Raw genomic sequence first — 72,089 nt, forward strand, 5'->3', positions numbered from 1 at the left:
GGAAAGTTTATGTTGCCTCTTCATCTTGATTTTGATCCCGATTGTGCCCCTATGGGGCGCGACCACCACCCCCACCCCTACGACAATGAATTTGTTATTGTTACATGGTGTCTTGCTAGCCACTTCGAGTTTGTATATCCCCCAAATACAACCAACATATGCTTATGCGATGACTCTCAAGATGCCCACATTATGAAAGTATCACCCATCCACTAATTCAAACACGTCTTGGACACAGGGGGCTTGTTGTTGAAACACTGGGTTCTGTGAGCGAAGAGGTGTCAGTAAAAAATGCCACAAGCTTTTGCAAATAATTGATGTCTCTCCCACTCGAGGGGTTCAGAGACTCATAAACCACTATTGGGTAACCAACACTACGATATATTGTCAATGACTCCCTTTACTGTAGTCATAGGATATAATTAAGTTAAAGTATTCATTCACACAACTCAATGCTTCATGAAGATTCATAGTCACACCCACGGATGAGACCAAGAAATTGTAAACATAGACGAGCCACATAGCAATTCAGTCCAGAGGGCTAATAAACCCACAAATCCAAAGAATTTTTCACAGTTGAGAACTTATGGGTCAAAAAAGGAGGGAAAGAACACGTCAGAGACCCTCAGGGTGTTGGCCCCAACATTATAACAATGAGAAAAAAACCACAAATAGATTGCCCCTTTCTTTAATAGGTAGAACCTTCTCCGAACAACCACAAATAGATTGTCCCTTTCGTTAATTGGTAGAACCTTCTCCCTATTGTAACTTAGATAAGGCTCGAGGTAGGCTACCCATACATTTTTCAAGCAAGTATAAAACCAAGCAATTAACTAGAAGAAACTATCAACAATAAAGAAAAATGACTATATGAGATCCCAAACATGAGAATTCCATACAAAGAAAAAGAAAATCCAACATGGTGAATACATTAAGAACTCAATGAAAAATACCCATGAGGTTTCATGCAAAAATGGTGAGTTCTTCCCTTGGGCATCAATGCAAGTGGTTGGTTCAAAGCCTAGACTCCATTACTGGGTCATAACTTACCCAAATAACAAAAAATCCAATGCATAAAAACTATCCTCGCAACCCTAATTACTAAGCTAAGCAGGTGTAAACCACAAAACTCAGAAATGTGAGAGAAAAATAGGGTCCTCAGCCGAAAACAACTCAAGTAGCTCATACCAACTAGCTCAAAAAAATCCCTCATTCCAAGAATTCTATAAATTACCTCACATGCAACGTGTATGCTTGGATGACCATGTTGCCTGTAGAATTAATGTCTAGCATTCTCAAACTGATTAGGGGGCATGAATCTCCACGAGTCTCATCCTTCTTGTGCTAAGAGGCGCATTCTACAGCCTAATAAGACCCGATGTATAAGTATGTCATATCCTCAAAAAATGATAAATTTAATTTTTGGCTAATGTTACCCAAAACATTAGCTTGAACCTTGAACTATATATAACTTGAATATTCAGATTATATTTAAACTTCTTACAAATATTAATTATCAAAATATAACTATGTATTATTATAAACAATTTTAATGGATAATAAATTATCTCATGCTTTTTATATACCTGAATTTGAATGGATCATAAATTTACCTTTAACAAAAAAATTTACTACAATAAAATTCCAAATTAGATAAATTTTTGAACATTTTTACTCTTTATTAAAGCGAGTACCATTTCTTAAATCAAAAGAAAAAGGTTAATTCAACACAATGAATAAAAAATCTTGGTCCAAAATCTTTAAATATATATATTTTTAACTAATTATTTGTAAAATGAATCTTTAAAAGGAAAAACCATATCCTATGAATATATTAAAATCTTTAAAGACATAAATATTTTCACAACAAAGTTGTAATATTTGGAAATATTAATTTGATGTAGGTTTATTATAAATTTTGTTACCATTCCATGTAAAAAAACCATTAAATCTAATATTAATATTAAAAAAATAATATTAATATTAATATTAAATAAAATATTAATATTATAATATTATAATATTATTAAATTTAATAACCTTGGATTAATAGAATTTTAAATTTAATATAATATCCCATTTGTCATATTATAATATCTATTAATATATCATGATATATATTAACTTTAGAATCTAGATATATATGAAGGGAATAACAAAAACATAGAGTGATACAGGTGGAGAGATAGAGGGAGTGAAAAGGGAGAGATGGAGATAAAAGGAAGGAGAAGGGGGACAAGGAGTGAAGAGAGAGAGAAAGAGAGTAGTGAGAGATGGAGAGACTTGGGTGTGAGAGAGAGAGAGAGAGGGAGACACAAAGATGGAGGGGGGGAGAGGGGGGAAGAGAGAAGGAGAGAGGGAGGGAGATAGGGAAAAGGTTGGAGGGCGGAGAGAGAGAGTTATAGATGGGGGGGGAGGGGGGGGAGGTAGAAGAGAAAGGGAGATAGGGGAAGGACTAGAGAGAGGAGGAGAGAGGGAGGGACAAAGATATGGAGTTGGAGGTGGAGAGAGATAGAGAAGAAGAAAGCCATAGAGAGAAAAGTGGAGAGAGAGAAAGGGAGTGATAAAGGAGAGATGGAGAGAGAGTGCATAAGTTTTGAGATGATATAGAGAGACAAAGAAAGAAAAATGGAAGGAATGGGGGAGAGAAGGAGAGAGAAGGAGAGAGGGAGGGAGATAGTGACAGAGTTGCAAGGTGAAGAGAGAGAGAGAGGGGTGGGGGAGACAGATCAAGGTGGGAGAGAAAGGGAGATCGAAGGAAGAGGGAGAGGATGCGAAAGATAGAAGAAGAGATGGAGGGAGAGAAGGATGGAGGTTGGGGGGGAGAGAGGGAGGTAAAATGAAAGACATAGAGAGAGAAAAGTGGAGAGAGAGAGGGAAAGAGGATAGTAGGAGGGAAGAGAGATAGAAGGGGGAGAGAGGGAGGGAAGAGGAGGAGAGAGGGAGAGGGGGAGGAAGAGGGAGGGAGAGATAGGTAGATATAGAGAAAGAGTGTGTATGTTTTGGGGGCGATATAGAGAGACAAAGAAGAGGTGGAAGGGAATAAAGATATAGATGCTAGAGAAAGAGAGAGCATGTGTGTTTGGGGGTGAGATAGAGAGACAAAGAGGAGGGAGATAAAGATATAGATGGAGGGGGGAGAGAGGGAATAAGAGTTGTTGCACTAGATGCATTTTTTTCTCCAAAAGAAAAAATCATAATTTTATTAATTAAACAAAATTACATGTTGCAGATGCTGTGGCACATTCCGTCAGCAGTTGTTGACTACTGATCAAAGTTCATGAAAAAACAAGAAAATAATGTACAAGTGGGGAAAAGTCATGCTTTTCACCGTTTTTTCTTCTGAACCTTTCGCCACTCCCCTTGAGTCGGTAATGTAGATACAAGTGCTAGTGAAGTGTCAGGCATAGGTTGGGAGTTGTCTTTATCAGAATCTGAAGTGTCTAATATGTGATGTCTTTTGGTTCCGCTGGTATCCATTGTTTCTGGTATCTTTACGAGCTGTGAGTCCATCAAATCTTGTGGATTTAAGTCCTCTACTTCTGGTTCTTTATTCATCTGATTGTTCTCGTTGGGTGTGACATGTTCGACATCCTCTTCCTCCTCATCATCGGAGAGTGGTGGAGGGAATTTCCATCCCTTGGCTTGTTTCCCTGATTTCTTCTTCCTACGAATGTCTTTTTTGGCTTCTGTACACGTGTTTGGTATATAACCTATTTGTTGGTAAGTTTTGCATCTGAATGTTGTATTTTCATAATCTAAGACATGTGTCCAGCACCTCTGTTTATGCTTCAGATGAATTCGATCTGGCAAACCTCTGTTGAGATCTACTTCCACACAAATTTGTGCGAATGTGTAGATTCTTTCCTCTAGTCTTTGGGTGTCCATTTTGATATAATGCCCGATGGTATTACCAATTCCTGCAAGGACTTGTTGATTCCAAATATGTATTGAGGGGTTGTGCAGGCGAACCCAAACTGACATCCTTGAAACAACCATTGTGTTTACATCAAATTCTGGAAACCATGGTGTGATGAAGAGACCCATGGACCCCCAGAACCAAGGTCCTTCCTGAATTATAATATCTCTAGCCTCTACTGAAGGGAAGTTCACTATGAAGAACCCCTTGGAACATAGATGTATTTCACATTGTGTAGTCTAGATTGTGAAGACCCAATGGAATAGCTCAACAAGCTTGGGCCAAAAACAGTTGAATCTGCAAATTATAGCTTATGTAGATTTACTTCCGGATCTATCGCATTCAAATTATTTTTTTGATCGACGTTTCGAACCAGCAATAGTGGTTCATCTTCGGGACGTGAAAAAATTGTTGAAAGACTAGTCTTATTTCTCAAATATATAGAGATGTGTGAGATGCTTAGCAAACAGATTATTTTTTTTAATTGTCTAATTTAAATATATTTGTATTAATTCATGTTTTAATTTTATTTATTTTAATCATATTTAATTTAATTTAATTATATTCATTTTTTAATTAATTAATTATTTTAAATATTTTAATTTTAATTAATTTATAAATTAAAATTAAAATACATACCCATCTTTATTTATTAATTAAAATTAAATATGTATGTATACATATTAATTTTAAAATCAACTATGTATTTAAATTTATTTATTAATTAGAATTAAAATACATCTATGTTAGTTATACTTCTATTTATTTCAATTATTTTATTATGTTAATTAATTATTAATTTTAATTGTTATAATTTTATTTGTTTATGTTTTAATTTTTAATTTGTTTTTAGGAAGTGTTGCCCTATTTTTAATTGTGTTAAATAATCCTTAAGTTATTTTTGTTTGATAAATAATTCTTTTAATTATTTTAATTTTAGTTAGTTTATTCATTAAAATTAAAATACATATCTATTTTTATTTATTAATTAACTCTTTAGTTATTGGATTATTATTTTAATTATTTCAATTTTAATTAATCTTTAAAATTAAAATACATGTCTATGTTTATTTATTTAGGTATATGTATTTCTAATTAATTTATTAATTGAAATTTAACAAATATATAAATGAGTTATACTTATCTTTATTTTATTATATTCATTTATTTTATTATTATAATTAATTACTAATTCTAATTGTTATATTTCTATTTGTTTTTGTTTTAACTTTAATTTGTTTTAGGATGCTTCCGTGTTTTAATTGTGTTACTTATCTTAATTTTATTAATTTTAATTATATGTTTTGATTATTTATTAAAGCTTCCTATATATAGTTCTAGGTTGTGAAGTTCCTATGGTTAAGAAATTTTCAATTAATGTTAAATTATATATAATTATGGTCATAGTGTGTTAATTTAGTTAGACTGGATTTATTTATTTATTATTATTATTATTATTATTTTTAGGTCAATTAGAGGAGGATTCTAGTTGGGTAGGGGTAGATTTGGATGATAGGATAGGAATCCAGTTTTCGCTTATGGTCCATCCATCGTCTCTATTGAGGTTATTAGGGTGTTTGCTAATTTCTATGGCTTCTCTGAATTTCCTTATGAAGTAGTGATCACTTCTAGCTAGGATGCGAGTATCCTCTATAGGATGCAAGTATCCTCTAGAGGATACTCGCATCGTAGCTAGAAGTGATCACTACTTCATAAGGAAATTCAGAGAAGCCATAGAAATTAGCAAACACCCTAATAACCTCAATAGAGACATGGATGGACCATAAGCGAAAACTGGATTCCTATCCTATCATCCAAATCTACCCCTACCCAACTAGAATCGTCCTCTAATTGACCTAAATAATAATAATAAAATAAATCCAGTCTAACTAAATTAACACACTACGACCATAATTATATATAATTTAACATTAATTAAAAATTTCTTAACCATAAGAACTTCACAACCTAGAACTCTATATAAGAAGCTTTAATAAATAATCAAAACATATAATTAAAATTAATAAAATTAAGATAAGTAACACAATTAAAAGAGGGCAGCATCCTAAAACAAATTAAAATTAAAACAAAAACAAATAGAAATATAACAATTAGAATTAATAATTAATTATAATAATAAAATAAATGAATATAATAAAATAAAGATAAGTATAACCTATTTATATATTTGTTAAATTTTAATTAATAAATTAATTAGAAATACATATACCTAAATAAATAAACATAGACATGTATTTTAATTTTATAGATGAATTAAAATTGAAATAATTAAAATAATAATCCAATAACTAAAGGGTTAATTAATAAATAAAAATAGATATGTATTTTAATTTTAATGAATAAATTAATTAAAATTAAAATAATTATTTATCAAACAAGAATAACTTAAGGATTATTTAACAAAATTAAAAATAGGGCAACGCTTCCTAAAAAGAAGTTAAAAATTAAAACATAAACAAATAGAATTATAACCATTAAAATTAATAAACAATTAAATTAATAATTAATTGAAATAATAAAATAATTGAAATAAATAGAAGTATAACTAACATAGATGCATTTTAATTCTAATTAATAAATTAATTAAAGATTTTAAAATTAATATGTATACATACATATTTAATTTTAACTAATAAGTAAACATGGGTATGTATTTAATTTTAATTTATAAATTAATTAAAATTAAAATATTTAAAATAAATAAATAATTAAAAATAAATATAATTAAATTAAATATAATTAAAATAAATAAAATTGAAACATGAATTAATACAAATATATTTAAATTAGACAATTAAAAAAATAATCTAAAGAATTTGTCGGCTAAGCATCTCACACATCTCTATATATTTGAGAAATAAGACTAGTCTTTCAACAATTCTTTCACATCCTGAAGATCAACCACTATTATTATTATTATTATTATTTATTTATTTATTTGTTTTTCTATATATATTTTTATTCTGTTTCCAGGATTTTATTATATTTATTTGTTTATTTTTATTTATTTTATTTTATTTATTTATTTTATTATTATTATTATTATTATTATAATTATTATATATCTATATATATATTTTTAATTAATTAATTAATTTATTTTTATTTTTATTTTTATTTTTATTTTTATTTTTATTTTATTTTATATATATATATATTTTTTTTTTTTTTTATGTATTTATTTAATTGTTAACCCCCTTTCAACAACCAATTAAATTAAATTATATTATTTATTTATTTGGTCCCATATTTCAACTAACTTCATATTAAATTATTTTATTTATTCATCCTTTTTCAAGGTTAGGACCCTATTCCTTTATAGTCGTTGGCCTAGCTAGCCGTTGGAGACTCTGCTCATGCTATTTAACATGCAAAGCTAGATCTGGTTCTTCAACTTGTCCTGACGATGAACCACATTGGCTGATTCAAAACGCGTCGACAAATGATAGATCTTGTGATTTATGCCGAAAAATCTCTCATAAACCAAAAAAAGAATTTGAATGCAATGGATCCGAAAGTAAATCTACATAAACATGAGACTCACAGAAACCTCAAAGACAAAATTATAGCTTGATTTTCAAATATAGTACAGTGCTCATTTGTTTCTTGTATATCTATGTTTAATTCTGGGGTATGATTCAACTGCTCCAGAATATATGGCCTTAGTTCCATTCCTGCTTGTTTCGGTGGTGCTGCGGATATATTTTTCTTTTGGAGAATGTTTTTGAGAGATAGTCCTCCATTTTTTTCCCCTAATGTTTTTCTACATTTTTTGCTGAGCAACTCCCAATTCCTTTTCCCCTATAAGGATTTTTACTATTATCTGCCAAGCCACCTCTTAGTCTTAGATTAAGAATTATGGTTGACACAGGTGTGATTTTGTAGTCCATAAGATGCTTGGAGTCCTGGAGTGCTGTGCCCCCATGTATCCGATTTTGTAGACTAGTTGGATATCCCACTTGTTGGGAGATAAGGTTCTTCAAATGCTTCACATAGTCACTTCCATGTACCCAAATCAAATGTGTTTTTCCGACAGGGGTTTTGACAAAAACTTGGAAATGGAGGGTACTTACCAGAGCTCCGGGTTTTGTTGCCATCTTGGGGTTGATTTTCTGAGAAGCAATAATTGTGCTTCACAGTGATGTGGGCTCTGCGTTCCCTAACAGGGTTCTGGTGCCCTGTTCCTATTGATCATTTATCTGCAATAGCTCTGCTTTAAGCTGTTCCATATTCAACCCCATGGACCTCTGTACATCCCCTCTTTCAGCATTGGGTGATTTAGCTGGAAGGGCATTGAACATTTCCAAGGTTTGTTTCACAGCATCTCTATCGATTTCAGCTATTTCCGCGTCCCAAGTTCATATCCATCCTCTATATCTGGGGGTTCCATTGAAGAGACATATTTTGGATCCCTTTATAGTAAGGGATTCTTGCTGTTCATTCTAGGGAGCCTTTATATCGGCCCGGATAGATCCTTTCTTGTCGCTTAGATCAGGTTCATTCCAAGCCCTGACTGTTACGAAATTATATATTACGGAGCAATGGAACACATAAAATATTGCAGAAATATAAACACAGAAAACGCACAAAACAAGAGAGACACAGATATACGTGGTTCACCTAGTTTGGGCTACGTCCACCCTGAACAGCCAGTCCTTCCTTTCTATTATCCAGCAAAATGAAGAGACACAACCTACAGCAAATGCGCTGCAATATCCTCTATTTTCTCTCACATTCTCACCACTCCGTTTCTTGCTCACAGAATACACATCTATCACACAGCCTCAAATACAATGCCCTCATACAAAGAGAGGGGTTGCCTTCTAGGGCAAAAAAAAAAAAACCCTAAACTAAACATAAGTTCTACCGTCAGATCATCCACCTAATGAACGGCCCAGATTGATTAGAAATTACTATACTTTTACAAGGCAATTTTACATTTATTTTTGGCTTCGGGGGCACTGCCCCCAAGCCCCTGTCGGGGGACCGCTGGCCCCCAGACCCCCCAGCCGGGAGGGATGCGCCCCCCCGGACCCCCGCGGGGGGGACAAGTCCCCCCTGCACCCCCCCGCATGGAGGGGTGTACAAAACTTCCTGGGGTATACATCCGGCTGAAACAAAGACCTCTGAACAATCATGCTCCACACACAACAATCTCCCACTTGGAGAATGATTGTAGCAACTCCACCACTGCTTCATTTGCTGGACAATGGCTCCTCTTTGGACCTGGTTGTTTATCATCTTCATCGTCATCCTTGAAGACCAATTGAAACTGAGCATGTTCTCAATTTCTCCGTGGTTACAACTTTTGTTAGCATATCTGCAGGATTCTGGCTAGTGTGTATCTTTTCCAGCTTCAACTCTTCATCTTCCAACACTGATCGTATGAAATGATACTTGAGCTGTATGTGTTTAGTCCTGGAATGAAATGCTGAGTTCTTTGCAAGATGAATGGCACTTTGGCTATCACTGTATAACGTGCCCATATAATGCTTCTTACCCAACTCACCCATAAACCTTTGTAACCAAATCATTTCTTTACTAGCCTCTGTAGCAGCAACATACTCTGCTTTTGTTGTTAAAAGTGCAACAACACTTTGGATTTTTGAAACCCAACTGACAACTGTTCCTCCAACAGTAAATACATATCCTGTAGTGCTCCTCCTGTCACCTGCCATATCTACATCAACATATCCTTGTAGGGAGATGTTTGAACCACCAAAGCATAATGCTTGATTTGTGGTACCTTTCAAATATCTGAGAATCCATTTCACTGCCATCCAATGTTCCTTTCCTGGATTGTTCATGTACCTGCTTACAACTCCCACTACATGTGCAGTATCAGGCCTTGTGCAGACCATTGCATACATTAAGCTTCCAACTACTGATGCATATGGAACTTTAGACATATAATCCATGTCTTCTTGGGTCTTTGGGCACATTTCCTTGCTAAATTTGAAATGGCTAGCAAAAGGTGTACTAACTGGTTTTGCATTGTGCATGTTAAATCTTTTCAACACATTTTGTATGTACTCATTCTGAGACAATGTTAATTTACGATTTTTCCTGTCTCTAGTTATTCTCATACCAAGGATTTGTTTTGCAGCTCCAAAATCCTTCATTACAAATGAATTTGCCAATTTTCTTTTGAGCACATTTATTTCCTGCATGTTAGATCCTGCAACAAGCATGTCATCTACATACAATAACAATATAATATAGTTGCCATCATTTTGCTTTTTCAAATAAACAAAATGATCAGAGTGACATCTAGTATAACCTTGTTCAGACATAAACTTGTCAAATTTTAGATACCACTGCCTTGGAGACTGTTTTAAGCCATACAAGCTCTTCTTCAACCTGCACACTAGTTTCTCCTTCCCTTTCACCTCATATCCTTGTGGCTGCTGCATATATATCTCTTCCTCCAAATCCCCATGGAGAAAGGTTGTCTTTACATCTAACTGCTCAAGATGCAAATCTTCAGCTGCTACAAGACTTAAAATAGTTCTGATTGAAGTCATTTTAAAAACAAGAGAAAATATTTCATCAAAATCAATACCTTTCTTCTGTGCAAACCCCTTCACCACAAGTCTAGCTTTATACCTCTGTTTTCCTCCATCTTCTTTTTTCAGCCTGTAAACCCATTTATTCTGCAATGCTGTTTTACCTGCGGGCAACCTGACTAAGTCCCAAGTTTGGTTATGTGCTAAGGAGTCCATCTCTTCTTTCATGGCTTGCTCCCACTTCTTCCTGGTTTCTACCTGCACTGCTTCTTCATAACATTCGGGTTCACCAAAATCAGTCAACAATAAATAATATAATGAAGGAGAGTATTGTTCAGGGGGTCTACTTATCCTGGTAGATCTTCTAACACCACTTTCAGGTGTTTGGGGTGCCTGTTGCTGTTGTGGTGGTTGCTGTTGTTGATTATTATTATTTTCAGGCACCTTTACCTTTTCAGTGATGTCATCAAGAACTGCGTATTCCTTGTTTTCGTTTTCTTTCTTCTTTTCCTTTAACTGATTCTCATACAAGACCTTTTCATTGAATATTACATCTCTGCTCCTAATGATTTTGTGATTTTCATAATCATATAAGCGATAACCAAAATCATTAACAGCATATCCAATAAAGGTACATTTCTTTGACTTTGCCTCAAGCTTTGTTCTATTTTCTTTATCAATATGGACAAAGGCCTCACAACCAAAAGGCTTTAAAAAAGAGTAGTTTACCTTTTTACCTGTCCATGCTTCCTTCGGAACACCACCATCCAAGGAACTTGAAGGCCCTCTGTTTATTAGATAAACAACAGTATCTATAACATCTGCCCAAAAACTTAAAGGCAATCCTGCATGCAATCTCATGCACCTTGCATGATTGTTCTGTTCATCCTTTCTGACACACCATTTTCTTGTGGTGTTCTTGGAACTGTCTTCTCTCTATAAATTCCATGCTCTGAACAGTGCCTATCAAACTCTTTGCTGCAATATTCACCTCCATTGTCTGATCTAAGACACTTCAATTTCTTTCGTGTCTCAATCTCAACCAAAGCTTTCCATTTCTTGAAAGTATCAAATACATCATATTTATTCTTGATACAATAAATCCAAGTTTTTCTAGTTGCATCATCAATAAAAGTAACATAATAACAAGAGCCATCGAGAGATGATACCAGAGCAGGTCCCCATACGTCTGTATGCACAAGCTCTAATTTTTCGTTCTTCTTTTCTTTCCCAACTCTGAGAAATCTGACTCTCTTCTGTTTTCCATAAATGCAGTTCTCACAGAAATCCAAATCAACATTCTTCAAACCCAGCAACAAATTCCTTGAGTGAAGAATCTTCATCCCCTTTTCACTCATGTATCCGAGCCTATTATGCCATAATGCTGCATCTGCTCCTTTGGAAGTTAAAGCATTAACAAAGTTAGAAATACCATTGCATAAATACAATGTACCAACCTTTTCTCCTTTTGCTATTACCAGGGCTCCTTTAGTGACCTTCCAAGCTTTATCTGTGAAAGCTATCACACAACCTTCACCGCCTAATTGCCCTGTTGAAATCAGATTTTTTTTTAGATCTGGAACATGCCTTACCTCCTTTAATAGCCATTGGTTTCCATTTTGCTGTTTTACAAGAACCTTACCCATTCCAACGATTTTATAGGTTTTATCATCACCCAGATGAACTTGTCCAAAATCTCCTTGAACATAGTCATGAAAGTATTTCTTATCAGGTGTGGCATGGAATGAAGCCCCTGAATCTACCACCCAGGAATCAGTAATATTTTCGAAAGAAAGAATCAAAGCATCTTGTAATACCTCACCTATCACATTTGCTTCATGATTGTTTTCTTGCTGTGCATCTCCTTCTTTTCCCTTCCGAGATCTACAGTCTTTCTTTAGGTGTCCTTTCTTTCCACATTTCCATCACACTATTCCCGATCTGGACTTGGATCTGCCTTTCCTTGATTTACTGCGATATCCTGAGCTCTTTCCTCTTTCCATTTTTCTTCCTCTAGACTCTGCACTCAAAGCATTTCCCGATGTCTCACCGGAGCTTTTTCGTCGCATTTCCTCGCTAAGGATAGCACCGACAACATTGTCAAACTTTAAAGTACAAGATCCAAAAACGGAGTTACTAATGGCCATTACCAAACCATTCCAACTTTCTGGTAATGAGCACAAGAATAACAGAGCTCTAACTTCATCATCAAAGTTTACCCCTACAGAACTTAACTAACTTGTAACTGTATTAAAATCATTTAAATGGTTTGCAACAGATCCACCTTCCGACATATTCATATTAAATAACCGTTCATAAGAAATACCTTGTTTGAGGCCGAGGGTTTTTCATATAGTTTCGACAACGTCTTCATCAAACCCTCTGTCGTGGTTTCCCTCGAAATGTTGAAGGCGACTGACGCAGCAAGGCACAACCATATTGTTCCGAGTGCCTTTCTATCGAGAAGGTTCCATTCTTCATCTTTCATACCCATCGGCATCTTTGTTTTTCCGCCCAATGGTAGGTATAGATCTTTCTGATACAGATAATCTTCCATCTGCATCTTCCACAGCGAGAAGTTTTGGCCGTTAAATTTCTCGACCCTAAACTTACCATCATCCGCCATTGCTCCCACTCGAACCAGGAACCCTTCTTTCCTGCAAGTTTATCAGCCAAATAGACCTTCGGCTCTGATACCAGTTGTTAGGAAATTATATATTACGGAGCAATGGAACACATAAAATATTGAAGAAATATAAACACAGAAAAAGCACAAAACAAGAGAGACACATATATACGTGGTTCACCCAGTTTGGGCTATGTCCACCCGAACAGCCAGTCCTTCCTTTCTATTATCCAGCAAAATGAAGAGACACAACCTACAGCAAATCCGCTGTAATATCCTCTGTTTTCTCTTACAGTCTCACCTCTCCGTTTCTCGCTCACAGAATACACATCTATCACACAGCCTCAAATAAAATGCCCTCATACAAAGAGAGGGGTTGCCTTCTAGGGCAAAAAAAAAACCCTAAACTAAACATAAGTTCTACCGTCAGATCATCCGCCTAATGAACGACCCAAATTGACTAGAAATTACTATACTTTTACAAGGCAATTTTACATTTATTTTTGGCTTCGGGGGCGCTGCCCCCGAGCCCCCGGACACCCCAGCCGGGAGGGATGGGCCCTCTCGGACCCTCGCAGGGGGAACAAGTCCCCCTCACACCCCCCCGCGTGGAGGGGTGTACAAAACTTCCTGGGGTATACATCCGGCTGAAACAAAGACCTCTGAACAATCATGCTCCACACACAACACTGACCCTTTCCTTGGTCTTAGAGATGATCTCGTGGCAGCCTCGGCACTTGATCGCGACATGTGCAATAATAGTGGAGGTGAGGTCGTCCTCAGAGGTGAACAGGTTTGTAGCAACGCCCAATCCGAACCTGGGCATCACCTCCAGCAGGTGTGAGGAAGCAAGGGACTGGAGCTAGCAGAGAGGAGAGGCGAACCGTGTTCTAGATTCAATGGCAAGGTGGGCCACGAGAGGAGAAATGGGTGGCCATGGCGTGACTTGCAGACTTGGTGTTGTGGTGTTTCGGCCAAGCGCTGTAGTGGCTGCGATTTCTGGAGCCATTCGCCTGTTTTCCAACCCTAACTCCCTCAAAAAATGGTCTACACTAGATGCATTTATTTCAGTGTAGATGATGATTTCTAATCCTATTAGATTGCTTGAATTAGATGAATTGATTTCAATGTAGATGTCGTTTTCTAATTATATTTGAATGCCTGTACTATATGCATTGGTTTTAGTGTATATGTTGATTTCTAATCCTATTTGATTTCTTTCTCTAAAGGCATTGATTTCAATGTTGATGGTGATATCTAATCCTATTTTATTATTTACACTAGATGCATTAATTTCAGTGTAGATGTTGATTTCTAATATTATTTGATTGCTTGCACTAGATGCATTGATTTTAGTATAGATGTTATCTAATGTTATTTGATTGGTTTCATTATATGCATTGATTTTAGTGTAGATGTTGTTTTTTAATCCTATTTGATTTCTTGCATTATATGGATTAGATATTGTTAATCCTGAAGCTCATTAGATGGAGGGGGAGTAGGGAACAAGATTTATTGCACTAGATGTATTGATTTTGGTGTAGATGGTGATCTCTAATCCTATTTGATTACTTGCACTAGATGTATTAATTTTAGTGTATATGTTGATTTCTAATTATATATTATTGTTTGCACTAAATGCATTGATTTTAGTGTAAATGTGGATTTCTAATCCAATTTGATTGTTGCACTAGATGCATCGATTTCAGTGTAGATTTTGATCTCTAATCTCATTTGATTGCTTGCACTAGATGCATTGATTTCAGTGTAGATGTTTTTTTCTAATCCTATTTGATTGCTTGCATTAGATACATTAGATATTTTTAATCTTGAGGACGTAAATTATTAAAAAAAGAATCAAGATATATTTAGTATTACCTAGAGGAACACTATTAAAAATTAATTAATTGTCAAAAGTTGTGACACCTATACTTAAAATGAAATAGATATGCAAAATCAATCCTCCTTCAAAGTGCAAATTAATCCTTCACAAGATCGTCTCCCTTCTTCATCACCAACTAATTACTAATTGACAAGTACATATATTCAAAATTACTAATAGATAATTGCATACAACAATGTATTCAAAAGTTTTATAGGAGGCAAAGATATGTTTATAAAATTCAAAAGAAATCAAAATATTCTTAAATCAGATGTGATAATTGTTTGGAGAAAAAAATAACGTAAATAATTTATAAATTTGACCACTTATTAAAAATAAATAAAAAATACATTATTTCTTGACTTCGCAAAATAAAGTATGGAAAAAAAAAATCATTACGATATTCTGGAAGGAAATAAATTATTTCAAACATTAGCAAAGAAACAAATTATTTCAAGAGTAATCTTGACACAGTGTTGTAGGGCTACAACCACCCTACAAAATTTTGGCTCGCATGCAAATTTTGGAGCCTACCTTGGATCCTGCGATCGATCGTCCTTGGTCACTTGTTGGTAAGCTGATGATCTCAAGCTTCCCCTCCTTGATCTTAAGAATTGTTCATGAGCTCATCTTCATGAGGAATGTCTCATCTTTGCACATAAGGATTGTTATTTTTCATACAAAGGGAATGTTGTTTTTCTTGAAGGGAATTGTGTGCAGAGGAGTGGTTGCCACTACATAGACATGTTTCACACTTACTTCATGCACTCTTTTCAAGAAGGTCATTGCATGAAGAAAGGTATGCCTTACGCATTATGGATGGTCTACGTTGTGTCACTAAGTGTCTGTGTGCAATCAAACTTGAGTCCTATCACTACTTACATATGTGTCACTGATATCACACTTAGCCATTTCCCAAGTAACCTAGCTCATTCAGCTGCTTGGAACTTCTCACTTTGCTTCTGCAACCATCAAGCTTCCTTCCTTGCCTGCTGAAACCTCGCAGTGTTTAGAGACCCCAACATCCCCTGACATCCAAAACTGTGAAGTGGTTTCCTCCAGTGTCCTTGCCCAGCCAGAACTCACTGTCAATAGAAATTGCGAAGTAGTGTGCCTTAATTGCTCAGCCTGCCTTGCACCTAGAAACTGCACAATATTGTGTCTCACCTTCCCAAGACGCATTGCACTCAAAAATTGCGCAAAGGTGTCTTTCGAGGACCCCCATCCCACAACAGTGTCCTGTGCCTCAAAAATGTGCAATGTTGTCCAAGCTTCCCTGTCGATCTTGCATTTAGAAAATGTGCAAATGGGCCTTCCATGGCCTCATCCCGAAAACAATCACTTCCTGTTGAAACTACGTTGATCCATCACTCAGTGACTACAGGAAAACTTGACATTCTGAGATCAGTCCAAAGGAGTCGAGGAAAAGAACCAAGAGAGCAAGTAATGGAAAAATATTAGGACCACATGCAAACTTCATCGGATGAATGATCATCTTGAGGGTAAGTATGGTAAGTAAAGAACACATTTCGAAGTACACCTTTTAGTTGAATTTGCAGGAATACTTATCATTGACATATCATCCTGTCCTCAGTCACATGCATGTAAGAAAACACAAGAGTCATCTCATGTGTTTCCTCTACATGTCTTGCTTCCTTTTCTCTTGTTTGACAAACTGTCATCTTCGTCATATTGATTTTTATGTCATGCTTGTGACCTTGTTCTGGTGCTGTTGAAGGTTTGTGTTTGAGTTGTGTTCGCTATGTAAACATATATCACACTCACACATAATGTTGTAAGCTCTGTCGTGCAAGTGTCGTCACAGTTGTTTGAAGGTCTATCCGAAGTGTCACACTTGTTTCTTTCACCATTAGATAGTCCCGTCGTCAGTCACACTGAGGATATTTTGTCTTGTGGCTTGGGGTATCTTCTCGTCAAGTCATGTTGGGTGTGTCGCAAGGTCAAGTATAAACGAGTTCAATCGTTCACATAGTTAACCATGTTTCCAATGATCTGTCTATCGGACCACCCTCCATCAGTCAAACCTTCGTTGAGCTGCACGGCGTAGTCCTAGCCCTCAGTGACCATGTACTTCTTTCCATAATTGCATAGATCTCGACACTTCCTCCTAGGTAGTTTTCACTACAGAATCCTAGAATGAACATGCCTGAATGTCACCTAGATCAATGCAAAAGTTTCCCAAGAAGCCATCTCAATCTACACTTCCCGCAAACCAATCCATCAAGCCTCTCGCTGGTCAACCAGAGAGTTTGCCAGGCAGTGACCCCAAGCTTCACTCCTCACAAAAATTGCGCAGAAGCTATCAACATGTCTACTTTCACCTACTAAAGAAATTGTGTAAACAAGAGGCACAGTCACCCGCTGTCTGTCACTGCACTATCTCTAGAAATTGCGCAGTTATGTCAGTCAGTCTCCCTGTCAGCCAGCCTAATGCTCCCCCTCAAAATTTTGAAATTTTCCTGGACTGTCCACCAGCTTCCCGACACCCCTCTTAGCCCGAAAAATGTGCATATATGTTCAGCATGGCTGCCTCCATGTTCTGTGCAGTTTTGGCCAGCAAGTTCCCGCAGCCCGCTCCTAGCCTCCCCTAAAAATCTGTGCAGTTTTCATTGCCAATGTCCTCTACTACCTTCCCGGGAAAAATTCTGCAGTTCTACCTCCTATCTGAGCTAGATCCCATACAATTTCACTGGTTTTCCCGACTTCTCATCCCAGCCTCCCAATGACCTCTACACAACTTTTCTTGATAGCACTTTGGAGCCTTGCATCCCGACCTAACATGTGCTCGGTGTTGTTTTAGAGCTTTGTCCATTCTCCTAGTAATCTGCACCCCGAAATGAAGGAAAATGCATCATGGTAGACTAGGGGATTTCTATATTTTATGTCATCTTGTCATGAGTGATTGCAGAAATAGGTACATGGATGAGGCATGGCGCAACAACAAACTGGTTGAACAAGGAGCGCATGCTAGAAGTCTTTCTCGCGGTTGGATGAACGAACAAAGCATACCAAGTAGAAAGTGAAGGAGACACATTCATATGCATGAACTATCAAGTGAACTCTAATACCATTGAATAATTCACACACTTTTCTATGCAGAGGTGAAGCTATGGTACACCACAGATACACTAATCACTCAATAGCACAACAACTTCACATGAACATCACAACCAGCATCTGCATACTAGCAGTGTCATGTCGAGTTGTGTCATGAGTCGCCTCGGCCACAGCACTACTTTGGTTCATAACTATGTAATCAATGTAATGTAATGTGGAAGTCTAAGAGAGCCACAAATGAAGTCAAAGAGTCATGTAAGTCGAATAGTCATGAGGGAAGTCGATTAGTCATAAGGGTCAGTTTCACCCTTCACTCTATATACCCATCATTTCTACATGAAAAGGACTTTTCACCTTGGCACCTCCCATATAGCCTTGAGAGTCAGTAGTATTTTATTTGAGGAGCAAGCAGTGGCTCCAATGCCCTGCTATCGGGGTTAGTGATGTAATGGTATATGGATGTGTCTTGGAACTTTCGCTTAATTCAGAATCATGTTAACAAGCCAACACATTTTCACACATGTATTGTATTCATTTGTAAGACTATTCTTTGGATGCTTGTAATGCATGTTTCTTTAAACTTTATTAAGAAAATTGAGCTATTTCAGTTGTTTTAGTACATATTCTATTGGAAATGTGTTGTATCACTTATTAACATTGTCTCGCTCATGTGGACTATTCCGCCAGACATAAGACAGATTCATTCTTGTAAACTTGTTATAACGACCGTCGCACTCATGTGGACTATTCCACTGGGTGTTTCACGTGCTATCTATTCACTGTGTGCTTGTGACTACCGCATCCGTGTGGACTACTCTGTTGGAAGCTGCACATGTCCTGTTGTTTGTGTGTCTCTAACAGAGTTGGGACTATTCCCTTCCAACTTGAGACTCACTCTCACCCTCTCCCTCTACAGTGAAAGAACCTTGACACAAGTGACACTAAGCACTCACTAGGCACACAAAGCTCGCAACCTTTTCTAAGATTAAGTAAACCACTTTCATGCACGGAAAAGCAAGAGCTAAGTCATATCTTTAAGATATGGCAACTAGGCCATCATACTAGATGGGACTCCTACACCAAACAGCGTGAGGTCTAGTTAGGACTTCATATAGGGGAGATCCCATGAATGTTGGCAGATTTAGCACTGTCAACATTTCCGGTGCTAGAAGGAGGGAAGATGACAAGATGAGGCCTCACATTTGTTTTGAATCTTTGCATACTTATCATGACTAATCACAAAATTTCTTCTCCAGAGTGTATGTCTTATGGAAAAAATCTCAAAGGAGCATTGGAATTTCTTGTCACAATACCCATACAATGGTGGAGACAAAGTAGCCTTGCTTAGACATGTGGTTGGCATTGTAGGCTCGTGAGAAAGGCATGAAATCTATGAAGATTATATGACCTGCATATTGTTAACATACACCCTTTGGGGGTACCCACTACATTGGTATGCCATGCTTCCCAAAAAATCTATTCACTCTTTCCATCATCTTATCACAGAGATAGACCATGATTTCAATCATTTTGACCATCAAGCACTCAATAACTAAATTTTGAAATTATTGAAAGCACCTGATGAATCCGTTGAACAATTTCACAACTGCTTTTGTAATCTTGTACACCAATTTCCAGAAGATGAAATTGATTGGTAATTTCTCGATGGAATATTTAAGTATCTTCCTTACATATCTGAAAATCCACAATTCTTAGAATCATTCAAACCCCTCCCATCATACCTCTGTGTTAAAGATGCCAAATATAACATGGACAAGGTCAATGTCACAAGTGATTTTCCATCATCTTCTCATCAAACAAATCTAGCTTCATAGTGTGAGGTGGGAGAAGGTGCGCGCACATTTTTTGAACTATCACATCCTCCCACCTCACCTTCTCTAAATGTCTGCATAGATTTGGCTTGCAAGCCTGCTAGTTTTTATGTGGACTTGTTACCTCAACCTCCGTCCCCACATTCTGCTGATCCTCCGGATTGTACTTTCTTGTGTTCTTCCCTTCCAGACACCACCCTTGTTGTGCATGAGTTCATATGCTTAAGATCTATTCTTACAATGAATTTGACACTCTTCAAAAATAAATGGAACCTTTTGATTCCTTTCTTTACTGCCAAAATCTCTCTATGAGAAGAGGGATATTTGGTCTCAGTATCATCAGAGGATCCTGAAGCATATGCGCACACCAATTCCTTTCTTCCATGCTTCTGTAATAAGACTGCTACCCAAGTATGATCTGAAGCACTTGTTTCAAGAATAAAAGGAAGATTAGTGTCTAGAAGTTTTAAATTTGGCAATTCCTAGATTTTACTCTTGATATTTTTCACTGCAACTGTCATTTGCTAATTCCATTCAACCTTCTGTTTTTAAGTCTTTGTTGCAGTATCCTGGTATTATCAGATTGATTTTCATAAAATTGTCTAATATAGTTTAAGCAACCTAAGAATCTTTACAGAGTCTTGATATCTGGAATGTTGTCTGGAAATTTGAGAAGATTCAAGAGAACATGAGGCTAAAGTTGAATATGTCCTTGTTCAATGTGTAAACCTAAGTAGTCAATTCTGATTTTTCCAATCTGAAATTTTTCTTCTGTGTCTGAGAGGACCAATCCATGCTTGTACACCAGATTATAGAACTTTTCTAAATGAATCTTATGAGTATTTACATCTCTACTATACACAAGAAGGTCATCAATATATACAATTATATACTCTTCCTGCCCGAAAATATCTTCCATGCATTTCTAAAATTCTGATGAGGCATTTTTTAATCCGAATGGCATAACTGTCCACTGATATTGACCATGTGAGACTGTAAAGGTTGTTTTAAATCTATCTTCTTGGAGAATTCTAGTTTTCCAAAATCCACTCTTAAGATCAAACTTACTAAATACATTTGCATTTGAAATTTTATCAAGAGTTCTTTGTTAGGAAGAGGATAACTTATTGGCATGAGTGCTTCATTCAAAGCTTTGTAGTTGACGACAAGCCTTTTCTTCCCTCTTTTCTGCTCACTGTGCTTGTTGACATAAAATGCTAGACATGCCCATGGACTTTTGCATGCCTCAATAAGCTTCTATTCTAAAAGTTGAGAAATCTCCTACTTGCACAATTCTTGCTCTTTAGGACTCATATAATTAGCACTTGCTTTTTGAGGACAAGGAACATATCCTTCCCTGTAAGGCAAGGCTACAAAATATTTCTCTCTGGTCCAAAATGCATCTGGCCTATTAGCTGTACAATCATTTCTAAGCTTTTCAGAAATACCTTGGAGTATTTTCTGACCATGTAGATCTGCATTCTTAATTATCTTTTGGATCTTTGAAAGATATTGCAAACTATTTTGGAGATGATCTTCTTCATTGGGCTGAACATTAACTTGATAATCACTTTTAGCTAGGAGTGTAACTGGACCTTCACAAGTAGTCAGAACAACTGAATCTTTTGAAAATGTTACTGGGAGAAATCTTTTGAGGAAATATTGACCCAATAAAACATCAGAACTTTTATCATAACTGTACAAGGTGACATATGCAGGAACATCACCTAAATATATCAAAAAATCAGGAGCTATATAATTTATTTCCATTAGCTCTTTATTAACAGCTCTAAAAGAAATCTTTGTGGGCTGCCAATAATATGCAGGAATAGCTCCATACTTACAACAAATGCTCATGGCACCTGAGTCTATCTGAGCATCAAGAGTGTATTCGTTTATTTTTGGCAACTTAATTTTCTTAGGAATAACCACTCTATCATCAATGCCTAAAATATTTACCAAATCAACATCTTTTGATTTCATAGGCATTTCTTCCTCTGAAACTTCTTTCAGCAATAGTTTTGCCAATTTAGAATTGTGATCATCATATTCAGCAAGTAAATATTGCAATCTGGAAGATAACTGAATCATTTCATTTCTGGTATGTTGTATTGATGATTCTATTTTTCCAATCTCTTTTTTGAGAGTACTGATTTCTTCCATACCTGAATCATAAATATCTTCTTTGATCTTCAGAGGCTGGAACATTGAATCAAACTCTTTCTGGATAAATTCTTCATTCTTAAAAACATCTTTATTTCTGGTTGAAGGCAACTGTTTTTCTAAGCCTTCAAGTTTTTCTGTCAATCTTCTTTTCACTGTCAGCTGAGTGGGATCCAGTTGTGACAGCTGAATTTTTACCTTTTCTATTTGTGCCTGCAATGTATCTGAAGAACTAAAATGAAACATCTTAATATCAGCAATGAAAGTTTCATCAGAGTCAGAAGAGTCAGAATTTAAACTTATCCTTCTGATATCAGGTAAATCATCATCTGAAGAATCTGAGCTGCTGGATATTTCAAAGTATTCTCCATCAGAATGGGATATGAGATCCCAATCTTGAGGATTGTGGATGTTGGAGAATATATCCATGACCTTTACCTATTTTTTGTTCTTCTTCTCTTTGCAGTTATTAGCAAAATGTCCTTCCTTTCCACAGATGAAGCAAGTGACTCTCTTAGAAGGTTTTTCTCTTTTCCTAAATACCATCCTTCTGCGCTTAGAATTGTACTTTGGATAATAACCTTTTCTTTTTTAGGTAGATTTATCTGACTTGCAAAAGCAATGTTTCTTAGCAACTTTTCTTTTCATCTTACTGTGACATCCAAAGTCATATGTTTCTGCAAAATTGTTACATAATTTTGTGTTGAAATGCATTTGTTTCTTGAAATTTTTCTTTGCCTTTTCTGCAACACATTCCTTTTGTAATATAGTAACAATCAACTGATGTAGAGCAGCAAAAGATATATTTTCAATCTGAATTTTATTTAATTGAAAATAATGATCAATCAAATCTGGAATCTTTCCTGGCATGGATGCAATATAGTATCGTAAATATGCAATGTTATGAGGATCAGATGCTTGGTATAGAAACTTTTTCATCACACGGTAATAATCATGCAAATGATCTATATTACATAGCCTCTGAGACAAAAATAGTTGAGAATGATGGGCAGAATCTTCAGGAACAACGCCTACAAATTCGTGTGCTAAGGCATCAATTTAATGGATCATCAATATGTTCAATTATCTGATTTTTGTCTGTTTCTGATAACTTTTCCCACCATTGTTTCAAAATTCCAGTGAAAGACCAAACAATTTGAGTAACTATGTCTGACCAGTCTGCCTTTGTTTCTGCTTTTCTTTGAAGTGCCCATGCATGAAGATTATGAAGAGTAGTAATAACTTCATCATGTGGTAAACAATCAATATTGACCAATAAAGTATTACCATATCCTTTTGTACTAGAATTAATATCGGATTTGATAATCCTAGTACAAAAGGATATGGTAATACTTTATTGGTAAATATTGATTGTTTACCACATGATGAAGTTATTACTACTCTTCATAATCTGCATGCATGGGCACTTCAAAGAAAAGCAGAAACAAAGGCAGACTGGTCAGACATAGTTACTCAAATTGTTTGGTCTTTCACTGGAATTTTGAAACAATGGTGGGAAAAGTTATCAGAAACAGACAAAAATCAGATAATTGAACATATTGATGATCCATTAAAAGCATTATTTGATGCCTTAGCACACGAATTTGTAGGTGTTGTTCCTGAAGATTCTGCCCATCATTCTCAACTATTTTTGTCTCAGAGGTTATGCAATATAGATCATTTGCATGATTATTACTGTGTGATGCAAAAGTTGCTATACCAAGCATCTGATCCTCATAACATTGCATATTTACGATACTATATTGCATCCATGCCAGGAAAGATTCCAGATTTTATTGATCATCATTTTCAATTAAATAAAATTCAGATTGAAAATATATCCTTTGTTGCTCTACATTAGTTGATTGTTACTATATTACAAAAGGAATGTGCTGCAGAAAAGGAAAAGAAAAATTTCGAGAAACAAATGCATTTCAGCACAAAATTATGTAAAAAATTTGCAAAAACATATGACTTTGGATGTCAAAGTAAGATGAAAAGAAAAGTTGCTAAGAAACATTTCTTTTGCAAGTTAGATAAATCTACTTACAAAAGAAAAGTTTATTATCCAAAGTACAATTCTAAGCGCAGAAGGATGGTATTTAGGAAAAGAGAAAAACCTTCTAAGAAAGTCCCTTACTTCATCTGTGGAAAGGAAGGACATTTTGCTAATAACTGCAAAGAGAAGAAGAACAAAAAATAGGTAAAGGTCATGGATATATTCTCCAACATCCAGAATCCTCAAGATTGGGATCTCATATCCCATTCTAATTGAGAATACTTTGAAATATCTAGCAGCTCAGATTCTTCAAATGATGATTTACCTGATATTAGAAGGATAAGTTTAAATTCTGACTCTTCTGACTCTAATGAAACTTTCATTGCTGATATTAAGATGTTTCATTTCAGTTCTTTAGATACATTGTAGGCACAAAGAGAAAAGGTAAAAATTCAGCTGTCACAGCTGGATCCCACTCAGCTGACACTGAAAAGAAGATTGATAGAAAAACTTAAAGGCTTATAAAAATAGTTGCCTTCAACCAGAAATAAAGATGTTTTTAAGAATGAAGAATTTATCTAGAAAGAGTTTGATTCAATGTTCCAACCACTGAAGATCAAAGAAGATATTTATGATTCAGGTATGGAAGAAATCAGTACACTCAGAAAAGAGATTGGAAAAATAGAATCATCAATATAGCATACTAGAAATGAAATGATTCAGTTATCTTCCAGATTGCAATATTTACTTGCTGAATATGATGATCACAATTCTAAATTGGCAAAACTATTGGTGAAAGAAGTTTCAAAGGAAGAAATGCCTATGAAATCAAAGGATGTTGATTTGGTAAATATTTTAGGCATTGATGATAGAGTGGTTATTCCCATAAAAATTAAGTTGCCAAAAATAAAGGAATACACTCTTGATGCTTAGATAGACTCAGGCGCCATGAGAAGTTGTTGTAAGTATGGAGCTATTCCTGCATATTATTGGCAACCCACAAAGATTTCTTTTAGAGCTGCTAATAAAGAGCTAATGGAAATAAATTATAGATCTCCTGATTTTTTGATATATTTAGGTGATGTTCCTGCATATGTCACCTTGTACAGTTATGATACAGGTTCTGATGTTTTATTGGGTCAAGATTTCCTCAAAAGATTTCTCCCAGTAACATTTGCAAAAGATTCAGTTGTTCTAACTACTTGTGAAGGTCCAGTTACACTCCCAGCTAAAAGTGATTATCAAGTTAATGTTCAGCCCAATGAAGAAGATCATCTCCAAAATAGTTTGCAAGATCTTTCAAAGATCCAAAAGATAATTAAGAATGCAAATCTACATGGTCAGAAAATACTCCAAGGTATTTTTGAAAAGCTTAGAAATGATTGTACAACTAACAGGCCAGATGCATTTTGGACCAGAGAGAAATATTTTTTAGCCTTGCCTTACAGGGAAGGATATGTTCCTTGTCCTCAAAAAGCAAGTGCTAATTATATGAGTCCTAAAGAGCAAGAATTGTGCAAGCAAGAGATTGCTCAACTTTTAGAACATAAGCTTATTGAACCATGCAAAAGTCTGTGGGCATGTCCAACATTTTATGTCAACAAGCACAGTGAGCAGAAAAGAGGGAAGAAAAGGCTTGTCATCAACTACAAAGCTTTAAATGAAGCACTCATGCCAATAAGGTATCCTCTTCTGAACAAAGAACTCTTACTTGCTAAAATATCAAATGCAAATGTATTTAGTAAGTTTGATCTTAAGAGTGGATTTTGGCAAATTGGCATTCTCCAAGAAGATAGATTTAAAACAACCTTTACAGTCCCACATGGTCAATATCAGTGGACAGTTATGCCATTCGGGTTAAAAAATGCCCCATCAGAATTTCAGAAACGCATGGAAGATATTTTCGGGCAGGAAGAGTATATAATTGTATATATTGATGACCTTCTTGTGTATAGTAGAGATGTAAATACTCATAAGATTCATTTAGAAAAGTTCTATAATCTGGTGTACAAGCATGGATTGGTCCTCTCAGACACAGAAGAAAAATTTCAGATTGGAAAAATCAGAATTGACTACTTAGGTTTACACATTGAGCAAGGACATATTCAGCTTCAGCCTCATGTCCTCTTGAATCTTCTCAAATTTCCAGACATCATTCCAGATATCAAGACTCTGCAAAGATTCTTAGGTTGCTTAAACTATATCAGACAATTTTATGAAAAGCAATCTGATGATACCAGGATACTGCAACAAAGACTTAAAAAACAGAAGGTTGAATGGAATCAGCAAATGACAGTTGCAGTGAAAAATATCAAGAATAAAATCCAGGAATTGCCAAATTTAAAACTTCCAGACACTAATCTGCCTTTTATTCTTGAAACAGATGCTTCAGATCATACTTGGGCAGCAGTCTTATTACAGAAGCATGGTAGAAAGGAATTGGTGTGCGCATATGCTTCAGGATCCTTTGATGATACTGAAACCAAATATCCCTCTTCTCACAGAGAGATTCTGGCAGTAAAGAAAGGAATCAAAAGGTTCCATTTGTTTTTGAAGAGTGTCAAATTTATTGTAAGAACAGATCTTAAGCATATGAAGGGCATATTGTCTAACAAAAGATTGCTTGAGCAAGGAAACACAAGGGTTTTGAGATGGGCACTCTGGTTGGAAGGATTTGAATTTGACATTGTCTACAAGTCTGGAGCAGAAAAATATCTAGCAGGTATGCTTACCAATGAAGGAGCTACAGATGTCAAAGAAATCAAAATGTTCATACTTCTACATCAAGGAGAAGCATCAACAAGCATAAGTACAACTATCAACATCTAGTTATTTGTTTCCCTCTCTCTTTATGAATAGCTTATTATCTTCAATCTATGATGTCTTGATGGAAAATACATTATGTCGAGAGTGAGTCTTCGTGAAAACACAACGCTTGCAATGTTAACTAGTACCACATACTCTACTTGGTTCTTTTGGTTTAATCCTTGTCAGCTCGGTCAAGTAGAGTAAGGTGAGGGGGGAAACCTTAACATGTATGTCAGAGGTATATATGACATAATTCTATGAAGGAACAACCTCTTCTGCTCTCAATAAGTCAGGATCCCTCTTCCACCTCTAAAATAAATAAGTGTCAATGCACAGTTCTTGAAAAGAATGAAAAAATGAAAATAAAAGTAAAAAGGTAAGGTGAAAGAAGAGAAATTCTTCCTACGTAGAGAGGTGATGGAAGTAACTCTACCAGGGTATTGACCAGGCTCACTGGCAATGGAGAAATGCTTGTGTTCCTCCGTGACTCCACAGGGGTACTATCGAGGCCTACTGGTACAAGAGCAACATTATATATGAAACCAAAAATCTGATAGTTATATTACTTCTGCATCAATATACCCTTCATGCCCAATCAAAACAACTAAGTTGACTTAGCTTGGAATGTATGATGACCGATCAAGAAAATGGAAGGGACTACATCTTTCACACAAGCTAGTGTGGAAGCCATCATGATCAAAGAATCAAACAATACTTCCAGAAGGGTTAGACTTACTTTTCATGAAACAAGGTCCATACAGAGAGATGGAGTTCTACCAGTGTGTTGCCAATGTTGTAGTGGCTACAACCACCCTCCAAAATTTTGGCTCACATGAAAATTTTGGAGCCTACCTTGGATCCTATGGTCAATCATCTTTGGTCACTTTTTGGTAAGATGATGATCTCATGCTTCCCCTCCTTGATCTTAAGAATTTTTCATGATCTCATCTTCATGCAGTGTGTGTCATCTTTGGTCATAGGGATTTTTGTTTGTCATACAAAGGGAATGTTGTTTTTCTTCAAGGGAATTGTGTGCGTAGGAGTGGTTGTCATCACATAGACATGTTTCACACTTACTTCACACAGTCTTGTCATGAAGGTTGTTACATCAAGAAAAGTATGTATTATGTATTTTGGATAGTCTACGTTGTGTCACTAAGTGTCTGTGTGTGATCACAGTCAAGTCCTATCATTATTTACATCTATGTCATTGATCTCTCACTTAGCCATTTCCCAAGAAAGCCTAGCCTCATCCACCTTCCTGGAACTTTGCACTTTGCTACTACAACCATCAACCTTCCTCTGTTGCCTACCAAAACACCGCAGTGCACTGAGACCCCAACATCCCCTGGAATCCAAAATTGCACAGTAGTTTCCACTAGTGTCCTTCCCCAGTGGAACCCACTATCAATAGAAATTATGCAGTATTGTCCCTCAACTACTAAGTCTGCCTTGCACCCAGAAACTATGCAATATTTCCTCTCATCTGTCTGGGCTTCACTGCACTTAGAAATTGCACATAGGTGTCCTCCCAGGATCCCCATCTTGCAACAATGTCATGTGCCTAAAAAATGTGCACTATTTTCCAAGCCGCCTTATGAGTGTTGCATTCAAAAACTGCACAAATGGGCCTCCCATGGCCTCATCCCGACAATAGTCACTTCCCGCTAAAGCCACATTGATCCATAGCTCAGTGACTATAGGAAAATGTGACATGCTAGGATCACTCCCAAGGGTTTAAGGAGAAGGAACAAAAGACCAAGTAATGGAAAAAGATATGGACTGCCTGCAAACTCCTTCGCATTTATGGTAAATAAAGAACACCTTTCGAAGTACACCTCTTAGATGAGTTTGCAGGACTGCTTGTCATTGTCATATCATCTTGTCCTTAGTAACATGCATGTGCGCAAACACAAGAGTCATTTCCTATGTTTCCTCTTCATGTCTTGATTACTTTTCGCTTGTTTGACCAACTGTCATCTTCAGCATGTTGATTTCTATGTCATGCTTACGACCTTGTTCAGGTGATGCTGAAGGCTTGTGTTTTAGTTGTGTTTGCTATGTAACATCTATCACACTCACACACAATGTTGTAATCTCTATTGTGCAAGAGTCATCATGATCGTCCGAAGATATATCCGAAGTTTCGCACTTGTCACTTTCACCATTAGATAGTCCCCCAATGAGTCACACCGAGCATTTGTGTCCTGGGGTTTGGGGAGTCTTGTTTTGGGGTCATGTTCAGTATGTGTTTGAAAGGTCATGTATAAACGAGTTCACTTGCTCACACACTTAACCATTTTTCGAAATATCTTTTGAACGGACCACCCTCCATCATCTAGACCTCCGCTGAGCTACACTGTGTAGTCTCAGCCCTCAGTGACCAAGCACTACTACCCATAATTGAGCAGAGTTTGAGGCTGCTCCCATGTAGTCTGCATTATGCAATCTTGGAATCGACCTGGCTGGATGTCACCGAGAACAATGTAGAAGTTTCCCAAGAAGCCATCTTAATCTCCATTGCCCATAAGCTAATGCGTCAAGCTTCCCGCTGGTCCACTAGAGAGTTTGACCAGGAAATGTGTAGTATACCTAGGGGGGATAGTATGGGGTATAGAGGGAGTTACCCAAGGGAATAATGTAATAATGAGATGGACCATAGTTAATAAATAAAGTGGTTAACCCGCATCATGCAAGGGACCACAACTAGTTAGCAATAATGTGATAATCCCATGGTATTAGATATATGGTATTGAGAAATCCATGGTAATGACCCAAGGTATTGTATGTAGGAAGCCTATATAGAGGCTAGAGACTCCTCATTGAGAGATGTCAAAGGAATATTGTATGAACAAGCATATGGCTTGTGCAGTGTTCTCCTTCCTTAAGGAGTTATTGTATGGTGTTACCCTACCTCAAGGGTTTTATATTAATAAAGACTATCACCTCTTTCCATTGTTACATTTTAGAAAAACCAATCTCACCTCTTTCCGTTGTTACAAGTAAGGACTCATTTAACATCCACCAACCTCCCCACCCCTAGCTTTATGATCTATGAGTGCTTTGGCACTCATTTGGTGGTCAAATAAGGCAAAACAAGTTGCTTGCCTTTTCATTTTACGCGGGCTTTACAGTCTAATATAACAACAACAATCTATTTTAATTGCAGTATTGGACATATTTCCATTTTTATATATTTACAGGTCAGATCTATTACATAGTGACCTCGGGCTTCACTCCATAAAAATTGCATAAAAGCTGTCAACATGTCTGCCTTCGCTAACTAAAGAAATTGTGCAGACGAGAGGGGCATGCACCTGCTACCTGTCACTGAACTGTCTCTGGAAATTGTGCAGTTCTGTTAATCAGTCTCCTACCAACCGACCTGCTGATCCTCCTAAAAATTGCTCAGTTTTCCTGGACTGTCCACCAACTTCCCTACACCCCGCTCAGCTTGAAAAATGCGGAGACATGTTCAGCATGGCTTTCTCCCAATTTTGTGCAGTTTTGGCAAGTAAGCTCCTGCAACTCGCTCCCAGCCTCCCATGAAAATTTGCACAGTTTTCATTGCCAGTGTCCTCTGCTACCCACACTACCTTCCTGGGAAAAATTGTTTAGTTTTGCCTCCCAGCTGAGCCAGAGCCCACAGAATGTCACTGTTGTTCTGAACTACTCGTCCCAGCCTCCAAGTTACCTCTGCACAATTTTTCTTAATAGTTCCCTGGAGCCTTGCAACCTAGCCTGACATGTGCTCTGTTTTAGAGCCTTATCCTCTCTCCCAGTCAATTGCATCCATAAATGAAGGACAATGCATCATGGTAGACTAGGGGATTTCTGGATTTGATGTCGTCTCATCATGAGTGATTCCAGAAATATGTACATGGAAGAGACATGGCACGACAACGAACAGGATGAACAAATAGCGCATGGCAGAATATTAGCTCGCTGCTGGACGAACACACGAAGCATACCATGTAGCAAGTGAAGGAGACACATGAGAATGCATGAACTATCAAGTGAACACCAAGACCATTGAAGACTCTGCACACTCTGCCATGCAGAGGTGAAACTATTGTACACCACGAGCACACTCATCACTCAACAGCACAACAGCTCGACATGAACAACACAACCAGCATGTGCATATCAACAGTGTCATGTCGAGTTGTGTCATGAGTCACCTCGGCCACATCACCACTTTGGTTCATAACTGTGTAATCAATGTAATGTAACCTAGAAGTCCAAGAGACCCACAAATGAAGTCAAAGAGTCATGTAAGTCGAATAGTCGTGAGGGAAGGTGAATCGTCACAAAGGTCAGTTTCACCCTTGGCTATATATACCCCTCATTTGTACATGCAAAGAACTTTTCACTTTGGCTCCTCCCACATAGCCTTGAGAGTCTGTAGTCTTTTCTTTGAGGATCGAATAGTGGCTCCAATGCCCTGCTATTGGGGTTAGTGATGTAATGGTGTACGGATGTGTTTTGGAACTTTCGCTTAATTCAGAAGCATGTTAACAGGGCAACACGTTTTCACACATGTATTGTATTCGTTTGTAAGACTATTCTTTAGACACTTGTAATGCATGTTTCTTTAACCTATATTAAGACAATTGAACTATTGTGCTTGGTTTAGTACATATGTTGTTGGAAATGTGTTGTATCAGTTGCTAACGTTGTCTCGCCCGTGTGGACTATTTTGTAGGACACTCGACATATTCATTCTCGCAAACTTGTTATAATGATTGTCGCACTTGAGTGGACTATTATGCTAGGTGTTGCACGTGATATATGTTCACTGTGTGTTTGTGACTATCGCATATGTGCGAACTACTCCACCAGAAGCTGTGCATGTCCTGCTATGTTGTGTGTCTCTAACAGAGTTGGGAATATTCCCTTTTGACATGAGACTCACTCTCACCCTCTCCCTCTACAGTGAAAGAAACTTCACACAAGCGACACTAAGCACTCACGAGGCACGCGAACCTCATTGTTCGAAGATTAAGTAAGCCACTCTCATGCGCTGACAAGTAAGAGCTAAGGCATATCTTTAAGATAATGGTAACTGGGCCATCGTACCGAATGGGACTCCTACACCAAACGGGGTGAGGTCTCGTTAGGACTTCATATCGGGGAGATCCCCTGGATGTTGGCGGGTCCAGCACTGTCAACACGCAATAAATATATTTAGCAATACTTTGAGGGAAACTATAATTAAGAATTAATTAGTCGTGAGAAGTCGTGATAACTAAAATTAAATGAAATAGATGTGCAATATCATTCCTCCTGCAAACTATTGACAAGATTGTCTTCCTTCTTCTTGTCTCCTTTCTTCATCACCAGTTAATTACTAATAGATAATTACATACACAAAAAAATATAACACAACTATAACATTCACAAATGCAACACAAGCGTATAAACCATTCAAAGCAAGAACATAGACTAAATTAAAGAAGAACATGAAATGGTCATGCCAAGCAAATAAAACATAATGTGAATTTTGAAGGTTATCTCAAACATATAAATAATGATGATAATCTAAAAATATGACATTGCCACTAGAACCAATTTAGATCCATCTAACATCGGATCTGTCATGCACCAAGAGGGATCAAATCACTTTTGCTGCAAACATTTCTTCAAATTCTACACTCCAAAAAAAGGTTTGTACTTGGAAGATTTGATCCCTCTAAACACATGATAATTCAGATATTAAATAAATCTAAGATAATAATATTCAACAATATACAAATTTTTTTGTGAAAATTAAATTTATTTATATATTTAAAAATAATTAAAATTCTCACTCTCATCAATTTAAAAAAAAAAAATACCAGCACAATTCTATTAAGCTTTAAGGTCGTTACAATTATATTCCACCGTCAGCAAAAGCGAAAGCCGAATATGCCGCAATGGCGGAAGCTCAAACGACAAAACCAGAAAATTATACGGCGGTATCGTTATCAAGATATTCCAATTTTAAATCCATGAACAATTAATTCGCCCGACATGAGCTCTCGCGTAGGAATACATGGACAGGCCCTTTGAAGTAGGCAGAGATTCATGTGAGATTGTTTCCTAAATGAATAATATCAAATCTCTCAGTGACCATTGCAATGATACGCCTCAGGTGGACGTAATGCTTCGATTATTTATTAAATGCGTGCAAACGAGGAACTTGAGCGGGGTTTCACATATATCCAATTGGTCTGGCTTTATGGCAGGGCCTGACCAGCAGCCAACGTGTAGAGCTTCGAATGGAGATCAACTGCGTCCAGCTTCGACGTTCGCAATGACTGATTCAAGAAACAGATATCTGACTCATGGAAAAGATAAGCTGCTAACCAATGGAAACATATATATACTAAGATCTGCACAACATTTTACCTTTACTAAAATGATGTGAAACACTTTACTTTCTGCCATTGAATATGTTTGAGCAGAAATAATTTCGAGATCCTCGTTTTCCAGCACTGAAAAGAAAGACGAAAGCAGACCCAATTCTTTCCAAGTCATTATTTGGATCAACAGCAGGTTAGAACCTGTGACCGTATTCACACCAACATCGGGTAAAGTACTCTTTCTTCCATCAGAGCCCGTAACAGTGGCCAAATTTTCTGGGCGCTGGAAATTATATGCTTGAACCAAGGATGAACTAAAACTTCTCTGCTTTCGCTTAACCTGATTGAGTCAAAGATACTTTTACATTGTTATAAAAAAAAATGGAAACCAAAATGGGCAATTTAATTAGTGATCTAAATGAAGTGAAATTGTGCAAACTAAAAAAATCTTAAGTTTAATCTTTTTCTAGGGTTTACAGAGAAGAAAACAAATCCTAAATCCAGAAATATAGTGATAAAGACCATAATCTACATATAATTACTAGATTGACCCAAATATATAAATAAATAAAAAATAAAAAACAAACGAACCAAAATATTACAATACTTCATATCCATACCTGAGGTATCATGGTTCTTAATCTCAAAAACAAGAAAGATAACTTCAATTGCTTTCTTTGTTTAAGAGAGTGCTTAATGATCCTCGCTCTTAAAGATGGTTTCCCATTTCCTCTGTAAAACTTAAGATGTGTATTTCTCATTTTTCTCATTTTTCAGATCTTTTAATCCAAACCTAAACCTCAGTTTCAGAAACCTATTATCTAAACAAATATTGTTTTGTGAATATTTTTTCTTTCCATAGACTAACAAATATTTACAGAAAAATGGTTCATACTGTAGATTCTCTGGTAACTAAGTCAAAAGATACAAACCACAAATCTCTTCAATCCAGTATTTGCAAATAATTAATCAGTTCTAATTTCTATCTAATTTCTATCTGCTAACCAATATTTGCAGAGAAATAAGCAAAGGATATGATTCTCGCTTCTCCACATACAGCCTAATGATTTTTTTCGCATTATTTATAAGCGTCTGAAATGCAGAAGAGGCCAACTGGGGAATTTGTTTAGAAGGGAGCATGTTTCACAGCTGTTTTGCTTTCGATAAACAACTGCGGGATGTTCGATACAGCCAGCTAAAGTGTTCCGTGGTCCACCGCCTTGCGTAACATAGAATTATTCATTAAATAACAGACCGATGTCGTTATTTGTTACCTGTCAAATCGGGCCAACTTTCTTTACTCGAACTCTTACAGTGCCAAACATACCGCCATGTGAAGACTGACACTTCATGTTTGGAGGATCCATACCACGAGAATCATGTAAAACAATGTTTATAGTCATTGGCCGTGGTTCATTCGGAGCTGTTGATTATCTGCAAGATTTTTGGACAGTTTGAGTTTTGATGTTGTTTAAAATATTAAAATTTGCTTTTAAGGAATAAATGGATTAGTGTGTTAAATTTTGAAGGACATTTGGATGGTGTAGAGTTAGCATATTAAGAAGTATTATTTTAATAAATATTTGTTAAATTTGGAGTAAATTTAACTGATGGAAAAACTTCTTACATGTAGAATGGTTAAATTATTATTCATTTAAATATGAATAAATAGCATATGAATACATAATAACAGTTCAATCAAGGTTCAAATTTGAATTTCCCATTTTTTCAGAGAAAGGAATACAATTTTTTCCATGTAAATAAAAATTAAAGTTAAAAATTACTTCGGAAATTTGAAAGAAAAATATATCTGAATTTTCAATTAAAGGATAAGGGATTTTTTTTAGTAATATGGTTTATTTGTCATTATTTTTGTAGTTTTTTCTTTTATTAATCTTTTTTTATATATCAAAACAATTAAAAAAAATGAATGTGAAGAACTTTCTTGAGACCCATGAGGTGTAGACAACTTGGTTTGTGTGGGGTTTAGTCTACAGGAGGTCATGATTCAAATATTCCATCCAACATTAAGGCTGGCCTTGGCCTAGGCTCAATGAGGGCCATGCATCCATGTATCACCAAATTGCATTTAAGTAGTGGACATGGAAGATCAAAAGTTTTGGTTGTAGTGAATCTGTTTGCTGCTCACATAGGAGAAACAAATATCCCATTTGAAACCGGCTTCCATTTGAATGAACTCCCTATCCTCTCGTTCCTTGAATTTACAATGGTACCTACCAATCCTCCATGGCACTTACATATCTTCTCACTTCCTACTTCACCTTTTTACTTATCTTTCTTTCTTTCATTTACTACTTCCTTTACTCTTGCATTTATGAATATCCTTGGCATGTGTTCTTTATGACTAGTTATTATGAAGACATGACAACAGGTACTAGGGATCAAAATTCATTCAATGTAGCTATGGTTCCTTATTATCATAAATTCAATGCTAAATAAGTAGAATTCAATCAATGTTGTGGATATTATATAATGTTATATCTATTTTTTTTGTAAATGGTGTGTGTGTCATAATGCAATCTGCACAAATCATTAGGCTACATGTGCACTACTCATTAAGCCTACAATTCTTTGGAAAACAAGCCTCTTAAATTATATTTCTTTTATGAAAAATTGTGTTGTTAGAGGTTTTAAATATTTTTTGTTTTTTTTCTTTCTTTGATAGAGATTACAATGATATCCATATAATAATACTATATTTTGATTTCTTCTTAAAAAAAACTAATTTCAATTTTTCGAATGATCACTAAGAACGGAAAACCATTTCATTGAACAACAATGACATCCATGAATTTAGTGCATATAATTCCTATATAGATTATAATTAAATGGTCCAATTGAATTCCTTCGATATGATTCGTATATTGAGTGTAAGTAAATGGTCCTATTTAATTCCCTCTATATGATTTTTATATAAATTGTAATACTAGTGAACCAGTATTGTCTAAGTGTCGTGGTTGAAGATAAGATTCTTCATTTGAAATGTACACAAAGGTGAAACACTCAAAGGTGTGATGTGTGAAACATACATGAAATTTAAAATAAATTCTCATTTTCATATGAAAATAATAGTTTATTTTATCATGTCAATATTTAAAAGCTAAAATGAAGTTAACCTTTCAAATTAGAATTCTTTTTGGCCTTGTGCGAATATATACACATATATAATGAATCAAGGAATATAATTTTGAACAAAGTTATGATTTCTTATTATTTAAAATGTATTTTTGAATATATAAATAAATTCTACACCTTCAATTTTTTTTAGAATACTCAAAATTATTAAATTATATAACTGAAATTTAAAATTCAAAAAAAATTATTAAATTTAAACAGCATTATCCAAAAAACAATTTCAAAGATTACTATTAAGCTGTACATTTTATTATATAAATATTCTAATAAATCCTATTCCATTTGATTAAAAAATTGCTAAAATTATAATTTAAGATATCTAATTAATACGATGTTTATTATATAATATTTTAAACAATCCTGTTCCATTCAATTAAAATATTTACGAAAATGATAATTTAAGGTATCTAATTAATATGATTTTAAGAAGGCAATGCGGATGTTTAAAGAATCTTCAAAAACACTAAATGCACTTTGATTTTTAAAATCATAATTAAAATAATAAAACGATGCCATCCCATCACATCAAAAATCTTATCTCCTAATTCCAATATAAAAACTGAATAAATCACCTATTAAACTTGGTATTGCTATCAACGTTGGAAAACCTCGACTCTGCAGAATGGACGTTGGTGAGCCACCCTTCAATATATATCCAAAAACAAAATCTGGTCAAAATATTAGGTTAAGTTTTATCATTAAAAATTAAATCTTGTTGTCTGTCCAAAGTTATAGAATCGTCATGGAGTTACATAACATTTGAGGTTTTTTTAGTTGGGAGCCTGGTAATCCTGTACCTATTACCAAACGGATTTGGGAAGCTTTATAGTAGTAAATTATGATTTTTTTAATATATTATTTTAGATTTATTAAGTATTAAGAAAGATTAAATTTTTGAATGTATAAATTTATTTTTATTTGATGACAAAAGTTTTACATAACATAATAATATATTTTCCCCGGATGCGGGTGGTCGCTAGACACTTGGCATACAAGGCTCATCCAAAGGGCAGGTGTCCGCCCGGACGAACCAAGCATGACGGAAGGACACACCATCAATCCGCCAACCTGCAGCATTTAAGGAGGGGAGTAAAGGAGGTTGACAGAGGCGTCCTGTCGACATTCAAGGCGAGTCTTGAGAAGCGCATCATGGCGCTTCATAACAGCATTCTCTCGGACATTCTTCCGCCATTCCTTTCTGCAACTGTTTCGTTCTCGCCGGAGGTGACGGAGGTTCTGAACTTCGCCTGCCATTCTTGCCCAGAATGTGAATGTGGGTGTGTTGCTGCTGAAGAGTGGGGCAATTGGCAAGCTCACAAGCAAGCCAATTGCGCCTCTGAGAATTTGGTAACGCCTATCTGTCTGCGTCGTTCGTTCGCTCCTGTTCTGGCTTCATTAGAAGGTAAAGGGGCACAGAGTTTCAGCTCGTATCCGCGTCTTTTGTCAGCTCCTGTTCTGGCTTCGTTTGAAGGTGTGGAGGCACAGAGTCTCAGCTCTCAATCAAGCATTAAGAAAGAGGGTCAAGGCTCTGCGGCCACTGCTCTTGGCAATTGGGAAACTCAGACCTGGTCTGGGAGTATTTCTGGGCCGACAATGTTGTTACATTGTGGAATTGAGCGCTCTGCTCATAAGACCAGCATGCATCGCAATCGCGGAAGGGGCAACAGTGGAAGGGGAGGTTATAGTGGCAGAGCCCCCTCGACTTCTTCCTCAATTGAGGAAACCTCTGAATGCAGAAGGCCGAGGGGAAGGCCTCCGGGCAGAGGCAGATTGGGGGAACCTCCTGCGCGCATGGATTGTGGGCATGCGGAACACCCAATGGTGAGATACCGCCTCCCCTGCACCTTAGCCAATTCTACTTTCTTTGTGACTGTCTCTGTGGAGCATTGCAGCAATCCCTGGGAAGATGAGGATGACAACCCTCGGGCCAACCCTCCGCGTGTTCCCGGGATTGTACCCATGGTGGATATGGAATTCCCTACTGTTGAGATGATGCGGCCCTTACATGACCCGGGAGCGAGCCTGAGAGAGCCTGTTTGTGACTCAGGCGCTGGCCCAAGCGACCGTGGAGCGCGCAACCTTGGTAAAGCTATCCTACAGCCTCCACGCTGCAAGGCAGAAGATGATCCGCAGACCACTGATGAAGATTGACATGCCCAGCTCACGCTCCAGGTTTTACAGCAAGAATTTTTCTCAGTCAGCTTCCTACGCGGTTATATATGAGTCTGTCACTCTGTCTCTATGTAATGGTGTCGGTTTTATGTTATCTCGGTTCTGTGTCGATGTTCTTCAAGTGTTTATGTCCATGTGTCAGCTGCATGAGTGTGGCTCTAAGTCTTTATCCATGTGTCCTATGTCCATGTGTCCTATGTAATTCTGGCATGAATTCTCAGGTGTCTACTGTCTGTCCTCGGACAAATTTTACAGGGCCGCGGCCCCGTTGTAATTTTCACAATGTAACTCTGCTCTTGCTGTAATATAATAGTTTAGTTTTACTTAGAAAAAAAAAAAACATAATAATATATATATATATATATATATATATATATATATAGATATATATATATATATATATTTATTGAATTGGAGAGCTCTTCTAAACTCAATTATTTTGATAAAATTTAAAGATAGAAACAATTAATTTAAGTGATATAAAAGATAATAATAAATTTTATATAAAAATTATTATAATAATTTTGTATAAAATTATTATGTTATTCTTATAAATAATTAGATATTGTTTCTATGATAATATTGTAGATTTTATAAAAAAAAATACTATAACGGTTGCACAAAACTGCAAACATGTTACAACGTTTGTTACACATCCAAGAATCAATTTTATTAAAGTCTTTGAAACATGTATCATGCTGCTAATCCAGCAATGAATTTATTTATGTCCCTGGCATTATTAAGGTTAGAAATTGATCTGCCCAGTGAAATCGTGGGGATAGGTCGTTGGAAGTCAAACCGTGGGGATAGGGTATTGGAAATTTGGAAGTGATGGCATCCTAGCGTTAATGAGAATATTTTTAAGTGTTGTTTTCCCCGTAGAAGTGCATGAGTCTTGCCTAGGCGTAAAGTTGGAGACAGATTTATTTTTAGAAAAACTTGCAAAAGTCAAATATATCATCCTCCACGAAAAGACAATATGTAAGTGCCACATGACATGCCGGATAGTAGTTAGAAACCTAGAATTTGAAACGCTCCAATATTTAATGCTGGGATGCGTGGCAGTTGACCGTTGTTGAATGGTTGAAGTTGTGAGGAATTCTAATTGGTGTATCAAATGTTGAATGGTTGAAGTTGTGAGGAATTCTAATTGGTGTATCAAAGTATATAGGTATGAACAAGTAAGATAGTTTTACATTATGAGTAGAGTTTCATTCATTAGTTGCAATGGTGAATAGAGGTATTGGTTGTCATTATTGTAGTAGTTCAAGTTTAAGTTTTTGAATGGTAATGGGCGCAAAGCTCTTAGCTTTCATAAAACAAGAGGTATATGGATGAGTGAGGGAATAAGAAACTTTAAATTGCAATACTTTTAAATGTGCTAGAAAGGTTAGAGCTTTGTCCAATCTTATCCATAGAATTTGTAAAGTTTTTTTTTTGTGATTTAGTGTTAAGTAATTAATTGTTTTATTATTATGGTGTATTTTTTTTGTGATGGGTCAATACTATAGTGACTTATGAAGTAAGTGGTTTTGTTTTTCTATGTATTACTTACTTTTAATTGAAAGGGAGAAGTAACCCCTCTACATTAAGTGGTGTCACTACATGTTGAGTCCTTAGGAGAATAGGAGAGTTATCCATTTTGAGATTGAGTAATTTGTGAATGTTGGCCAGGTAGGAGAAAATATATTAGAACAAAATTATGTGAATAGAACATAAGCGAAAAGGTTGATTGAAATGTGCAAAAGACTTGAATGATTTATATAGTGATAGTGAGGAGAGTGATGGTTAGAATGGATGTGATGAAGAAATCCTAGAGGAGAGGTATCATACATGTAGTGTGGGACATCAATGATGTTGAAACATAATTAGAGGTTACAAGAGAATAGCTAAAAGAACATCTAATTGTAGAAAAGAGAATCATAAAGGAATTAAGTAGTATTGGAGGTTGTTAAAAATATGCAACTGTGTTCAAATTCCAATTTGGACACATCACCTTACGGATATAATGATTACATTGAATTCCTCTTTTGGAGAGGATGAAAATGGACCTAAAGATCACTCAAATATGATAAGGGAAAGTGTACTTATCAAGAAAAGCCCACATGTGCACATTTGATAAGGCCAACGCTAAAGCAAAGTGGACCACCTTGAAACGTTATATATACAAGTGTCCTCTACCCCATTTGGACATAATTATGAGACACTCTTCTATCATGGCTTTTGGCTTGCAGAGGTATGAGGCTTGATCGCTGAGGATCAAGTTCCCTCTTAGGTAAAATTGCAAAGGCCAAAGCTCACATATCTGATTTAGGGTTTTGGGCCTGAGTGGAAGGCACAAAACATGAAGGATTCGAGTGTAGTTACATGCACATCAGCTAATACATGTGGTCGAATCCTTTGAGTTGCACAGACAACTCTCCATCCATGTGATTGGGGATTTAGGGTTTTCATAGTGCACATTTGACAGGAGTCACTTGCATGCAAGGCTTAAGTGAGCGACTCAGACAACTATAGTCGCTTGCATGACATCTCCTCTGTGAGACCGAGATCTAAAATATGAAATCTCAGTCTTCTTAATATTTCGCTAACTGGCCATAGGGTTCGATAATGACTGCAAACATTGACAGTTCATTACAGTGTTGAGAATGATATTTTTGAGCATATACATTGTTGGGTTCATTTCACAGATATTGTAGTTGTTTTGTTTGTTGGTTGCATAGATGAAGATATGGATTATTGTACTCCCTTTTGTTGAATTAATTGATGACAATCTAAGAAGAAGAATTTGCAAGGGTTTCCCCATAGTGGGTTTTTCCGTCGTCTCCAACCAATTGTGGTGTCTCTATGTGTTGATGCTTTTCTTCTATTATTCCTTTATGTTTAGTTGCATTGATGATGATGATATTGTTCTTTATACATAGTTGCATATGATGATGATTAATGATGTAAATCTTAATAATGTTATGATGTTATGGGGTAACTTAATGTGTTAATGAAGAAATGCAATTATCAAAGAAAAGAGCAATATATCCCTAAGAAAAATTAGCAGAGGTAAAGCTAAACATAATACTCCTATTTATTCTAAAGTTTAATTCCTAATGAATTGATGTACTAGATAGGGGATGTGGAAAGATTTTATCAAATTATAAATCATAATAGGGTTCATTTTCCAATAAAAAATTAAATGGTCTTTCCTTTTTGTGGTGGGATAATTAAGTTGCATCTAAATAGAGAAAGTTGCGGTAGAGAGAAGATTAGAACCTTAAGTTGGTGTTATAGTTTAAATAATTTTTTTCTTAAGGATTATGCTATAAATTTGTGCACAATATTCTAAAGTTTTAAGCAATTAAATATCTATTAGTAAAGGTATATGAAAGAATTTTAAATACTTTTTATAAAGAATACGAAAAATGAGAAAGTCTAGAATCTTTTGCTAATGGCGTGAATGGCCTAAGCATGGGGGATTCACCTTCTTCATCAAAATCTTATCTCATTCATCCATAAAGGGGGTTTTAAAATTGTCAAAAGTAAAGTCAATATATTGTAGGCACTAGAGTGGGAGAGGCCCTTGGATCAAAGGATGGGTTTATAGGGATTGTGAGGTATAAAAGAGAGTATTTGGAAAAGGTATGGGATATCTAGAAAAAATATGGTTTTTTTATTGATTAGAAAAATATATGTTGGCGGGGGGGGGGGGTGTGGGTTGGTTCAACAAGAGGATTTTAGGAAGTATTTATTAATATCTATTGAAATTAAAGGCACCATTATTTAATATCCCATAATAACATGGGCTATGTCATGTATTCATTGAGTGGAGACCCATTCGTCTATGTTACACCATTCAAGATGAGTTACATGTTTTTTATTTTCATTTAGTAGTAACATATTATGAGACAACCTTGAGGATTGAGGAGAAATTTTAGAACAAATATTTGATGATGAGAAAAGGTCCATGATATGAAAGGTGATAAAAACAATTAGAATAAGGTGAAAGTGCCTCCAATTTTGTATACTAGCCCACTAGAAGTAGATTTGATGTTGGTAGAGGAAGAGGCTAGTAGGCAAGTAGTAGAGGTAGAGGAGAAAACAATTGAAGGTGATTATTTTTATGTGGAATGAAAGGGCATAGAGAATTTGAATGCCCAAAAAAATTGAAGGATGGAAGAAGACAAGAGGGGAGAATTCATATTGTTGACATAAGACTAGTACTAGCAGTTGATGAAGTGGTAGAATTAAGGGGTATAGCAACCAAAAAATTTGAGGATGAAGGAAATATTATTGAAGCAAGAGAGAAGTTGATAAATAATAATAATAGAGGAATAGGCTCGTTAGAATGAAATGTAAGATAGAAGGGAAGTGTTATATTTGAATTATTTATGGTTGTAGTTAAAAAAAAAGTGTCTAATGAAATTGTTCAAACATAAAAATTGAAGTGTACACCTAAACCATAAATATATAGAACATTATGGCTACAAAGGTGGCAAAGGGTCAATATGAGGGAGTAATGTTTGATTAATTTCATTATTCGGATTTATGGTGATAACATTCTATTTCATGTTTTTCCAATGGATTCTTGTTACATTTTGTTAGAAAGGTCATGACAGCTTGATTGAATAATTATGCACGATGGAAGAAGAAATAACCACTACTTTGAGAAGAGCATATTGAAATTTACCTTACATGTATCAAATAAAGAAGTGGAAAATGATATTGTTGTAATGATATGTCCAATGTTGGTGTATGTGAATGGAATGGAATAAAATAACCCATGGAGTGAATGAAGAAAATAAAGAGAAAAGCATGAGCGCTACAACAATGACATTTAAAAAAAAAGGAGCATATGGAGGTTGTTATTCACATAATGTTCCACATGGTGGTATGTTTGCATTATTTGAGTAGAAGTGGCATACAATAATACACATGAATCAGACAAAAGAAAGGAAACAATGAAACCTTTTGGAATATGTTTGCAAAAAATGGTGGAAACACTAAAAAGTGGGGAAGATGAAAAGTAATGTTGGTTTAGGAAATTGAAAGAAATATTGCGAATTTGAGTAACAAGGATGGGTAAAGGAGGATATCTGGTTTGCACTTTTTTTTAACTTAACTTTGAGGAAGATGCTCAATTTTTCTAGCCATGGGATTTTAATGCAGGAGTATCTCTGGTGCAGAAATCTATCCTACACATCTCTTTCACTTTTACTGGCTAGATATTGCATCTATGACATTTGCATAAATTTTATGTTGTTATAAAAATTGATTTTCCAAATGAAATCATGGCAATAGGGTCTAGTGGTAATGAAACTGTACTATCCTATTGTGGGATAAGGACTAGTGGTAATGAAACTATGCTAGATTGAGATAGGCATACGTATTTCTTAATTGTCATTACGGCTATAGTAGGGAGTTTCAATTGAGTCACATAGTTGTTGTAATCACAAAAAGTTGCAAAAATTAAGTAAATAATCTCCATGAAGAAACAAAATACAAAGAACAAAGTAATCACATAAACTATTAGTTTAGAGTGATAACATTAAATGCTTGGTTGTTGGCCACATCCACATGATGAAGTAGACTCCACATGGGAGGTGACAAATTGGTTCATTGATGAATCCAATTATGGTTGAATTTGTTTGGCTTTCAACATTGGTGTATAAAACTCTCTACCTACTAATAAGCAACATACCTCTCAATATACCTCTATTAATTGATTGCATTATTGGATAGAGACAAAATCATTACTATTACTATAATCCAAAATTAAGTCTTAAATTTGATAAAAAACTTCAAAGTATAACTTGATCAAGAATTTTACTAATCTAATAAATAAAAAATTCAAAATTTTGTGATGACTTAATTATATGTAATTATTTATTTGATTATTACTATATATATTATATAGCATGAATTTAATACTAAAATGAATTTATTTTAACTAAAAAAATAATAACTCTTATATCAATTTTACGTTAGACTTTGAGATTAAAATTTAAAATTCAAATATTTTTTTATCAACCAAAAAAATAAAAATATATATATTTATTAAAAAAATTGAAAAAGCTTTAATGGATAATCATGATGCGACACTATAATTATAAATATGGGAGATTAAGCACAACTCTCGGACACAGCATTAACTAACATATAAATTATGTATAAGTCAAATCTGAATTGCTGAGATTCCATTGTTGAGATACAATAACTTTTACAGTACCCCCACATAACAATTTCCTCTATATTATTTAATGCTGAGCGCTTACTAATCCCTATTCTGATTAGTAACGTGAGTTCATATGTAGCATATTCCGTCCTTTACTACAGCCTGGGGTGGGTCAATATCGAGCCCCATGCGGCGTTCACACTGCAGGCTTCACCGTAAGGCGTGCATCATTCGGCTCTCAGTCTCTCTGAGATCGATAATTTCTGTCGAGGTCATTGACTATGAAAGAGCAACAACCGTGTTACAAAGCACTTATCATACATATGAGTGGTCGTCCCCCCAATGGGAAGTTTGGCCTCCAACTATTTTGTCTCGATAGTAGCTTTTGTGTTAATCATGGATATTTTAAGTTTGAATGTCACGCCACAATTAACTATTTTTTTATGTAAATGGGACAAAGCATAATCGATTAGGCTTTGTACTTGCGTTTCATGCTGGTTGGAGTAATTTTTTGTTTTCTTAATAACGGTGAATGAGTTATTTATTGGAGTAATATATTCAATTTTGTGTAAATTACATATATCAAGAATTTATGATTTAGCATTAGCGGAGATTCCAAGAGGATTGGGGAGTTTACTGATTGAACATTAATTATTACAGCTGGTTAAAGATATCTTTTTTTGGGATCATTAATTATCACAGCTGGCTAAAGATATCTTTCTTCGGGATTTGAAACTTGGTGGAGGGAAAACATCTCATTGTGTCAACAACTTGGTCATCCCAGGAGGAGACCCATAGAGTTTACTTATTTATGTCAAAGGTTTGTCAATATAGTAAGTCATGTTTAGAAAAATTACCATCTTGACTCCATCTTCCCAAGTTAAAATCATTTTCACTAGCTTCATAATATCTACTACTTCTAGATTTGAAAACATATGTAATTAAGTGGGGATTTGAATATGGAAAATATAAATAAATAATGAAAAAAATCCATTTTGAGAGTATGACTATACTGTTAATTTATATGGATGCGAGGCTAGAGATTTTAATTTTATTATTTTATATAGATGTGATATTAGAAAGTTGTGGAGGAAAATAGAATAAATCCAAAACGAATTTATAACACACAATCTCATGATTAAAGGAAGCACATTCTACCTTATATGTAAAAAATAAAACAACAAAGGACAAAATAAACTTTAGAAAAAAAAAAAAGTACTAATAAAATTACCATAATACACTAGACTTAAGTGAAAAAATAAGCATTAGGAAAAACCCTTTCGGAAGGATTAGTTGGCTTACCACCATAACTTATTTAACTCCTTTTGTACCATTCAAGAAATATAAAAGGGTTAAAATATTTTATATATTTTTAATTTTATTTTATTTGCTCTCACACCTAACAATCTGCTACTTGAGACCAAATAGAAATTTAAGTGAATATTTTTTCTATTGTTTTTATGTGCTTGCTACTAATCCTTTCCCAAGATGTCTTTCATGACATTTCCCAAACTCCTTGTTAACATGTCAATTGGATTACATTCAGTGTGTATTTTCTCTGACTGTAGTAGCCAATCATTGAGCATTTCATGAATCTAATGATTTCTCACATCAATGTGCTTTATCTTAGAATAATATGATGATTTTTTTTCTAAAAGAATTGCATTTTCATTGTCACAATGCAACAAATAATTGTCTTGTTTTATTCCTAGGTCTCTTAGAATTATTGCATCCACAACATCTCTTTGCATGCTTCTATGACAATGGTGTAGTTTGCCTCTATTGTGGAGGAGCACTACTACTTCTGTTGTATAGAAAACCACTTACAAAAGTATATAAATAAACAATGGTGGACATTCTAGAGTCCACACTCCAGACATATTTACATATAAATAATCTTCAAGCATAACATTATTATCATTTCCAAAACATAAATAATAATTACCAATACCCTTGAGATATCTTAAAATTCACCTGAACCCTTCCCAATTTTATTTGTCTAAATTTGCAAGGAATCTAATTATTACTACCACCACATATGCAATATTTGGCCAGTTACATATCATGGCATACATTAAGCTAAAAAATAATGAAGCATATGGGAATTTAGTCATTGCCTCTTCCTCCTTGTCATCACAAGGGCATAAATCCACATCGACTTTGAAGTGGGATGCTAGGGGTGTACCAACTAGTTTGGCACCTTTCATGTTGAACCTATTCAACACTACCTCAATATATTTTTCTTGTGGTAGGCACAACTTTGGATTCTTTATATCATACAAGATGCTCATGCCCAATATTTTTTGTGCTGGTCCCAAATCCTTCATTTCCAATTGACTTCCCAAATCCTTATTCAAGCTATTTATCATGTTCTTATCATGTCCAACAATTAGCATGCCATCTACATATAATAATACTATAATATGCTTTTCTTGGTCATACATCTTGAATTAGACACAATGATCAACCTCTAAGACTTTCAAAACCATGCTCCAACGTAAATTAATCAAATTTAGTGTACCATTGGTAGGGTGTTTGTTTAAGCTCATATAGGCTTTTATTCAACCTATAGAGTATGTTCTCTTTATCTTTTACTTTGAAATCTTCTGATTGCTCCATATAGATATCCTACTCCAATTTTCCATGAACGAAGGTTGCCTATACATTCCAAATCTAAAGCAATAACAATACCAATAATAACTCTTATGGATGGCATCTTAACAACATGTGAAATTTTTTCAGTAAAGTCAATACCTTTTTTTGGGAAAATCCCATCACCACCAACATTTGTTTGTATCTTTCCTTCTTCCTGTCACATACACCTCTAATTTTTTTTTTTTGGGATAATGATAGTACTAGCAGTGATGAAATAACTCTGAAAAATCCCAATCTTTAGGAAAACACACAAACCAATATAACTTAGATTTCTAGTAGTAATGAAATAACTCAAAAAATAAAAATATTTAGGAAAACTCACAAAATGATATAACTCGGATTTATTTTTAGAGTTGAGATTACAATGTATGATTAAAATGAACAATAATTAGATAACCAAAATGTTTTAAAGAAACATTTCAAGCACTCCTATTAAATCTAGAAATGCATATCGGATTTTGAATTGAAATATGCAAAATCATTGTAGCAATCTCTAAAATGATTTTTATTACTCACCGCTTGAATCTCCATCTTTGCATCGTTAGACCTAGTGGTCTAATAATCACTTGAGTGCATAGTCCAAGCACTCTGTGACCAGGGGATGTGTCTGGGAGCCTTGTTGGTTACCGATCGCCGCTTTTCACCCAAATATTCATGTGAGCGGGTCTTGTGAATTGGGTGGTCCATAAGCACTTGAGCACTTTCCACCAACTCCTTTACGACGAAGTGTTGTGACCTACACCTTTCTAGGTCACTACTTGTTGACCATTGAACAGTCCCTCATGAGCTTCATCCTTATGTTTCTTATTGATTTTCATTGATCCAATGAGGTGGGCCCTCATAGAACCATGAGCCTTTGGAACCTTATATGAGCTTCAAAACATTATTGATCATCTTCCCTTAAGAGATAGAATAAGTGCCAAATACCATTGGAAAGGTATTAAAGAGGACTATTCAACCAAATACTTTGTAAGTTCATTTTATTAATATAATTGAAGGAAAGATGCTTCCAATGCTCAACAATATCTTACGTTAACAACAGAAGGATTGTGCAACACATTCAACAATTTCCCATGCTAATGGGATTTGACATCAATGACACTCAGTTGATATAAATGACAATATATGCACAAAAATACCCCCGTTTGGCATTGATGGAAACACTACCAAACATCTACTTAGTCATTGATGATCTTGGGCTAAACTTCCCATATTTTCTTGCTGATTTTACTCTCTCTATCTGACAGTGGCTTCACTCAATGAACATATGACATATCACGTGCTTTCATGGCATACTAAACAATACCCTTAATTTGACTACATATTAGAAAATACCTATAAAAATCACAATATTTAGCCTGCAAACAATACGAACCCAATACACCTTCCTAATTAAAAAAACCCTACTTTCACTAGTTATTGTAGCTATCCATTTTTTCATTAACATTTTCTATACCCCTTTATATTTTTTCATTAAATTTGAGCTCCATTTTTTATACCTACCAATATAAAAATCCTTTACCCCCTATTATATGGCCAATATATTATGTAATTTTTTCCTCAATATAGATCCCCCAATATGAACCCATGTGGCATGGTATTTCTCTCCCAATGAAGACCCTATTCTCTATCTTCTCATGGATTGTTGAGTGACATGCTCTTGGTGTCATCTTATTCACCCGCTTTGACACCAATGGAAAATGGCATTTACTCCCCTTGTGCTAATGCATACCATTTTCTTGAACTTCCATTGTAACCAACATGCTTCTTATATAGAGTCGATGAGTCATTGCTCCTTATGAGGAAGAAATTACTCCCATTTTTTGTCTAAGATATTGCAAAATTTCTTTAGGTAAAGATTTAGTAAAGATGTCTACAATTTTTTTCTTTTATTAGAATGTATTCCAATCTAAGAGTTTGATCAACAATTTTTTCTTGAGGAAAATGGTACATGATAAGTACATGTTAATCACCATTTTCTTGAAAATCTTTGAGATTCTACTTCATCCATAAGACTTGAGTATGGTATGATGCTGCTACTATATTTCTTTCTTAAACTATGGATAGAGAAGTGGACATTTTTTTCTTGTTGATCTTTGGGCTTGATTTTGATTTTCACCAGTATACCTACTACTTGCATGATATAAAATCTTATTGTTGTTAAGTAAAGAAGGCTTCCAATCATGGACCTATACATGGTATTGTTTACTTATGAAGACTCATCATCCTTTACTAATCTTGCATTCTGTTAGCATGGGAGTGCTCACAGGTGGACAAATTTCCATACCAAACTTATTCAATATTTATTTAAGGTACTTAGTCAAAGAGATAAAGATGCATTTTTCTTATTAATGAACCTACAAACCAAGAAAGAAATACAATTCTCCTAGCATATACATTTCAAACTCTTTCTTCATGTGGGCTGCAGATTTTTTTTGTCACCTTATTTACAATTTTCCTTATTTTAATTTACTTGTCAATCGAGTCTCAACTATTAATACAAGCCTATATTTTCCCTTCCTTCATTTTGGTTCTACATGCCTCTCTTTCTCTTTTGTTAACTTCCTTGAAGCACTTGCCATTTGCTGAATTATTCAACAAGAAACTTTGTTATCCATGGAAATGAATATTTTTTCTATCTTATTCATCTTTGTTATACTTGTAAAAAAACAAACTTGTTAATGTAATTCAGAACATTTGCACGTGTTGTCATAGAGTTTTACTAGCTAGGACATAGATTCTTCAAAAGGCATTAGACACTGTGTTCATTTGAGGTTTAGCATTCACTACACTTCCATTATATTACAGTAGCTAGCTAGCTAGTGGCTTGCATTTCATCATTCTTTTCATGCAACTTTGATTATTACACTTCCATCTTCTTGATTACTTCATTTCAAGCCATACTTCCATTCACAAGAGAGGTTTTAGCAGTAGTTTTAGGGGTTGTCTTCTCATCCATCCCTTGTACTACTATTATGAATAGATGATCATTCCTCATTTCTATCCTGAAAAATTGTCATCCTTTTTCTGCACCCCATACTCAAAAATTCCCATCTCTTCTTAATGTGGCTTGAGATGCTGCAATCCCTCACTTTTACTAATGAGAGATTTAACATTCTTATCTTTTACCTTCATTAAGAAAATAAATATTGTCAGAAGTATTGGTTTCTTTTGCCAGTAATTTTCCATATTTTGTTTTTATTATTTCATGTCCTTTAGAATTTATTGTCACCTCATGTCCTTTATTAACCATTTCATTTCCAATTAGAACAGTGTGCTTCAAATCTTCAATAAGCAAGGCATCTTCAACTTTAACTCTTCCATTACCAAGGCTAGTTATTCCATTTCCCATTATTTTTGTTGATGCATTATCTCCAAGAATGACACTACCACCCTTGATCTCCCTTAGAGAGAGAAATATGATTTTGTTCGTATCTTATAGTGAGAAAATTCAATATCTATATACCATTTCCTATCTTCAGTTTGAACACATAAAGCTAGATTGCATTCCTCTTGTTATTTTAGCTTCCTTTTGTTGACACCTAATCTTCATGATTGGGGGAATTTTGTGTAAATAAATAAATTAGGAATGTGAACAGTCATCGGGAGATGAACTGAACAATCACTCCTATTGTATATAACAATGACCTACCTATGGAATAATAGACGAATTAGTTGTTTTTTTTGTGGAGTTACTGCGTGGCCTTACATGGTATTAGAGCCAGCTCCTTGTTTTAACTATTATGCTCCTTGTAACTCCTCTGTCCTAGCCTCTGCCTTTGCCTCTGCTTTATTCCCTTCTGTTCTGAAATAATCTGCCTTTGCTGCACTGCACATCTGTCCATACTGAGACCTGATGGTGCCACTGCAGAGATACGCCACCAGCTCTTGTATGCGTTGTTGAATGGTATGCGAATGAGATACCTGTATTGTTTTAACGCTGTCCAATTTTTTAACAAATAACACATCAGTTAAAACGACTGTGGTATCTGCTTTGCTGAATGGTATAACGTTGAGGAATGGTATATTGAACTGTCCCATTAAACTGCGCTGAATGGATTTTAACACAGCGTTCAAGCCATTTTTAACACAGCATTCCTTCTCTCTACAAGTTGCTCATTTCATATGATTCCAGGATATACGAGTGGGATGTTTGAATGTGCTGTCTCATGGTATGCGCTGTCTAATAATCCAGTGGTTTTAACGCTGTCTAGTTTTCCTGTTTAACTGCGTTGAATGTATATATTGAACTGCGTTGAATGCGTATTAACGTTGTGGGTTTACTCACTATTCCACGGCTCTTTTAATCTGGAATACTAACACTGTTTATATGATATTTGAAACGCTAACATGGTATTAACGTTGTTGAATGGTCCAGCGTATATATGATATTAAAGTTGTGCACTGTGGGTTTATATGTGCGCTGTGGGTTTATGCGTAGAATGGTATATATTGACCAGCATATATATTGATTGATATATATTGACCAGCATATATATATTGAATAGTTTGTAGATATTTGAATGCGTTGAATGGAATATGAACTGAGCTTGTAGAATGGAATATGGTGGATGTATTATATGAGGATCATTTTATAAACATTGGAGGGATTTGAAGAAAATATAGTGCATAAAGTATTTGAAATATTTTTTCTCTTTTGAATATAATTTCATTGTATATCAGCAGAAGTATTTTTTCTATCAGCAGAAGTATTTTTTTTTACAGAATGCATTCAATCATCTCTATGGTAGGAATAGTTCTCATTGGCAAGGAGAACTATCCTGAATGGTCCCGGATGATAAAACACACCCTCATCTTCAATGAGTTGTGGAAAGGAGTGTGTGTCGGAGAAGGAGACAATGACCCAGTACAACCTACCTCAGACAAAGAGCTCGTCATTTGGGAAAACAAGAACAACAAAGCCTATGCATTAATCGCAGCATCTGTAAATGAAGAGGTGAGTCGCCATATTTCATCATATTCAACTGCCTTTGAAGCTTTACAAAAGCTGAAAGAACTCTATGACTCACATTCTGCACTTGAAGTTGTTCAGCTCATGATTAAACTCTTCACTCTTGAACTGAAAAATAATGATCCTCTTGCTCTTGCATCTGAAGTAAAGTCTATAATGCATGATATCAAATCCACTAAGGTTGAGCTGGATATCCCTCTTATTGCTTTTCTCAAGGCACTCTATCCTACTTACTCCAATTATCTTGAGTCTTTACAAGAAAATGGAAATCTTAAAGATATAACCTTTGACTCTCTTGTGAAAAAGTTTGCTGAAAGAGAAAAAGCCTTTGGAAAGAAGATAGCCCCTGAATCTTCTGAAGAGACTGTGTGCCTTGCTCATAAAGAAAAGCATCCTGCTCAAGATTCTACAAGAGGAACAGGTGGACGAAGAGGAAGAGGAAGATATTTTAGAGGCAAGGGGGGCAGACATTCTCAAGAAGAAAAGGTAGACTTACATTGCATTCGCTGCAAAAGAAATGGATCACATGATGCCTCTACATGCAAGCTACCATGGGACAAAATTGAGCAGAAAAGAAACCAACAGAAAGGTAAAACTGATGATACAGACAAAGTTAAAGCACCTGAATCCACTCACTATATTGAGGCACAATGTAACATTGGAGTAAATGAAGATTTGTTTAATGCTTCACTTTCTTCTTCGAAAAATGATTGGTTGCTTGATTCAGGAGCAACCTGTCATATGACTCATAGAAAAGATTTTTTTGAAGATTTAACTGATAATGTTGATGGAGCAATATACTTTGTAGATCAGTCAAAAATCAAGCCATCAGGGCTTGGCACAATCAGGCTTAAACTGCCTGGTCTTCCAGACTTTCTTCTGGATCATGTTCTATATCTCCCACAACTCAAGAGAAACTTGCTGTCCTTGGTCCACTTCCGCCAGCAAGGTCACTCCATTCATATGTTTGATGGCAAGCTTGAGGTAAGAAAAGCTTCTGACCACTCACTTGTCATGAGGGGAATAGAAGAAGAAAGGATTCTCAAATTGCAAGGAACCTCTTCTCATGCACAACATTTCTCATATATTTCTCGTCATGAAGAAGGTACACTTCCATCAAGTTTATTATGGCATGCTATATTTGGAAATTTAAACTATGACAGTCTCCGCTTATTGAAGAAAAATGGTGTTGCTGGTTTGCCTACAATTCCTAGGAAACATAAGCAATGTGATGCTTGCATTCTAGGAAAGCATAGCAAACAGTCTTTTCATGATTCACATTCAAGAGCACATAGGAAGCTTGAACTCATTCATTCAGATTTATGTGGTCCAATGCCTGTTCCTTCTGCAAATGGAAATAAATATATCATGACATTTATTGATGATTACACCAGAATGTTTTGGGTTTATTTATTGAAGAACAAATCTGATGCCTTTCAAACATTCAAGAATTTTCATAAATGGATTGAAAATGATGCACAATCTCATATTGGGTCTATTCGCACTGATAATGGAAAAGAGTATACATCAAATGAATTTGAAAACTATCTTCGCCAACATGGGATCAAACATCAAACAACTGTGCCTTATAATCCCCAACAGAATGGTGTAGCTGAAAGAATGAATAGAACAATCTTGAATATGGTACGATCCATGCTTTTCTTCAAAAAAGTAAAGATAATGTTTTGGGCTGATGTTGTTCTATGTGCTGCATATATAAAGAATAGATTTCCATCTAATGCTATAAGAAACAAGACTCCTTATGAATTATGGTATGGACATGTTCCTTCGGTAAAACATCTCAGGATCTTTGGTTCCACTTGTTATGCTTTGATACCAAAGGTACATAGAAACAAACTTGGTGCTAGAAGTCGTAAGTGTATCTTCCTGGGGTATTCAAACACCTCCAAAGCATACCGCCTCTATGATGAAGTAAATAAAAAGTTTGTTGTATCTAGAGATGTAATTTTTCTTGAATCATCCAAATCTAACAATGTTGTTGAGCGGCAACTTGATCGCTTGGATAGATTCGCAAAAACGAAATCATTTCAAGAATTTGATAATCAAATTCCACATCTTGAAGGGGGGATTCCTATACTAGATCAACATGTGGAATGTTCTTCTGAAGAACAATCTCCCCTGCATGAAACTCCAACAACGGATGATGCTTTAAGTGATGTAATTGATAGAATTGGGAGACTCAATCTTGATTCAGTCCCAACTCAATCAACAGAGTAGCCTGGACCATCTCAGAAAGGTCCCCCAAAGTGGCTGACAAAGACACTTGAAAGTGTTCATCCTGATGAAATTGGAAAAACAGGAACCAGAAACTCAAACCAACAAAATGGAGGTGATGTAGATGACTCTAATTCACCTGTTGATATGGATGTTACTTATGATTGTGAATTGAACTTGTCTACAGATTTTGAACCAACTTCCTTCAAAGAAGCTGCTTCTCATGATGAATGGAAAGAAGCGATGCAAAAGGAGTATGATGCCCTCATAAAGAACGACACTTGGAAGCTGGTTGATCCTCCATTTGGAATCAAACCAATTGGCTGCAAGTGGGTCTACAAGAACAAGTACAAAGCTGATGGCTCACTTGACAAGCACAAAGCTAGGCTTGTGGAAAAAGGTTTTGCATAGAAGGAAGGGGTCGATTATGAGGAAAATTTTGCCCCCACAGCAAAATGGGCCACCATCCGGACACTCTTTGCACTAGCAGCTCAGAACGGTTGGAAAGTCCATCAAATGGATGTAAAAACTGCCTTCTTGAATGGAGATCTAAAAGAGAATGTTTTTATGTCCCAGCCTGAAGGATTTGCTGTCAAAGGACATGAACATAAAGTATGCAAACTTGTGAAATCCTTGTATGGCCTCAAACAAGCACCGCGAGCCTGGTATGAAAAACTAACTGAGCATCTTCTGAAACTCAACTTCAATCATTTTGATCTTGATGATGCAACTTTATTTGTCAAGAAAGTTGGCAAAATAGTTGTATATCTTGTAGTATATGTAGATGATCTTTTAATGACAGGGAACAATGAAAGCTACATTGCATCCATAAAGAAGTAATTGGGGAAAAGTTTTGAAATGATTGATTTGGGCTATGTTCATTACTATCTTGGCATTGAAGTAACCCAACATCCAAAATCCATATTTCTTTCTCAAAAGAAATACATTGGAGATTTGTTAAACAGATTTGGCATGATAGAGTGCAATCCTCTTTCGAATCCAATGAAACAAAACTTAAAGCTCACATCTATTGAAGGAAAGGAATTTGAGGATGCAACAAAGTATAGACAGCTTGTAGGAGGTCTCATCTATCTCACTACTACCAGACTAGACATTTCATTTGCTGTTGGAATCCTCTCCAGGTTTATGCAAAAGCCTTGTGAGGGACATTGGTCTGCCGCAAAAAGAGTTCTAAGGTACTTGAAGGGAACTCAATACCTTGGAATCAAGTATACACAGGTGGACGACTTCAGCTTGATTGGATACTCTGATTCAGACTTCGATGGAGACAAAGAAACTGGGGTATCTACTTCAGGATGTGCTACGAGTCTTGGATCAAGAGCTGTCTCCTGGAGATCACGCAAACAATTAGTTCCAGAAGATTCCACAATAGAAGCAGAATACGTGGCAGCAGTTGAAGTAGCGAAAGAAATTGTGTGGCTCAGGAAAATTCTTGAAGATTTGCAGGTAAAACAAGTACAATCAACTCCACTCATGATTGACAACACCTCTGCAATAAAGTTGGCCAAGAACCCAAAGTTCCATGATCGAACAAAGCATATCAATACTAAATATCATCTGATTCGACATCATGTTGAGGCCAAAACAATCCATCTCCGTCATTGTTCCATAAATGAGAAAATTGCAGACATCTTCACTAAAGCACTTGGAAGGGAAAAGCTTGAACGATTCAGAATGATGCTTGGACTCACCAACACCCCTTCAGATTAAGGGGGGGAATGTTGACACCTAATCTTCATGATTGGGGGAATTTTGTGTAAATAAATAAATTAGGAATGTGAACAGTCTTCGGGAGATGAACTGAAGAATCACTCCTATTGTATATAATGATGACCTACCTATGGAATAATAGACGAATCAGTTGTTTGTTTTGTGGAGTTACTGCCTGGCCTGACACCTTTTCTATATCTTCCTTGCTATTTGATTTCCATTGCTAACAACATCTTCCTTTCTACTTAGGATGAGAGACCTCAATGTACCTCTTCTATAATGTTGAGCATTATGGAAAGGTTATTTCAATTGTAACATTCAATGCAATCCAATAAGGGAGCAAAGTAATTACTTTTACAAATGTGACTTTCACGCGCATTTAAGGATTTTATCCTGCATAGTTGTTCATGGTAGATTTGAATGATTTTCTTCTTCTATATTATTTTCTTATATAAAATCTACAATAAACTGCTTTGTGGCCAAAGTTATGGAAAATAAAATAATATCCATTATATAAATTTGAGTACCTTGCTATGGATGGTATTCTTGGAGGAACTGATCCTTTTGAGGGATCTAGATTGCTTTGGTTGTCTTCTTGAGAAATTTCATACTTTTTATGCTTTCTTGTTCCATATCTACCTATAGGGTTGATCTGATCATTTTCCTTCTAGTTCTCACTTCCTTTTCTACAATTGCTTTCTTTGATAGATTTATTAAGTATTTTAACATAGATCTCACATTCTTTTGTGCATATTGTTGCGCTTGATTTGGGTTCATGAAGACCAATACCTATTTTATTGAGAGGGTATCTTTGACTATTTAACATACCATCCAAGGTTTTGGTACTATTAACAAAGTTCTGATGCTAATCCAATTGATAATTTACTTTTTCTAGTTCCTTTCTCAAAAGTAAAATTTCTTCTTCCAACTTCTCACAATGTTGACATCTCTTCTCAAGGAAAAAATCTCAACTTCCAATTTCTCACAACGAACTTAGCTTTCTTTCTTTTTTCCTTTCATTACTTCTTCCACATACCTTGATTCTTCTAGCTAAGTTTTAAGGATGACAACTATTTTATCAATATCACAAATATTATGATCCTTATCTTCATAATTATGTAGTAACCTTTTAATTTTTCTTATGAACCTCTCTATTTATTTCAAGGCACCATCAAATAGTACTTTGAGCTTTGATTCCCCATCACCATCCTTGAAATCTATCTTCTCTCTTTTTTTACCTATAAACATATTGAGCATTTAGGGAGAGGATATTTTATTTATCAATACTTCCTTCACCTTTTGCATATGGACATCTAGAAGAAGAATAATTTACTTTGTGATGATCATGAAATAATGGTAGCTTACCTTTTCCTTTTCTAGATCTTCGTGAGATGGATTTCTCCTTTTCTACATCTGATTTCTATGTTTGATTAACTTCATCTTATTCACCAGGAAATAATATATCCATGCTTAGGACCATGATTTATTCAATCCTATACCTTCCAATTGTTAGGTTGTATTTGAAGGAACTTGCTTTGATACCAATTATTGGAAATATGAATATACTTAGAGTTAGGGGGGTGTGAACTAGTATAATGGCCATTTTTTAATCCATCAAAACACTTCACTTCATATATAACATTAATCGCATTAGCAACATAAAATGCACTAGATATGTATATACAAAACTTCTTTTATCATGAATGATCTTGTAGACACCAACCTATTGCTACATTGATTTACTGGCACCAACCAAAAGGAGGCATTGATTCCCTGAGAAATATAGTAACCAACATGAAATGATTTAATGATACCCATTAGAAGGAGACACCAACCCCCTAAAAAATGCAATCACTGACCCAAAATGATTTACTAACACCAACCAGAAGGATGCATTGGTCCCCTAGTGTTATAGATCCATTTGGGCACATCAAATTCCAACATTCAGATCAGTGATTTAGGACTCATCAAAACCTAAAATCAGTTGTTTCATGCCCTAAACAAGTCAACCCTTTGAATGCCTCCTTCCCAGATAGTTTCATGGCTTGAAGACATCCAGAGATTGTCTCTAGAGGGACCAGTGTAGGTAAGCCCTTATGAAGGTGCGCTGCAGAGTAGCTAAGTCCACTGCCAGCATGATCTGTAGAGCACTTAGGCTTCCTTTCACCTGCGCTGGGCGAAAATGAGTGAAATCCACATAGGGTTTGGGAATATTCTTATCTTGTGGAGTCATTTAGAAGTTTCCATGTCTTATCAACTCCTATGAGCTCAAAAATGGATGAGGAATGAATTAAGGATCATCATATCCTCTCATCCCTTCCTCCATGGAACTAATTCTAAGTATGGAAGGCCATTCAATGTCACCATTAATGACAAAACCTCCTTCATCTTCCTATAAATTGACCACTCATCTAAGTGATTAGGGGTTGGATTATGTTGAATTGTAAGGAGATAATGCTACTATGAGACTTGACTTTGGAGAAAATGATGTGATGCCGCAAGCTTGTCTTGCTTTTGATGTGATGTGGATGGGATCCAAGCTGGAGGAATGACTTTGAATTAGACACTGATAGTTGTAATTCCTTCTTCTATCTAATAAAGTGTTTGAACCTTTTTCCATATTTGTGTTCTTTCATAATGCTTATATGTATGAACTGCTTTTGATTCCTTTCATTTATATTTAATGGATCATATGCTTTGATCAATTTTCGTCTTTTGTTGTGTTGACAGGGTACTTTTCAAGTGGTTTAAGTATAGGAAGGAGCGACGGAATCAATACAAGGGAGATGAGAGGAAAGCGAAACTACAGGTAGGCCTTCTATCCTCTCTTCTTATCTATTGCTTATAGGGAAAGTCTAAAACACTTTAAACTATTGTTCTAGCTTGTCTAGTGAATTAGTATTTATCCGTAGATGCTAAGTTCTCCAAAACACCTAGTAAATCTAGGAAGCAACCTAAAATTCATTACTAGCACCAACCAAAAGGAGAAATCAGTCACCTAAGAAATGTAGGCCCCAACCTGGGTCGCTTTTTAGATATATTTTTCATACATTTTCAAAATAAGATCCATAGGTGTTATTATTTATATAGCTTCCTTGATTTTTAATTCAATTTGCATCTCATTAACGTGTTCTCTACCTTTGCATATCAATCCATTCTCTATATCTTTAGCTCTATCTTATACACAATATTTTAAATGTTGCTCCTTGATTCTACACTTATATACTCTGATCCCTTGAAGGCCATACTATGTTCTACTTATATACAACTTAAAATTCAAAACAACATTTTTTCATATGAAGCTTATTGATATCACAACATTCAATTGTACTCAAATTGAATAACTTCATGTTATAGCACCATTTACCACTCTTGGTAGATATTATGCTATGATTATGACCTAGGGAAACCCTTCCTTCCAGACTTGGTCCAAAATATAAAAAATAGTGTTTTATTCCCTATATGCTACTTTTCCCTATGATAAAAGCGTGTACACGCGGGTCAACATATACCCAACCCACATACATATGTTAAAACACTTAAGAAAATAAATTTCCTTAATTTCAGGCGGATTTCATGGGTTTTACCTATTACTCACCTCCTATAGCACGTGGCCCAATTGTTTCCCAACTGAAAAAGCTAATTTGGAGAAGTATAAATAAACCTCCATGGGAAGGCCTTAAGGGAGAAGATATGAGATATTGATACTATAGTGAGATTATCCCTGATTGAGTCTGATGAAATCCCTGTGCCTCCTGCACTTCCCAAAGCTTCAGGAAACCCTTGTTTCCTTGTTGGAGATATCCTTCATCTTTATTGAGATATCCTTGTGTTGGTGATGGAGGAAGATTGCTGAGGCCAGGAAAGGACAGATCTAGAGGATGGTTCCACTCGGAGCTGGAGAAAGACTCAGGTCGTATTTATCCACTTTACTTGTAGCTTACTTCAATAAAGAAATGTTTTTTTGTTCCCGATATTAAACGTGTTTATGCATTGATTTATATTATAATTTGTTTATGAATCTTCTATTGATGCGTAATTGTTCATTCATTTATATGATCTAAAGTTAATATCATGAACATGATTTATGTTTCTATTGTTGTATATGTTTCATTTGAATAATTTTCAAGTTTCAAATACATCAAGAGAAGCTGAGGGTTTGCACCCTGCGAAATCTACCCAAACTTAGGACCTCCAGGTAAGGACACTCCTGTACAGTTCAGTAGAATAAGCATTTAGGTTGTTTGCTTGAGCATTTCTTTCTTTTGTTTGCCATATACTCTGTTGGGATTTTCAACCCAAGACCCTAGGGTGATCTCACCCGCAACAGAATGGCTCTTTGCTCCTTTAAACACCTCTCTAGGGGGCAATTTTACTAGGTACGAAAATTTTTCGGCAAGAGTTGGTCAAAATCCAGTTTTTTCTGGACCACAAGGAGCTCCTTATGGTCCATTTGGATCTACGAGTTATTTTAGGAAACCTAGCCCCTTCACAAATCTAGGCCATTATTTTTAGAACATTGGGATTTCCGCCCACACTGGGTGGAATCCTCAGGGTCCTCTGCGACTACCTTTCCTGGCAACGTTAAAATTTCCAGATATTTCTAAATTGACTAATGATATGATTAGGTATAACCTGATTTGGTGTCCGGTACCAACCAAAATTCCCTCAGATATACCAAAATTTGAAGGGAAGACTGGTGACGATCCGGGGGACCACATAACCACTTTCCACTTATGGTGTTCGTCCAACTCCCTGATAGCCGATTCAATTAGGTTGAGATTATTTCAATGTACCCTAACTAGAAATGCAGCTAAGTGGTAGATAGAACTGCTAGGGGGCACCTTTGCTTCTTTCGGCAATATGGCTACTATATTTTTGAACCATTTTCAGTTGCCTATCCGCTATGATGTTGGAACTGAACTTTTGGCTAATTTTGAACAAGATCAAGCAACCCACATTTTGGATTATATCCAGGAATGGAGGAGAAGGAAGAGGCTTATTAAAGTCAATATTCCATAAGAATTCCTTCTTGAATGGTTTCTTAAATCATTACAACCTGAGATCTCTAAGGACGTGTCACTCTCTGGTGTGTTCACCGAGGAGTAGGCTATTTTTATGGCCCATCAATTAGAGCTTATATATTCTCAATCTGGGGTCCTTCAAAAAATTCTACATGACACTCCTAGGTCCAAGGTCGATATAGCCAAACCAAAGCCAAGTCCCCATGCCGACGGGCTAGTCGGATCGATCGATGCTAGCACGGCTAACCTGCTGACTCAATTGCAACAGTTGTCTTTACAATTTTCTTCTTCTACGCAAGCTTCACCGTTCGTCGCTACCCCTTCTCAACCTACATCTATAAATGTCGTCCAAACTTCTAACCCCAAAGGAAACCAACAATATGATGGAAAGAAGAAAGGATGAGGTAGGAAAAAGAACTAGGACGGGAAGGGCAATGCAAATAAGCCCAACAATGATGCCCGAGGGGGTAGAAAGAAGTCTAAGAAGAAGGTAAAATTTCCATGCAAGCTATGCAATGGAGATCATTTGACTCATCTCTATCCTAAGATCCAAGATGCTAAGTGCTTATGAGTTTAGCAGGGGTCCTCTAGCTCCCAAGCTATCCTCACTAACCCTTTTCCCCAAGGGCAACAATTAATTGCTGATGCGAACTTTAATATTGGTACCCCCACTGGGGGCAACCAGGAAGGGGACAATACAACAAATGTCTACATAATGAGTTCACATATCGATGTCGCTACACGATCGTGTGATTACAGTGAATCAGAGTCATCTAAGGCTAAATCTGATTCAGATGCTTCAAAGCCACTACATATTGAGAGGCCCTCTGTTGATTCTATACCTCGGATGTCGAAAGGCTCCGCAAAATGCTCAACCATTAACCCTAATGATAGGGTAGCCCAAAACTACTCGATTGTAGAAGATCTGGCTCAGAGTCCTTGTGCTATGTCAGTGTTAGAGGTACTTCAGTCATCCCCTGCTCAGAGAAGTGCATTACTCTCAGCAATAGGAGCATTTGATCCAAAAAATTCTCTTGTGCTTACATCCGATATGTCAAACGTCAAAAGGAGACTCCCACATCATATGGATTTCCAGATAAAGTCTACATATCGAAGGACCAATATCTTTTGAGCTGTTATCGATGAGGGAACTTCCACATGTGTGATGTCCATATCATGTTGGAAGGCCATTGGATCGCCTCAAGCTATTCCTTCACCTACTCTATTGACGACATTTGATGGACATTCTCATAGGCCGCATGGGATTATTCTTGCCTTTCCCATCTATGTTGGGGGAATGGTTGTAAATATAGAAGTAGAAACAATCGATGCGAATCTGGATTACAACCACCTTTTAGGAAGGAATTGGATTTATGAGATGGATGCCATTGTATCATCATTATTTCACATCCTTTACTTTCCTCATGAAGGGAGAATGGTAACAGTTGATCGGATGGATTATTCTCCGGGTGACTCCCACACATCTTTTAAGTCTGCTATTCCATTAGTGGACAATCCCAGGCAACCTATAAAGAATTTAGGAGTTGGAATGTACTCTTCCTTAATGGGTACTTTTGATCTTCTCACTCCTATAGCTAGAATTAATGCTATTTCATCCTCCAAGGGACCTTCTCGAAGAGAGTTCTTTCGAACTCATTATTTTTCAGACCCTTGGCCTTTACCCTCATCTAACACCACATTGGATGAAGGGTAGGTAGGTGGAATGACATGTCCTATGTCTGCAGCAGAAATTGCTTATCAGTCTATTTTTAACTCTACAGACTCCAATCCTACTCCTTTCTCACCAGAGGAGCTGGATGGAGATGTGGCTCCGGCCTGGACCCTTGATTCAACTTCGGCTCAGGATTGTTTGGATACTGTCTTTCCATCTAAAGAAGCAATTCTAGAAGCAACGATGGGTGTTGATATACATCATCGTTCATATTTCCTCCCTCATTTGCAAGAAATTGAGTCAAGTTTGTCCATTCCTTCTACTTGTGATGTTCATGCAGTTTTAAACCCTTTGGTCCCAACATAGTTTTCTGCCGAAGGTAACATGTCTGTTATCTCACAAACTATATCGGTGAACATCTCTAGGAATCCTAACACTATTGAAAATGTCTTCATTGGAGCTGACTATTCCCCTGAAGAAATTCAAACTTATACCGATCTCTTCAAAGAGTTTCGTGATGTATTCGCTTGGTCTTATGAGGAAATGCCTGGAATAAATCCATCTATAGTCCAGCATGAGATCAATACATACGAAAATGATAAACCTATTCGTCAAAAACTTTGACCGGTTAATCCTAGAAAAGCAACAGCTATCAAAGCTGAAGTCGAGAAGCTGCTAAAGGCGGGTTTCATATACCCCATTCCTTTAACTGAGTGGGTCTCTAATCCAGTCCCCATAGATAAAAAGAAAGGAATGATTCAAGTATGCATTGACTTTAGGGACCTAAATAAGGCTTGTCCGAAAGACAATTACCCCATGCCCTTTATTGATCAAATTATTGATGAATGTGTGGGTAATGAAATTTTTTCGTTCATGGATGGATTCTCTGGTTATAATAAAATTACTATTCGTCCAGAAGATCAGCATAAGATAGCCTTTATTTTTCCTTGGGGTACGTTTGTGTACAAAAATATTCCTTTTGGCCTCAAAAATGCTGGAGCCACTTTTTAGCGGGCCATGTCTTATGCTTTTCACGACATCAAGCATGTTATCGAAGCATACCTGGATGATTTAGCTACTCGTTTTCGAAAGAGAATGGATCATCCTAAACATATTCAATTGATTTTTGAGAGGTGTCACTTTTATAAAATCTGGTTGAATCCGAATAAGTGCATTTTCACGGTCACATCCGGTTGGCTGTTAGGATTCATCGTGTCAACAGAGGGGATTTGTGTATATCCCTTCAAGGTTGAGGCAATACTTCAGTTTCCTCCCTTGTCTTCCATACGTCAACTTCAAAGTCATTTATGCCGAGATCACAAAAGGATTTATACATTTTCTTAAGAAAGGGTTCCCTTTTTTATGGGATGATTTCGCGCAATGATATTTTGATGCTTTGAAAACGGAATTAACCTCTGCTCCATTATTGAGTCCACCTGATCATAGTAGAGATTTCCTCTTGTATCTTGCTGCAACAAAATCAACCATTGGTATGGTTCTGGTTCAGGAAGATGATGCCTTATCTGAACATGTAATCTACTATCGAAGCCGAGGCTTGGTAGGTCCTGAACTACGCTATTCCTCCCATTGAGAAATTAGCTTTGGTAGCTGTCCATGCTATCTAGTCACTTCAACATTACATTCTACTTCGAAAAATGTTCGTCTTAGTAGCCATCAATCCATTTCAGTTTTTCTCAGTAGGCGAGTATTGGGGGAAAATATAATAGATGGATTGTCATCTTGCAAGAATTTGATCTCGAAATCATGTCGGCTAAATCTAAGAAATATTTGGTATTCATAGAGTTGATATCCGAGTTGCCTTGTGAAGAAGAAATTATTCACGAGGAAAATTTTCCTAATGAACATTTGTTTCTTATTTCCTCACAGGATCCTTGGTATTGGCATATTCTTATATATCTCCAGACTTCGAGGTTTCCACTCGCCTTTTCCAAGGATGAGCATAGAAAGTTGCGTCACCTAGCTAAAAATTATGTTATTATAGGTGACACGTTGTATCGTCGCGAGATTGATTCAATCGTTAGGCATGGTTTAACCTTGGAAGAGGCTAAGTTCGTGCTTAATGATTTCCATAGTGGAGCTTGTGGTTGTCATCTATCTGGGCTTGCGACATCCCAAAAAATTCTGTGAGCAGGCTACTTTTGGCCTTCGATCTTCAAATATTGTATTGAGGTGATCAAAATATTCCACCCTTGTTAGGTCTATACTCAGAAAATGCGCGCACATCCAGCTCTGCTTTTCCTTGTTATCACCATCGACCCTTTCATGAAGTGGGGCATTGGCTTTACTACTTGTAATCGCCTTCAGCGGGAAATCACATGTATATCATTGTGGTCATAGACTACTTTACGAAGTGGGCTGAGGCCATGCCTACTTTTAAGAATGACAGTGAAACAACGGCCTTGTTTCTCTTCAATCAAGTCATTTCCCAGTTTGGTATCCTTAAAGAGATTGTCACTAACCATGGCAATCATTTCCAAAATCAACTGATGTCTGAATTGGCTCTGAAGTTAGGTTTCCAGCAAGAGCATTCATCTCCATATTATCCTCAGGCCAATGGGCAGGTTGAAGCCGTGAACAAATCCCTTAAAATCATTCTACAAAGGACGATTAACAAATCTAGATCCAATTGGCACATGATGTTATATTCATCACTTTGGGCATACCGAATGTGAGTTAAGACTGCCACTAGTTTTACTCCTTTTCAACTGGTATATGAGTTGGAATCTATTTTTCCTATTGAATGTGAAATTCCTTCCCTTAAACTAGCTGTTGAACTTCTTCCAGAGACTTCTAATCTTGAAGAGAGCCTCATTCATTTAGAGCATCTTGATGAGCAATGTCGAGATGCTGCCATAATAAACGAAGCCCATAAAAATATGGTAAAATCTCAATATGATAAATCTATTGGCCCTAGAAATGTTTTTGAAGGTGACCTTGTTTTGGTGCATGATCAAGACAAAGATGCCTTGGGGGCAGGAAATTTTAAGTCTATTTGGTACAGTCCCTTTATTGTCAAGCGAGTTTTAAAAAAGGGAGCATATGAATTGATTGAATTTGAAAGAAACATGTTGGTGGAGCCCAAAAATGGGCTCTACCTTAAGAAGTACTTTGCTTAGGGTTCGGCCAAGCACTTACTTGTTTGTATATATTATATGTTTGTACATATCTATTTATCAGTTTTAGTGATGTCGATATTTTTGATATACTTTGGTAGGTATTGATGGATGATTTGATATATCTAGGGTTTGTCGATGGTGCGAGTAGGCATACCCAGAACCTTGCTTCCACGGCTTAAGTGATTTGTTATACATCTCACTATTTGATGGTTTCGAGAGGAGTATGTATCGATCATGCTTCAAATAATATTGTGGAATATACTGATGTTATCAATCTACTATCATAAGCGATATCTCTTGATATTGATTTGTTAGTGGTTTATTTAGACTCGCAACTGGTGGTATCTCAATGAAATAACATCTATCGGGTACGAGATCCCTATTTGTATCATCAATTTTTGAGAGTGCGATTGTTGCAACGATCATTTTTTTACATCACATTTGTTCACATTCCACGATCATAAAATTCCTTAGCAGATTCTATTACTAGTCAAGGATTGGACTAGCATATAAATCATTCATCAAATTAAAAATTTTAAAAATAATTGAGAAATCATTTGTATATATGATCATCATAAAATCGTTTGTATACAGATAGAGTGTTTGTGTCCAAAATAATATACAAAAATCAGGGCACGATGCCCTACAAAATTTGGGCTTATACCCATCATCATGTCTAAAATCACAAAAAAGGGATCTAATCATCTATCTAATGATCCTGCTCAAGATGAGCAGCTAGAAAGTAAATGACAACATTGGCCACACGCCAAAATAGTCGCACCCAGTCCCGTGGTACTCCTACCACGCGTCGCTACATCTCTTCTGGTAAGTCCGCTATGGCTATCATGGGTACTTGGTGAGTTAGTCTCACCAAGTTCCTCTAAATTGCATGGAGAACTATCTCAGTCTCAGCTGCAGCTCCTTCGTCATCTCTTCCATGATGCCTATGTCGAGGAAATCCGTCATATCTCACTGGTCCAACATCTGAAACATGATCAATATATTTTGTAAGTGTCTTGTCTCATCGAAAATATTTTTAAATCATTTATATTGAAAATCCAAAAAAATTTCAAAAGTTCAAAAATTAAAAATTCATTTATACCTATGGCACCCCATGATGCATCTGTTGGCAATACTAGATCTGGATCTCCCCGAAAATCCATTCCGGCATAGGGGTAGTTGTCAACTGCAATGACCTATTGATCCCACCAAAGGAAAAACTAGTCATCAAAAGTCATCCTGGGGACCTCACCAACCCCTAGGTGTTTCATCAAGTCAGCCCATCTGCCCATCCGCGGATCCCTCGAGCTACTAATGGTAGATAATACCTTGGGTCGAAGCCTAGGTACTTTCTCAAAGAAGAATGAGCATAAGATAGTGCCATTTCCGAAATTATTTGTCTGACCCTTCTGTATGGAGGTGAGTTGGTTCCTCATGTTGGTCAGCAGAGGTGTGCACCAATAAAAGATAGTAGTGAGAAATTCCACTGCTAGGCTCATGGATACATGTGAAGCCTGATGTAAAGTAGTAGAACCATTTACCTTGGCGATGGTAAAAAGTAAGATTTTCAAATATAAACTTTCTACGTGCTTGATTGGAATCTTACTTCCAACCATTTGAGGATGAACATGACAATATATGTGGACGTAGTCTTCTACACTGAGACTACCTCTCGTCCTTCTAGTAGAATGCGCTATCTCTCTCCTTCGAGAAAGACCGTAATGAAGTAAATATCTTCTATCTCGATCCTTAGGGGAATTTGATCAATCATGAATGCATCATCTTCTACACTCCAGTAATGAATCAACAACTCAAGTAATCGAGTATTCACCTTCATGTTTGGCATTTTAAAGAATTTTAACAAACCACAACCTTCCAAAGCATCTAAGGCATTTTGATCTTCCATCACTTGGTTATCAATGGCACTATGCTCCCTTTCACGACAGGTAATTGTCATCCTGCCCAAAAAGGATGTTTCAATTCATTAAATGCATGTTTAAAATTTTTTACTCGTGCGCACCCGGGTTCCATTTTTATGCAGTCGCATGTAGGGCCCTCATACACACGATTTATCTATATTCAACCTGCATGTACGCAGAGTTGAAATTTTTAACATATTTTCCTACGGTCAAAATAATGAAAAAACATCTAAAAAGTATAAAAAATGATTAAAAGCATGATTGAAGGGTTACCTAGAAGCTTTTGAGAAATTTGAACGATTGAATTTGATGGAGGAATTTTGTTTGAGTTTTTATCCACAGATCCTTGCTCAAAACACAAATGACAAAAATGTGAGTCCAAAATTCCTTATATAGGTTGAAAAATGAAAATTATTTTTTCAAAATGTTGACCTTTATCTTATGGATTTTTTGACCTTTTTGGCTTGGAGAGTCGGGAAAGGGTTTCCTTGACAGGATATTTTGGAGACTTCTTTGAGAAATCACTTTGTTCCCATGACTGTAGACCTGTCATGGCAAGTATCATTTTTTTTATTAGCATATAGGTTAGGGAATATCACTTTCTGCTGCATTTTGCATACTAGCCTCCATACTCGGATATTTTTAGCCATAGGGTCGACCTTGTCATGTCTTGATTCATAAACCATTTTCACTAACCGACTTTTAAAATCATGACATGATGGTAGAGCCAACCTTTCCATGGGCATATTAGTTAGATCCTCACTGGCATTTGTTGCCCATGCTTCTACATTGAGTAGGCTCAGGAGTCCTCTTTAGTCCTGCCCTGACTTGCACGTTGGAGACTCATTCTCGTTCTTCTTCACTATTTTCTGGCCTTATACCCTAGAGGCTCCTTTGTGTTGAGTTATACTGCTGCGTTGCATATTGAATATTTTTACCGTTTGTCCTTAAGCCGACTTCATTTGAACTCGTGTTTAAGCCACCTTTTCAACCATGTCTTTTGTAAAATCAACCTTGCAATCACTTAGCCTTTGTAACTTGACACACCCTTTCATCTATGGAAAGAACGTTCCTTCGAGTGTCATTGACCAATTTTGCCACCTTGCATTGAGCATAGGAATGTTCCCCTCCTAGGAACTAGAGCATCTGCTTTTTCGACACTCGTTCTTTCCACTGTACTATAACATTATTTTATTCCTTTTCAAGCTTCACATAAATGAAAAAGACAAAAAAAAAATTATATATCCCAAAAAAGAGTGGGAACTGGACATTATTTCTGTGATTGATGGTAGCTAGAGTTGAATTTGTGTCACCCTTGAACAAAGCACTCAAAAAGTAAGTCTTTCCTCCATTGGGATGGGCTTTAGTTTGACTTAGGAGAGCCCTAACCTTGTTATCGATTTAGTACTCCTATGATTGGTTATCTCTTCCAATCATATGGAGAGTTTTCTTATGCCTCCTGCATGACGAACTTATACACATTTATCGTATGTTGCCATGTAGTGACAGTTGAGTCATGCTTTTGTTCAAGGGAATTAAACCCGAGTTGCCCTTTCTGCGATGTATCTTGACCTATTTTTCAGTCAACCATCCCTAGTTGTCAGCGCCTTATTTAGTATCAAATCAGCTATGTTGGTCCTTTGCATGTGCCCGTTCGAGAAGGTCTCCATTGACTTCTTGCTGGCAGGTCTTACTCTTATCGACTACGACAAATTGCTCTAAGCGCATATCTAGAGCCGCGCCCTGGCCCTATTTTCATTATTGTTAGGTAACCTTGTGCTCAACATCGATTAGTATCATCGGTCTTTGACTGAGTGGTTTCCCTTCTACTCGACGTCAGCTTTCATTATCACACATTGGGATTCGTGTAGTGCCTTGGTTTCCATTTGACCCTATTGGTGGATTCCTCACCTCTATGTCAGCTTTCATTTTTGGTTGGTTCAGAGGGTTTCTATCGTGCGCTAGCTACATCTTGTGTATGCCAGAAATGTGCTTCAGTTGGGTTACTACATCTTTGTTCATCCGATTCCTTCCACATTATTGGCCTACGGGTTACACTCGCGCTAGATTGATGAAGGATGCCTTAATGCCTTCCTTCTAGTGGATCTTTTCCCATCGACTTCAGCTCATTGCTCTAGGAAAGAGATCTAGAGTCCATTTGGCAATACCTTAGGGTTTGCAATCATTAGTGGCATATTCCTTCGCTATCGACAGTGGGAAAACATCATTGTCTCCTGACTGATAGATTCTTCCAAGTGTTTGACTACAACTTATTTATTCACACTTGTTAGATTGTACTAGGGACCTTGACTCTCATCATCAATATCAGTGAGTAGTCTCGTGTTTGTTAACGATATACATCAATGACCGGTAATCAAATGATTTCTCACATGGCCAACTTCAAATCATTTATTCCCATTGTATAGAAATGTACCATGGTAGTCGGTGAGGGCCTCGAGTTTGCATCAGCATGTCTTGGTTCACTTGTCAGTTGCTCCTATTTCTGTTAGTTGACACCATCCATCTTATATGTTGCAGTTCCTTACCATGACATCCTATATGTTGGCACCCAAGTTGTAGTGTAGTACCATTTATTCCACCATCTTGACTTGGTACTATTTGGATCAGTTTCTTGACTTCAGTGATCAGCTTCATATTTCAGCATCATTGGTCAACTCTTTATATGTGATATTCAGACATGTACTTTCTTGATTATGATCAAATGATCCATTATGTATTTCTAGTTCCTTTATACCTGTATGCATATCGGATCCGCTTTTGTACTTGACATGCAAACATGATTTACTATTTCTGAGCATGGGTGTGCCCGCCTCAGACATCATTTTCTTTATGATCTCTTTCGCTGGCTTGGCAGGCTAAATTCTGGTGAACTCCTCCTCGGTATCAACATGATTCCTTCTATACACTTAATACATTTCAGCCATCATGTAACCCTTCTGACCTCCTATATTAGGGGGCATCTATTATAGCACCATTTACAACTCTTGGTAGATCTGATGCTCTAATTATGGCCTAGGGAAACCCTTCCTTCTAGACTTGGTCCAAAATCTAAAAAATAGTGTTTTATTCCCTATATGCTACTTTTCCCTGTGATAAAAGCATGTACACGCGGGTCATAATATACCCAACCCACGCACATATTTTAAAACACTTATAAATAATAAATTTACCTAATTTCAGGTGGAGTTCACAGGTTTTCCCTGTTACTCACCTCCTATACTCGTGGCCCAACTGTTTCCCAACTAAAAAAACCAATTTGGAGAAGTATAAATAAACCTCCATGGGAAGGCCTTAAGGGAGAAGATATGAGATACTGATACTATAGTGAGATTATCCCTGATCGAGTCTAACGAAATCCTTGTCCGTCTTGCACTCCCCAAATATTCAGGAAATCCTTGTTTCCTTGTTGGAGATATCCTTCATCTCTCTTGAGATATCCTTGTGTTGGTGATGGAGGAAGATTGTTGAGGTCGGGAAAGGACGAATCCAGAGGAAGGTTCTTCTTGGAGCTGGAGAAAGACTCAGGTCATATTTCTCCACTTTACTTGTAGCTTACTTCAATAAAGAAATGTTGTTTTGTTCCTGATATTAAACGTGTTTATGCATTGATTTATATTGTAATTTGTTTATGAATCTTATATTGATGCATAATTGTTCATTCATTTATATGATCTAAAGTTAATATCATGAACATGCTTTATGTTTCTACTGTTGTATATGTTTCATTTGAATAATTTTTAGGTTTCAAAGACATTAGGAGAAGCTGAGGGTTTGCACCCTGCGGGATCTACCCAAACGTAGGACCTCCGAGTAAGGACACTCCTGTACAGTTCAGTAGAATAAGCATTTAGGTTGTTTTCCTGAGCATTTCTTGTTGTTGTTTTCCATCCGCTCTATTGGGGTTTTCAACCCAAGACCCTAGGGTGATCTCACCCACAACACTTCACATGCATTCCATGGTTTTATCCTTTGATCTCTTCCATGATCACACATCATCCACATACTTCATACCTCAAACTCTCTTCACACTTTTGACACCACAACAAACACATGA

Source organism: Pinus tabuliformis, chromosome 8, assembly GCF_031772625.1.
Source record: "Pinus tabuliformis cultivar Carrire ecotype Pingquan chromosome 8, CPIR1, whole genome shotgun sequence".
Taxonomy (NCBI): Eukaryota; Viridiplantae; Streptophyta; class Pinopsida; order Pinales; family Pinaceae; genus Pinus; species Pinus tabuliformis.